The sequence below is a fragment of the Gopherus flavomarginatus genome, chromosome 14 (genome assembly GCF_025201925.1).
Source record: "Gopherus flavomarginatus isolate rGopFla2 chromosome 14, rGopFla2.mat.asm, whole genome shotgun sequence".
NCBI lineage: Eukaryota > Metazoa > Chordata > Testudines > Testudinidae > Gopherus > Gopherus flavomarginatus.
In genome coordinates, this window is record NC_066630.1 from 44,460,264 (window position 1) to 44,530,659 (window position 70,396).

The 70,396-nt window shown below is 48.1% G+C and overlaps 2 protein-coding genes and 2 non-coding genes across 4 annotated transcripts; 2 read left to right on the top strand and 2 right to left on the bottom strand.

The window, feature by feature from the left end:
• Positions 1-10,544: 10,544 nt before the first annotated feature.
• TRNAL-CAA (transfer RNA leucine (anticodon CAA)) lies at positions 10,545-10,618 on the bottom strand. Its single transcript has one exon. It is a non-coding gene; the product is annotated as a tRNA-Leu (tRNA).
• Positions 10,619-14,519: 3,901 nt separating this feature from the next.
• On the top strand, positions 14,520-28,288 carry LOC127034008 (uncharacterized). The gene is made up of 10 exons (XM_050922402.1): positions 14,520-14,584; positions 15,283-15,369; positions 16,927-17,148; positions 17,654-17,676; positions 19,007-19,122; positions 19,423-19,455; positions 20,290-20,394; positions 21,632-21,720; positions 22,449-22,575; positions 26,872-28,288. Exons 1-10 carry the CDS (start codon positions 14,522-14,524, stop codon positions 28,164-28,166), a joined length of 2,160 nt encoding a protein of 719 aa, XP_050778359.1. The 5' UTR covers positions 14,520-14,521; the 3' UTR covers positions 28,167-28,288.
• A 5,294-nt stretch (positions 28,289-33,582) lies between these two features.
• LOC127034494 (putative zinc finger protein 286B) lies at positions 33,583-34,424 on the top strand. Its single transcript, XM_050923375.1, has 2 exons — positions 33,583-33,670; positions 33,802-34,424. Exons 1-2 carry the CDS (start codon positions 33,583-33,585, stop codon positions 34,302-34,304), a joined length of 591 nt encoding a protein of 196 aa, XP_050779332.1. The 3' UTR covers positions 34,305-34,424.
• Positions 34,425-43,667: 9,243 nt separating this feature from the next.
• On the bottom strand, positions 43,668-43,749 carry TRNAS-GCU (transfer RNA serine (anticodon GCU)). The gene has a single exon. It is a non-coding gene; the product is annotated as a tRNA-Ser (tRNA).
• Between the last annotated feature and the right edge of the window lie 26,647 nt (positions 43,750-70,396).

The following is a 70,396-nucleotide window of genomic DNA, read 5'->3' on the forward strand; positions in this document are numbered from 1 at the left end:
AGCCCCGCGGCCCCGGCTGGAGCTCTGGCCGGAGCGCGACAAGCCCCGCGGCCCTGTCTGGAGCTTCGGCCGGAGTGCGACTAGCCCCGCAGCCCCTGCTGGAGCTCTGGCTGGAGCACAACAAGCCCCACGGCCCCGGCTGGAGCTCTGGCCGGAGCGCGACAAGCCCCGCGGCCCCGGCTGGAGCTCTGGCCGGAGCACGACAAGCCCCGCTCTCCTGGCTGGAGCTCCGGCTGGAGCGCGACAAGCCCCGCTCTCCTGGCTGGAGCTCTGGCTGGAGCGCGGCAAGCCCCGTGCTCCTGGCCGGAGCTCCAGGCCCTTTAAATAGCCCTCAGAGCCCTGGGGTAGTGGGGGGCTCTGGGGGCTATTTAAAGGGCCAGGGCTCCAGCTGCCTCTGCCACCTTGGTCCTTTAAATAGCTGCCGGAGCCCCGCCGCCCCCATGCATTCCCCAGGGCTCCCGCAGCTATTTAAAAGGTCCGGCGGGGTAGAAGCAGGGGAGTCCTGGGCCATTTAAATAGCCCCCAGAGCCCTGGGATAGTGGGGGATTTGGGGGCTATTTAAAGGGCCGGGGCTCCAGCTGCTTCTGCTGCACCCCCTGCCCTGCCCGCACCAGCCCCACCCCCTGCTGCCTGCAGCCAGCTCTGCACCCCTTGCCCACAGCCAGCCCCTACCAACCCCCCTGCCTTGTCTCCAACTAACCCCTGCCACACATCCCTGCCTGCACCGGCCCTGCACTGCCCGCCCTGTCCTATCTCCAGCCAACCCCTGCTGCACCCCCCTGCCTGAAGCCAGCCAGTCCTATACTCCTGTCTCCAGCCCTGCCAACCCCTGCGCATCCCCCTGTGGTCCTGACTGAAGCCAGCCTGCCCCACACTCCCCTGTCTCCAGCCAGCCCCACACCCCTTGCCCTGCCTGCAGCCAGACCCTACCTCCAGTCAGCCCCTGCCCTACCTCGAACCAGCCACCTGTCCACTGCTGCCCTGCAGTTCCCAGGCCAGTAACCTGCACACCTGCTTCAATGAGGGGGGCAGGAAGCAGTGGGGACTCAAACATGTGCACACCCCCAGGGAGTGGCGGGGACCCACACATGTGAAACAGCAGTCATTAATAACCAATCAACAGCATATATGATGCAATGTACATAATATACAATTTTATTATTTATATAGTTATGGAAAGTAAATAATACATGGAAGAAATGGAAGGCTTTTTTTTACACTTTTTTCTTTTTAAGTCATCCCTGCCAGGGCCCCACCGAAAGTGTTCAAATCAGGCCCCGCACTTCCTAAAGCCGGCCTTGGTCCCACATGCATCCCCTCCATGGACCCGTCAGGATTCGGTATGTGGAAGCGCACACCCCCCTAACTGGTCCAAATGCTTGGAAGGAGCACTGTGAATGTCCACACTTCCACTCAGAAAGTGTCCAAATATGTCTCCATGACCACAGATCAGATGGTATTCCTGATGTGTCTGTAAGGGCAGTGGGCCAAGTCTGGTGCTTCAGATCACTCCGAATGGCCATCAGCTGGTCATTCAGGAAATCCTGAATTCCTAAACATACTAGATCCCACTGCAATGCCTTCCCAGCCTCAGTGATATTCAATACCATCTTTCCTTGGTGTAGTACTATATTACGTCTGTTATTTATCTAGCCTCGATATTTTCAAAAGGCATTAACATTAATAGGTTAGGAGGGGGTGTATTACAGGGTAACAGGGGAGGTGGCAGGGGCAACAAGGTGCCTGTGGTACCTGTCATTTTAAATCCAATTAGAGAGAGCAATACATACTGAAGGATTTATCCAGAACACAGGGCGCAGCCTGTAGAACAAACCCCAAAATCCAATCAATACCACATTCCCAAGCATAGGTCCCACAAATTTTTCCTGCCAGTGTATAATTCTTTGTTTCTTCACCAGAGTCAGTTCTTAATGACCTTTCTAGTCAGGAATTCCTGGACTTTGGCAATTTCAGTGGAGAGAGTGTTCCTCCTTCTTCCTCGAAACAGTCATGATTCAGCATCCTACAGGGGAGAGGTTACCAGCACATCATCCTGTAACGGTTTTGCTGCTTCTAGAAAAATTCAAAGGCACAGTAGATCTGTCAGTGGACAAGGTAGAGGTTACTAGCACTTCACCTTGTACTTTTCTCCTGCTGTCCAAAAGGCACAGTGGAGCTAGAAGGCGAAATAGGCTAATCATTAGTAGGAAAATTCTCCCGACGTGGAGGGGTCTTTTTGGAGTGAGAATCATGTTGTCCATGCAGTCAGTCTTTGGCACTTCACAGCGGTGTTGATAGTCAGCAGAACTTATTAAGGGCCTTTCCAGCATGGAGCCAAAGCAGTCGTTCACTGGTGGACCTTTACATGAATCCAGTTTTCTGATTCCAAGGAGTGGCAGGGCTGCTAGGGTCTTTGGGTAGCGATTCTTTACCTGTGAGAAAAGGAACATAATACATTTCATTAGTGCCTGGCAGTGTTTTGCAGATCTCATAGCTGCTTGGGCACATTCACACCCCTCCCTTTTCTTGGTTATCAGCCAAGTCTTAGCTGTGAGCAGCGTCCTTGAATGGAGCCAGTGTCTTATCTTCAGCCTACTAGCTATTATTTTTTTCTTTCCAGTTAACTCATTCTGTTCTTTTTACTTCTTCCCTTCTTGGCTTTTTTTAACCTACAAAGGAAACTTCCACTTTTCACTCATACACCTTTTTCCCCTACAATGAACACGTAAACATTGCCATTATACAGTACATTACAGAGATTGATGAAGGTCTTATTATTCAATGTATACCACATATACCCTATCACTACAGTAACCTTATTACAGAGCTTTGGAGCAACAAGCCAGGACAAGCACACCCACTTCGAGGAGTTCACTCAATTCAACCTCTAGTCCAATAGCTTCCCACCATCCCCAGCCCTCTGGCTAGAAATCTGAAGTAGCCAGAAGGATCCCAAATACAATATGGGGAGTGGGTTAACTTTTCATGTCCTTGCTTTCAAAGACTGTTGGTATGCAAATTTTAACAACAATTTTTGCAACTAACAATTTGGCCAATGAAGTTTCTTTTTCTTACTTAAGGAAATGCATTAGACTTTAGTATATCACATTCTCCTGATTTATCCAAACACTTTGTATTCCAAGTTGAACAAAACAAGTATCTGCGTTTTAATTTAACCTTTTTGTTTGATTTTAAACTAGACTATTCTATGAAAATATTAAACACAACAATTCCGGCCACAAGACAAAACACCACAAGACAGAACATAGAACACAAAACATAATTCCTAACATAAGACCCACCCATCTGTCTGCTGACACTCAAACAGAAAAGAGAATTACACAGAGAACAGAGGGAATTACAGTCTAATTCAGGTTTTTCTACTTCTATTACACTGACCGCTACAGGGGACGGGACAGAAGGATCTCAGTTCGACCTCAGAGCTTCCTTGCACGCATGGCTTCCACTCTGAGGAATTATGAATGAGAGGTTCAGTTCCGCCCACACTCCTAACGCCCAAATGTATACAGAGCAGAAAAACAACAGTAACCGGTTAAACAGAACAGAACCAGAACCAGACAAGAGGCCCACCTCTAACCAGAACCAGATAGTATTTCCTTATCCTATTAGGGCTCACCTTACCGGAGCACGAACCCCAGGAGCTGCGGGGAAGTGAGGAAGAGGGGTTAAGCACCCCAGTGGTGCCGCTCCTAGTTCGCCACAGCCGTCTGGAGTCCAATGTCCGAGCTAGGAGAGTCCCGTCTGGGGTCGCCAGAAACTGTTACCGAAATATCGGGTCTGCCTAGCTGAGAGCCAATTAACAGCCTGTCAGGGATAAGGAAAATGCTTTATTCTGCAGAAAAAGGAGAGCCTGTACCTTGGTACAAAAGACTCTGTCTTACACTAATTTCACAAACCTTTTATATACATTCAGACAAAGACCCTTGCATGTTAATACTTGATTGCTAAGTGTAAAATCTCATGCTCCCGTTATCTGGGTAGTACTGACTGGTCTGGAGCAGGATTTTCCTGCTTTGAGGCAGAGGAAAAGAAATAGTGAAAACGTTCAGGCTACTGTGTCCACGAGCAGTACTCACCCCCCCACCACCTACTGGCCGCTTGTAATCTATTAAGGGGGGTCAGCCAGCTTTCACAAGATGGATCAAACAGAACAGGTTTCAAACCTCGAGAAGGCTCTTACCTTCCAAACAGGGACGGCTGTTTTCTAGTAAAATCAGGAAAAGGGAAGGAGAAAACTCAAAAGAGGTTCCTCCTGGCACTCACATACATAAATACAAATACTCTCTCAGTCCTCAAAGAGAGACCTGGAGACGGAGATTTGCTGAAGCAAAGCCACAGGGGTCTCTGAGGTTTCCCTGGCCCCTCGCCTCGTCCTGCCTGGCTGATGTCAGCATCTCTCTGTGAGGTCACCACCTCCCCACCACCTTTGACCAATAGTCTGAGGTCCTGCAAAAGGCCTTTGTGATGTCACTGCCACACCCCTCCCTTGCTGTGCCAATGTCCTGCCCCTGGCCAGGCACTTTGGAGGTTTGAGCTACTCCCTGTGGATCACCCCAATCAAGAACCGTTCGTTCTAGGAAGTAAGCCGGCTAGACAGTAAAACATCAGATGCTGCTGCCAATGCTACACTCAGTTTTTCAGAAATTAGTCGACTTTATGGCCAGAAGAGACCATTAAAGCATCTAATCTGACCCCCTGCATATCACATGCCTCCTGTATTACACAAGAGCTACTTTGGGGGCAAACACTTCCAGAAAGACATCTAGTCTTCATTAAATGACATCAGGAGATGGCAAATCCACCACTTTCCTTGGTAGCTTATTCCTGTGGTGAATCATCCTGGCTGTTGAATATTTGTGTCTTATTTGTAATATGAATTTGTCTCTTTTCACCTTCCACCCGTTGGGTCTTGTTATGCCTTTCTCTGCTAGATTAAAGAGCCCTTTCATACCCAATCTTTTCTCTCCATTAAGGCCATTCAACACTTCAGTGAAGTCACCTTTCAATCTTCTTTTGATAAGCGTAACAGGTTGAGCTCGTTCAATAGCTCACTAGAAGGCATTTTTCTCCAACCCTCAGAATATTAGTTGGCTCTTTGGTCATCAGACTCCTGAACTGCAGCTGGATGTGGTTCTTGGTATTCTGCATAGCATAGTTGCTGGAGAAGAGGGATCTGCAAATGTACATTCATATGATCCCTTTGTTTAATTGATGAAAACATAAACTAGACACTTAGAGGATTGGAACTGATATCAGCTGATGGACAGCTTTGCTAGGTTTTTATGCATTTGGACAGCAAAATGTTGTGTTTACATTCATTTCAATCATCCCTGTATAGTGGAGCTCCTGAACATAATGCAGAATGGAAATGAAAATATTTTCCTTTTTAAAAAAACAAAGGAAGTTATAAGAGAACAGTGGGGTTTGAACCAAGAACCACTTTATCTCCAGTCAAGCGCTCTACCACTGAGCTATACCACCATGATGACAGGAGTATAGAATTGTGATCTCCAGGACTTTGAAAGAAAGACCCTGCTTCATTGAGGTCCTTTGCCATTCCCAGACCACAGGTGGTTTTAAAAATGGGGTTTCATTAAACTTCTTAAATGAGTAAACACCACAGCTTGCACACCCACCGATATAGCTTCTCCCACTGACATAGCTGCCACCTCTTGGGAAGTGAATTAACTACACCCACAGGAAAACTCTCTCCCATCAGCATAGAGCAGTGGTTCTCAAACTGTGAGTCAGGACCCCAAAGTGGGTCATAACCCTGTTTTAATGGGGTTGCCAGGGCTGGCATTAGACTTGTTGGTGCCTGGGCCTGAAGCCAAAAGTCTGAGCCCCACCACCCAGGGCTGAATCCCTCAAGCTCTGGTTTTCCCCTCCCCCAACTGGGGCAGGGCTCAGGCTTTGTCTCCCCTGCCTCTGACCAGTGTGGAGGGGCTTGGTCCCTCTTTCCAGGGCCATGTAGTAAGGTGGTTTTTTTTGCAGAAATGGGTTGCAGTAAAAGGAAGTTTGAGAAACCCTGGCAAAGAGCCTCTGAATGTGTCTAGACTTGGCTCCCTGTGTCACCATGGGTTATCAGACACTGAAAGTACAGCCCTGAAGAGACCACACACCAGCCTTTCCTAGACAAGCAAGAATCAAACCTCCACAGAAAGACGCCCATTGCTTTCTAACCCAACGCCCTAAACATTTAGCCGCAACCACTTAACAAGGGGGATTTTCTACACTATGGTTCTGGTCTCACTGAAGGGTCATTTCCAATTGTTTGCTCAGACCAGCATTAGGGAAAATGGTGCCCTGGACAAAGCTTGTACTTTGGCACTTCCCCATTGCCCCTGGATGATCCCCACTCCCCCTTTACCACTAGCTCCTGCACTCCCAGTCCTTGCATCTCCTTCACTCTTAATTCCTGCCCCATCCTGTGCCCCCTTTGCTCTTAACTCCCAGTGCCACCAGCCATTGCCCCTCTCCTGCAGCCCCTTCACATGGTTCCAGTGCTGGGGGCCCAACACTTCTTCTCCCTTTCCCTGGGCTTTGGCATCACTAGCCCCTGATTTGCGAGTAGGATTCAGTGGTCTCCAAAATGTGGGGCATGACTCCTAAGGGGACACAGAGGAACATCCATAGGGGCACCTCAGGGACTGAGCCAGCCCCATGGAGGGAGCACCACTCAGCTCCACTCTGTCCCAGCTCTTCCCCAATCCCACCCTCAGCCTGGGCCTCTGGCTCCCAGTTCGGCCTCGACACCCTTACCCCTGTCTGCACCCCTCTCCCCAGCAAGCAAGAGCCCCACTCCCAGCCTTGGCTCTTGACTGCGGCTTCCGAGGGTCCACAGCCATGGATAAGAGGGAACAGTGTGAAATGTTTGGGGACCACTGGTTTAGGGTGACGTTCTCAATCAGTTCTCTGCAGTCCAATAAAAGCTATTACTCACCCACCTACCCCTCCATCAAGACTGACTAGGTATGTTCTGCTGCCCTTCAGTCATGGAGGAAGGATTATAACATTTCATATCACTCAGTGCTAAAGTGATTTGTAACCTTCCACCAGCCGAAACTTGTCATTTTGGGAAAGTGGCCCCATCATGCTGCATAGCTAGGCAGAGTAGGTGTGTCTATGCAAACATGGTTTGTTCCTGAAGTCTTTCCCCCAGCTCGTCACTAGATGTGAGGGGGGAGCTCATTCAGCCCCTGCTTCTGCTTAGTATTTAGAAACTCCTTAGTGTCCCTATCTCTGCTGGACTTAGATTTCTCCTCCTGTCTCTTTCTTGATATCTCAGATGAGGTGGCTGAGTGGTCAAGGTGATGGACTGCTAATCCATTGTGCTCTGCATGCATGGGTTTAAATTCCATCCTCGTTGGATGCATTTAGACTTCACCTCCCCTTTATAGACAACCATCTCCCCCTTTGGTACAATAACAGACCGAACAACGTTGCTTCTTGCAAACAAAAACCTTCTCAAAAACTCAGGTTTTCCATTCCTCGGATCATCCTAGTAGCCCGTCTCTGAACCTGTTCCAGTTTGAATTCATCCTTCTTAGACATGGGAGACCAGAACTGCACACAGTATTCCAGATGAGGTCTCACCAGTGCCTTATATAACGGTACTAACACCTCCTTATCTTTGCTGGAAATATCTCGCCTGATGCATCCTAAAACCAAATTAGCTTTTTTAGCGGCCATATCACATTGGCTGCTCATAGTCATCCTGTGATCAACCAATACTCCAAGGTCCTTCTCCTCCTCTGTTGCTTCCAACTGATGTGTCCCCAATGTATAACTATAATTCTTATTATTAATCCCTAAGTGCATGACCCTGCACTTTTCATTATTAAATTTCGTCCTATTACTATGACTCCAGTTTACAAGGTCATCCAGATCTTCCTGTATGATATCCCGGTCCTTCTCTGTGTTAGCAATACCTCCCAGCTTTGTGTCATCCACAAACTTTATTAGCACATTCCCGCTTTTTGTGCCAAGGTCAGTAATAAAAAGGTTAAATAAGATTGTTCCCAAAACTGATCTTTGAGGAACTCCACTAGTAACCTCCTTCCAGCCTGACAGTTCACCCTTCAGTACGACCCATTGGAGTCTCCCCTTTAACCAGTTCCTTATCCACCTTTCAATTTTCATATTGATCCCTATCTTCTCCAATTTAACTAATAATTCCCCATGTGGAACCGTGTCAAATGCCTTACTGAAATCGAGGTAAATTAGGTCTACCGCATTTCCTTTGTCTAAATAGTCTGTCACCTTCTCAAAGAAGGAGATCAGGTTGGTTTGGCACGATCTACCTTTAGTAAAACCATGTTGTAACTTGTCCCAATTACCATTGACCTCAATGTCCTTAACTACTTTCTCCTTCAAATTTTTTTCCAAGACCTTACATACTACAGATGTCAAATTAACAGTCCTATAGTTACTCGGATCACTTTTTTCCCCTTTCTTAAAGATAGGAACTATGTTAGCAATTCTCCAATCATACGGTACAACCCCTGAGTTTACCCTGGGACTTGACCAAATAATTAAAATACCCCCATCTTGAGTAAGGTCAGAGCAGTGAACCAGAGCTAGTGTCTAGGCCAAACTGTTCTGAAGGAGGCAACTCCAACATTTTCTCCCTGCTTCCCTTGGCAAAGTCTGACTGAGAAAACAAAATTCCTCAAACTGAAAATTTTCTGCTGAAAAACCAGTAATAGTCTGGTTGGGGAATTTGGTTTGAATGTATTATTATTATTCTCTTCTGATTTCTGAATCAGTTCAGTTCAGTCTTTGTCCTCCAGGTGTGTTTCCAGCTGTTGAGTTGTGAGGGATATAGGTCAAGTCATGATGTCTCTACCCACCTTTCATAGTTTCTTCCAACTTGCTAGGAAGTTCCTTTGCTACGATGTGAGTCAAGCAATGTCCATTGTCTCCATGATATCTCGGAGAAGTCTGCATTGTACACGGTTCCTGAGATAGTCTTTGGGAGTGTGGATACCTTCAATGGGCCAGCAGCGAGTCTGGCTCCTCCCTTGTCGCACCTGAAAGGCTGGTGATGGACAATTCCCAACCTCATAACATATCTCAGTAACAAACACAGAGCAAAACTTCAGTATTTCCCAACCAATGTGAGCACACACAATCCAACATGATATTAGGGTTCAACAGATCAAGACTTTTGAAATGATACCTCACAAGGCAGACTTTGTACAAACCACGTCATCATCAAGGAGGGAGAAAACTTGTTCACCTTAGCCTCCAATGATAGAACAAGAAGCAATGGGCTTAAACTGCAGCAAGGGAGATTTAGGTTGGACATTAGGAAAAAGTTCCTAACTATCAGGGTAGTTAAACACGGGAATAGATTGCCTAGGGAAGTTGTGGAATCTCCATCTCTGGAGATATTTAAGAGTAGGTTAGATAAATGTTTATTAGGGATGGTCTGGACAGTATTTGGTCATGCCATGAGGGCAGGGGACTGGACTCGATGACCTCTCGAGGTCCCCTCCAGTCCTAGAGTCTATGAGTCTATAAGTCTATCATTATATGACAGTGTGAATATGGGGCTTGCAGGGTGCTGCTTTGAGCACATTGTGCCACACCTGGGCTTCCATTGCAATGGAGCTATACCCTTAGAATCCATCTCTCCTGGGATAAAGATGGCAGCAGGGCTGGCCTGGGTCATCATCTGATATGAGCTCATGGAGCTAAAGCTGAGGGGCTAAAAACTGTGGTGCAGATACTTGTGTCCACACTGAAGCCTGGATTCAGAAACCCTCACCCCTCATGGGGTCTCAGAGGATGGACTCAAGCCCATATGTCTGCACTGTAATTTTATAGTTTTGCAGTCCACGTCCCATAATCCTGAGTCAGCTGACCCAGGCTTTGAGACAGGTGCCCTGGGTGTTTTAATCACAGTGTAGACATAACATTAGGGTAGGTCTATAGTGCAATGAAACACCTAGGGCAGGCTTGTGTGGGATTAATCAGGGTCATGCGACTTGGGCTGTAAAGTTGCAGTGTCCGTGTCTGGGCTCAGGCTTAGTACCCTGCTCTAGGAGCCCAGAAGGTTGGGAGGGAGTTTAGCAAGTGGAAATGGTAAAACCGCAGTGGAGTATTACCCTGGACTAATGGTCTGTCTGTTTTGGGACAGTGACAGAAACACGTCCTGCTGCTTTTGTTGTTTCAAAGGGCGGTTTAGGATTTTCATTCCCAGACACAGTGCACAAAATGAGATTCAACCCTCGGCATAAACTAAACAAGCTGCCCACAGATTCTGGCAGCCACAATGAGCATTTGGTGTGAGAGCTCAGACCTGCCCCTGTCCCAGGGGGAGGGAGTTGTCTGTGAGGGGACTGGACCACTGACCTATCAGCTCCTAACTCTGAAACTCAGGAACTCTGTTATCAGTGCCTGTGAGTGTAATTTAAACCACAAGAAAACTCACACTGGGTCAGCCCAATAGTCCATCTAGCTCTGTATCTTGTTTTCTGATAGTAGTTAACACCAGGCGCTCCAACAGCCACTCTGCAAGGCACCACTGGGAGTTGAACCCAGAATCCCCTGTTTTTGAAACAAGTGCTTTAACCAGCGAAGCCATGGTGCCTGCTATTGCTGAAAGTCTTGTGTCTGCCCACACCTGACTCTCTTTGGACAAGTCTACGCTACAAAATGAGTGTAACTACATTACACAGGGGTGTAAAAAATTCACACATCCCCGAGCAATGCAGTTATATCAACACAGATAGCATTGTATGAACAGGAGGGCTTCTCCCATCAGCACAGCATGGGGAAGGGCTTGGTTAGTGAAGACCCAGAGAACAGGTGGCCCATGACTCTGGCATGTGGGGAGGCTGGGCATGAGCGCTGGAAGCTCCCTAGAAGCTAGTCTGCCTCTTGGTCGCTCCTCTCCTCCCCTGAGGCCTCCTTGCCTGTTGCTCGTGCCTCTGCACCCTCTGCCCCAAGATCTGCCCACCACCCACACCTCTCTGCCCCTCCCCTGAGACCTGCTCTGCCCACCACCCACACCTCTTTGGCCCCTGTCCTGTCCACCACCCACGCCTCTCTGCCCACCCTGCCCAGCCCAGCCCAGCCCAGCCCACCGCTTGCACCTCTCTGCCCCTCCCCTGAGACCCGCTGTGCTCACCTCTTTCTTCATGCTGCTGTTATTATTCCATGAAACATCAGGGATGGAATAAAGAGCTGAGTTTACTCCAGGGTGAGGAAAGAAAGAAGCCACCAACCCCCTGGCAAAGCTCAGTGCCCCAGAGAAACCTGCCCCCTGCTATCGCGATCACTGATGTGCTGGGGACATGACGGGAAAGGGACTGTCTGAATTAAGGCAGGCCCCAGGGGATGGCGGGAGCGGGGGGGAGAGTACTGGGGGCGGGCAGGGAAGTGACTCTTCACAAGCGCCCCCTCCTCAGCCCATCTCTGCTCCCCTGTGTCTGTGGCTCCCAGCGCTGCTGGCCCCGCTGACATCCCCCCTCGGCTCTGGTTCCCCTCAGGAGTTGCCGATCCAGCTCCAGGAGAGCACGTGCCTCCTGGGAATGGGACACGGGTCAAGTGTCCCAGCCAGAGTGGGAAGGGGGCAGCCCAGGAGTTCTCAGACTGGGGTTACAGCCCCTCGTGGGGGGGGGGTGAGGTTATTATGTGAGGGTCACAAATCGCCCAGTTCTGCAGGCAGCAGCAGTGAGGGTGGTAATGGAGCAAAGTCTGTTGTGAAAAGTGACATTGACAAATGTCTTCATACTCCCAGTGTTAAACAGTAACTATTTTAAACCCCTTTTCTGCTTGTAACAATAATTCAATCGACGTGTGTTCTAGCCTGAATTTAAAAGTGGTGAGAAAAGTTAAACTCATTTTAAAGAATTGGGTTATAAATTAAGCATTTAAAATAACGTTAAATATGAAAAAAATGTGTTTTGAATTGATGGTGGGGGTCGCACTCGGCACCTTGCTTTGTGCAAGGGGTCACCAGTTCAGAAAGTGTGAGAACCACGGGGTTACACAGGGAAAGAGCAAAGAGAGACACTGAAACAGGCCTGCTGTGGAAATACCCAGGGAGAGGGGTTCCTAACTCACAAATCTTCCCCGCTCCATTTACTGCCCCATCCCTGGGCTGTATCGCCAGCGCTGAGGACATCATAGATCCCCCTCTCTGGCAAGGGGGCTTGCACAGGTAGTTCCTTCTGCCAGGCTTCTGCCTCACTGAATAATTGCATAAATTCACTGGTGCTCCTCCCGTCCCCCTGCTTCTTTCTGTGACCCTTCTGTCAGTTGGAGTCGGCAGCAATATGGCCCATGTTCAATATCTTGGGAATCCTTTTTAACAATACAACACAGAACCAGCTGGAGCCCCCACCCAGTAACCTGGGACAATCCCACACCACCCCTGGGTGTCTCTAGAGGCAAGACTTCCCTTCGCCAGCACCGAGTCTGAGGCTGTGTCTAAACTACCAGTGCCAAAAATGGGTTCTGCTCGACAACGATTCACAGCAGTGCAGCCGACACACGTTCATTTTCATCCTCTGAGTCAGGAAACCCACAAAAGCCTCTTCTTTTGTGCTGGGGCAGGCAAAAATAAGGTGACACAATTATTCTGATTGCTAAAAGCAGGTTTAGGGGTTGTGTATTTTTGAAAAAAAAAAATCCATACTGATCCTTCTAACTAGCAGCATGAGATAAAGAAAAGAACACGGACAAACCTTGTCAGTAACGGCTAATGTCCTAAATGGGAAATCAGCAGTGGTTTGTAGCTGGGGGAACGTACAGTCTGAATTTGTGTGACCCGACCCCAGCCCACACCGCCACATAGCAGTAGGGCTTGGCACTCTCTGCGCATTGGTGTGGTGGCTGAGTGGTTAACCAAGCAGTGACAATCCAAGGAGGTTCCCTGAGTCGGTTTCACTCCTGAGGAGATTCTGCACCAAAAAAATAAAAATTCTGTGCACAATATTTTAAAATTCTGCAAATTTTATTTGTCAATAAATAAAGGTGGAGGCTCCAGCATGGTAGAGGGGAGCAGAGGCTCCTGGCTGCACAGAGGTGGGATATCACCCTGCAGCCCCCTTTCTCCTCCAAGGAAAGAGACTTGGGGGTGAGGCTGCACCTCTCTGCTTCTTACTCCAGGAGCCCCAAAAAGACTCCCCAGAACTGCTCATGAGGGGTGCATGACCACTCCTGTGGCTTCCCTATCAGACAGTCAGATCAGCTGGCCCTGGGGGCTCCAGCCACTACTACCGGCAGCACAGCAGGGCTAAAGCTGATTCCTGCCCACCGTCGCTCTACCCGGCGCACCACTCCCAGAAGCAGCTGGCACGTCCCTGTGGGGTGTGTCTCTCACATGCTGCCCCTGCCCCAAGCGCCAACTCTGCCATTGGAACTGCGGCAATGGGAGCTGCAGGGGTGGTGCCTGAGGGCAGTGGCCCCAGGAGATCCCCCCGGCCTCCTCCATTTAGGAGTTGTGCCAGAGGGGGGTGTGGGTCACTTTCAGGAGCTGCCTGAGATAGGTGCCACACCCCAACACTCTGCCCCAGCCCAGATCCTGCACCCTATGTGCACCCAAACTCCCTCCTTGAGTCTGCCCCCTGCCTCCCCTGCACCCCAATCCCCTGCTCCAGCCCAGAATCTGCACCTCATGTACCCTAACTCCCTCCCAGAGCTTGCACCCCCTCCTGCACTTAAACTCCCTCCCAGAGCCTGCCCCTGCCTCCCCTGCCCATCCCAGAACCTGCACCTCATGTACCCAAACTCCCTCCCAGAGCCTTAGGCGGTGGGGGGGGGAGGGGAAGAGGCAGGACTTGGACCCGTTCTGGGCATCACCAAACGTTCTATAAACCTGGCAGCCCTGAGCTGGAGCCCCAGTCACTGCACATCTCTCACCTTCCAGGAGGGGACTCTGTGGGGCAGGGCTCTGCTGGGGCTTTATTCCTTCCTTTAATCACCCTGGAAGGGTGAACACGGAGAGAATTTGTTCTTCTTCTCTGGGCAGAACACAGGCAGGCAGCTGGATTATTGCCAGGACTGTAATAAAACCCAAACTAGTAGAGGAGGGTTTCAATCCCTCGGTCTCTGGGTTATGGGCCCAGCACGCTCCCACTGCACCACTGTGCTGGAGGGGGGCGGGGGGGCTTCCTGCAGGATGTGTTCCCAGTGCAGCTCCCAAGCGGTGCCCAGGCGAGCTGTGCCCCCAGGATTTAGAGGCTTTAGAGGCAGGTGATTGACACGTGCTGGGTCCCAGCTCCAGCGCTGAACTGACACGTGCTCGCTGCATTCTCAGCCGGGGGCTCCTTGGGCTGATGGTTCAGCAGCACCAGCCCCGGCCCCTGCTCTTCCCGTGGGGAGCCCCAGCCCCTCTCCTGCCCCCTCTGGGCTGAGGCGGGTCCCCGCTTCCCGCGTGTCCCAACCTCCCTGCGTGGGGCCCGGGGGCGGGGCCAGGCCCGGGGAGGAGCCGCCCCTTCCTGCCCCCCTGGCCCGGCCCCCGCCTCTGTGTGCCGGCAGCGGGGCCATGGCGGGGGCCGGGATCGCAGCGCGGGAGCTGCTCCAGCCCTGCAGCCCGCGGGGCAGCGCGGTGGGGCCGGAGACACGCGTGGGGCCTGGTTCGCCCCCTGCCTGGGGGGGGGGTCCCCGCGGCCAGAGCGGGGCTGCCTGGGGTTGCGGGGGGCCAGTGGCCCGGGCGGGGTGGGGCGGAGCCCTGGAGCGGCTGGGCCGGGAGCTGCAGGAGGGGCCGGAGCGCGGCTCGGCTGCAGAGCTCGGGGGGAGGGGGATCTGGGATGTCAGAGCCGGGTGCGGGGGAGCGGCTGGGCCTGGGGGGGAGCTGGGAGTTTGGGGTTTGGTGGTCGGGGACTGTTGGGCTGCTGGGAGCTGGGAGTTTGGGGTGTGGTGGGGGGGTACTGTGGGGCTGCTAAGAGTTTGGGGTGTGTTGGGGGGTAAGGGCTGGGGATTGGGAATGTTTGGGGGGGGCTCCATGTTCAAATCTGGCCTTGCGGGAGCTTTGGGAGTGAAGCTGGGGAAAGTGGGGGACTGTCTGAAGTTGGCTGCTTGGGGTGTGGGTGAGACCCCGGGGAGCTGTGGGTTGGGCTGCACCCCTGTCACTGCAGCCTGGGGCCCTGCATTTCCTCTGGAAAAGCTGCTCCCTGTTCCACCATCTCCTCTCAGTCTGAGTCCCAGGGACCCTGCACAGGCATCTGTAGGGCAGGAGGGGCCCTGAAATCTGGCAGCTGGGAGGTTTGCAGCAGTTTCTAACCCTCCCTCCCCTGCTTCTTCCAGGAGGCACCACAAAAGCATCTGGCCCCTCTGGGAAAAGAGAGAGAAGCAGCCAAGGCTGAGGAGGAGCAGCAAAGCGAGGAGCTGCTGGTAGGTGCCCAGAGCCCCCCCGCCACTGAGGTTTGCCTGGCATAAGAATGATCTGGGGAATGCAGGACCCACCCTGCCAGCCTCAGCCAGGGACCCGAGCCCAGGGAGCCTGCAAGGTCAGACATGGGGGTGACATGATGCCGTTAGGCTGCAGGAGGCTGCTGGGCAGGAGAGGGTCAGTCTGTGTTAGCCCGTGGGCAGGGGCTCTGGACTATCTGGATGTCACAGTGACCAGGGATCCTTTCTAGCTCCTGGGGCGAAGGAGATGAAATGTGGGCTGCAGAGGTGGAGGATTTGGCTCAGCGCAAGTTGATGAGGTTTTGGGGAGAAGTGTTCCTCCTGTTGGTGATGTGCAGCTCACCCTGGCCCTGATCCCTCCTCCCTTCCTGGGATAAATGAACTTCCCATCACTCACCACAAGAGATCTCATGTTCTGGTAAATAACTCTGCCATCCGCCCCGAGGTGCATTTATGATTTTCCCCAGTTACCGAGCAGATGAATTTCAGTGTTGATAAATGCGAAGTAATGCACATTGGAAAAGATAATATCAAATGGACATAAAATGATGGGGTCTAAATTAGCTGTTCCCACTCAAGAAAGAGATTTTGGAGTCACTGTGGATTATTCTCTGGAAACATCCATTGAATGTGCAGCGGCAGTCAAAAAAACATAGAGAATGTGGGGAATCATTAGGAAAGAGATAGACAATAAACCAGAAAATCTCCTATTGCCTCTGTATAAATCGATGGTACCTCCACATCTTGAATACTGCGTGCAGATCTGGTTGCCCCATCTCAAAAAAGATACATTGGAATTGGAAAAGGTTCAGAGAAGGTCAGCAAAAATGATGAAGGGTCCAGAACAGCTTCCGTATGAGGAAAGATGAATAAGACTGAGGCTCTGGCTACACGCTGCAGCTTTAGCGACACGGCTGTGCCACTGCAGCCGTGCTGTTGACAGGCGCACAGTGTAGCTGCTGTTTGTCGACAGGAGAGAAGTGCCAGTGTAGACAAAGCCTGAGACTTCAGCTTGGAGAAGAGACGACTAAGGGGGGGATATGGTAGAGGTCTATAAAATCATGACTTGTGTGGTGAAAGTAAATAAGGAAGTGTTATTTCCTCCTCATAACACAAGAGCTAGGGGTCATCCAGTGAAATGAATAGGCAGCCGGTTTAAAACAAACAAAAGGAAGTATTTCTTCACACAATGAACAGTCAACCTGTGGAACTCCTTGCCAGAGGATGTTGTGAAGGCCAAGACACTAATAGGGTTCTAAAAAGAACTAGAGACGTGCATGGAGGACAGGTCCATTAGTGGCTATTAGCCAGGATGGGCAGGGATGGTGTCTCTAGCCTCTGTTTGCCAGAAGCTGGGAATGGGCAACAGGGGATGAATCACTTGATAATTCCCTGCTCTGTTCATTCCCTCTGGGGCACTTGGCATTGGCCACTGTCAGAAGACAGGATCCGGGCTAGATGGACCTTTGGTCTGACCCAGTCTGGCCGTTCTTATGTTCTATGTTCCCCTGTTACTGAGCCGACCTCTCCCTGTTGCAGAAACAGATGGAAGCCGAGAGGCAGAAGATTGTCTGGGAGTGGCAGGAGCTGCAAGGGTTTCTGGAGGAGCAGAAGCAGCGGCTGCTGGCCCGGCTGGAGGAGCTAGAGAGAGCCATTGTCCAGAGAAGGGATGAGGGTGTCTGCAGCCTGTCCTGGGAGATTTCCCTGCTCAGCGAGAGGGGAGGAGAGAAGGGGCAGCAGCCACTGAGCCAACCCCTGCAGGTCAGGCTGTCATTGCAATGATCATACGTAGCGTTTCTATAGGTGCTTCTGAGCCCTAGACCCCAAAGCACTTTAGAGAGTGGGGTCAAGGGCATTATCCCTCTGGGACAAATGGGGAAAGTGAGGCAGAGGGAGAGGCAGAGCCCTGCCCAAGGTCACACAGTGAGTCTGGCAGCGGCGCCACGGATGGGTCCTGGGAGTCCTGGATGCTGCAGCCCGAGGACCTTCTCTCCTGGAAATGACTCTCTGCATTTGCACTTGGAGGGTGAAATATCTTCTGCCTGTGAAGTGCCTGGGGAGAAGATTCCAGCAGTGGTGACCTGCCCACAGGGATTGCTGGGGCTGCGTAGGGGAAAGTCCCTGGTGGTGGGGGGCAGCTGCTCAGGGAATGTAAACCTGAAATTCCCCTACTGCCCGAGGCCTCAGTGATGACCCCTGCAGAGCAGGAGGCCTCCCCACCCAGGGACACCCCCACTGACGGCCTCTTCTTTCTCTTCCTCTTTAGGGTGCTGGGAGCACTGGGGGCAGGTAAGTCCTGGGCTCCATTTCACTCCCCGTCACGGGCTGTTAGGTTTGATAACTGCACTGAATAGGAAGCTGCCCCCTGCCCTTGGAGCGTGTGATTCTGGCTCCCCTAGTGGCTGACTCAGGTAGGAGAAGAGCCGGTTACTGTCCGATCGCTAATGAGGTCACAGCAGGGCTGCTAGACACAGGGCCGATGTGGCTGTCTCCTGGGCTGATGTGGCTGCGTCACGTATTCCGAGGGTGCAGAATCTCAGCTTTCACATTTGTTAAAGTGAGTTGCTGGTCCCTCAGCACCTCCCCAATGTAAACGGAGACAGCGTTGCCTTGCTGGGGCTGCCAGCAGCCTGAAGCCGTAGCTCTGAGAGCGTGAACTCTCCTGTCTCCTGTTAATGTCATCGGGGTGTCAACTGAAGTGATGACACTTTGATGTCAACATTCAGCGTTTCCTGGCTGATCACTGGAGCAGGTGGAACAGGGAGAGGGCAAGAGTGAAACCTTTGCAGAGTGGGAATAGGGGGTTGCTGTAGGGAAGGAAGAACAGAGGAGAGACACAGCAACAAGGAAGCATGAGAGAAATGGAGAAAGGAGGGTGGGAAAGAAAGGGAAACACAGGGAAGAACCAGCAGGGCCCTACAGGGTGTCCGGGAAGGGGCTGTTTTCCACCTGAGTGACAGTGAGTGTGACAAACAAAGACTTGGCAAAATACTAAGAACTAAAATTTTATTTCCGATGTGAAGGGCAGATTCTCCCCTTGTTCCTTGTATGTGGGTTTCCCATTGAGAGCAATGGGTGTTCTGCTGTGAATGGAGCAGGGCACAGAGTCCTAACCTGATGCTCTGGGCTGCTGGCTGTAATGGACAGGGCAATCTGGCCCTCTCTGTTAAATGAGCTAGACACCCAGGGTTACTGCTTCAGCTGAAGGGCTTGAGGGTTTTGGTGTTTAAGGGCCCAGGTTCATTCCCTGCTGAAGCTCTGAGCTCTGTCTGTGGCCACTGTCAGCATATAGGACCTGCCCACTCCCAGTGTGTGCCTCCTCCCTTTCCACATAATCCCAGTGCTGGTGGCCCTTGTTCCTGCAGTAAACTAGCGTAGGGGATGGCTCTGTCCCCCACAGAACCAGAGTGTCCCTGAGAAAGCTCCTGAACAATGTCTCTGTTCCTTGCTCTAGTGTCTCCCCACTTCCCATCTCTCTGGGGAGCACAGGGCTGAGGTGACTCACCATGACAACGACCATCTCAGGCTACAAAGCTCAGATCCAAGTTTCCTGGAGTTTGGGGGTTGTTGGGCTCAGGGTCTGGGGCTCAGGCCTATTTCTCACCCCTCCTTTCCCCAGCAGGGAGGACGGGGCGTTTCTGAAGCCAGAGCCGTCGTTTGCGGAGCTGGAGAAGAGACTCAGTGATTTCTGTCTGAAAAGTGCCATGCTGCAGGAGGTCCTGCTGGGATTCAAAGGTGAATTGGAGTCTGGGGGTGGCGTCTCCTCTGGTTAGAGCGACCCTGGCCCTGGGGAGGTGTCGGGGACTCTAGTGATGTCACTGATCCTCGGCTCCATCTCACAGCCCAGCTCAGCGAGTGGCCCTTCCCCATGGAGCAGCCCTGTGGGACTGGCCCTGTCTGCAGTGGCTGCGTTATCAGCCTCTGATCTCTGTCACCATCTCGTAGTTAACAGCAGTTCCATTAATAAGCAATGAGGATTTCTCCATGAATGCGAGGGCCTGAATTCTCACCTCTCCCATCTTCTCCTTCCCTTAGAGACGCTGCGTTGGGGGCTGGGGAGCGACACAGGTACGTGTCTGTCTCTGACTGGCCATGGGGAGATTTCAGCCCAATAACCATGTTAATGACAGGGGACCGCAGCCTCCAGCACCTGGAAGATGTGTGACAATAGGAAGCAATGTTACTTTGTTCTTGCACCACTATATTTTCAACTGACTTGTCTCTTAAATATTTTAGCTCAACAATGTCACATAAGCATTTAAAGTGTTTTACAGTCTTTTAGTACTCATTCATTTTTTTTCTTTTACTTTCTTAATTATTGCATTTTTACAGACTATGTTAAGTTTAGGAATTTTATTTTGTAGTTTTAATTGCAGTAATATGAATAGTGTTTTTAATTAAGTTTACGTAGTCTGATTTTAAAGCATTTTTTTAAAGACCACTAAGACCTTGACAACTTTTCCCATTTTTGAGTCGCTGCTTGATACTTTTTAAAAAAAATACAAGGGCTGAGATTTTTTTAAACATATTTATTTGAAAATGTGTTAGTATAGTTAGAGTTTTTTGGCTTTTACAGCAAAAAAGTCTATATACTTTTTTTTAACTTTTCAAATTGGTAATGTATTCACATTTTACCTCTTGTGACAGGTTGTAGCTGATTTTTACACTTTAAATAAAACAGCTATTAGCATCTAATTTTGTTAAAATAGCAATTCAGTATTTCTTTTTTGCATAACCTGCACTTCTTTAAGAATGCAACATTTGTTTGGTTCTTTTAATTAACTTTTTGCTCTAAACTTTTTTTTATGCTTACCTTGTGCCTTACATTAATTTATATTTCTTGGAATGATTTTATTCATTTAAGATAGAATCTGAATTTTTTTTCTCCCAATACATTCCTAGCCATCCCGATGATGATTGATTTCTGGGAAACATCCTCAGCAGAATTATTTGAAGGTTTTGCACCCGAGAGTAAAGGCACAGAGGCAGTGGCTTGTGGGAAAGAGGGTAAGTTTAATTACTAATCCTGCTCTTAAAAAGAGGGCTCCTCTTAGAAAACTAGTTTAACTTACAAGCACTGAGAGACTTTAAGAAAGTCACTAATCACGGGAGCAATGGGTCTCTTTGGAACATGTTTTAACTGACAAGCCCTTACAGCCTTTCTGAGAAACAGGACAGAACTATGGTCAACGTTAAGTGCAAATTAATGATCATGCATCATGAGGAGAAAGAGGAGGGAATGCAAGTTAAAATATATTGAAAACAAAGCCTCTCAGAAAGGAAATGTAGCAGTTTAGTAGCAGTATTGCAATGTTGGGGTGAGGTGGCAGATTATTCCCCCCCCCCCGCCCCATTTCTTTGTAAAAGTCCCAAAAGGAATAAAAGTGAGTGGCATCATTTATTTTTTATTATTTTGTTTACTAATTAAATCCATGTCCCTAAGGCCAAATTTGGCCTTAGGTAACTTTGTTACCACGTTTTCTTGTTCACCAAGCGTAGAGCTTAGCACTGGCCATGAACGACATCATTAGCCCCCTTTTGTTTGGACTAATTAAATTTTCTGTCGTTGGTCGTCTTACACCTGTGCATGGCCTTCATGGCTGAAAAGAATTGAACCTACTTTTCATCAACTTGCTGCTAGAGGTTATTGTAAGGTCTTACGAACTTTTGTCTGATTTTTACAGTGAAGTGAGGAAGAGAGTTCGAAATGCAGGTGTTACAGGGGAGATTGCTCAGCGGTTTGAGCACTGGCCTGCTAAACCCGGGGTTGTGAGTTCAATCGCTGAGGGAGCCACTTAGCAATCTGGGGCAAAATCAGTACTTAGTCCTGCTAGTGAAGGCAGGGGCTGGACTTAATGTCCCTTCCAGTTCTATGAGACAGGTATAGCTCCATATATTATAATTATTATTTTATTAGATTATATTTGTCTCATTTGACAATCGCTTCCATCTTAATATCACCAGCAAACTTCATTTCATTTACTGCACCAGCACTGGGCAGACTTTATTCTGTCCCTGCCTCTGCCTGGTCCCCACCGTTGGGGGAGTTGCCCTCAGGTTTAAAACTAGCACAGTGGGTTTAGCGCTGGTGGAAGGGATTGAGTCTGGGCTGTGATAAAATGATGGAATATTTTCCCAGCATGTGAGTCAGAAACATCTTGTGCAGGGAAAGGACCGGGGAAAATCATGATGTGACAGGAACTAACTTCTGAAATCTTCCCTGTCACCCTTCTCACCCTGACAGGCGGCAGAGTAATGCCCACCTTTGGATCCAGATTGTCCCAGCCTCCCAGGGGACAAGGAAGGGAACTGGCTGTAGTGGAGCCAGTCCAGGTAGGGATTATTGCGGGGTTGCTAGTGGGTTCCTGCTGGAGGGGGAGGGGCAGGAAATACTGAGGGCCTGGGATCTTTGGAGGAGCTCAGTGTGGAGGTGGGATGGGGGCAGGAAGTATCCAGGGTGGAGAAAGGAAGGGGGACAAGCCATGTGACAAACTTGCTGGGAATTGTTTAACCCAAGTCCTGGATTCCGGGAACAGACCCATGGGGTTTGGGGGGAGGAAATTACCCTATTTGTAGAACGGGACAGGTAGGGAAACACTGGACAGCGCTGTGGAAATGTATCAGATTCCCAGTGCAAGAACATAAACCTAGTCGCCAGAGGCTGGTAGGAGATTCGAAGGAGGAGTGGGAGGTTCTCCACCAGTGGGGCCTAGAGTAGATAACCCCTCCCCTTCCTTCCAGCTGCTGGCACTGGGAAGCCTGTTGGGGTTCCTACTGGGGAGTGACCCTGGAGCCTGCTGGGGTCCCCATCCTCCGCATCAGCCTCTGGCTTGCAGGTGTGTGATGGATGAGAAGACCCTTCCCCCTCTGTCTGCTGGGGGGTAAGAGGATCTCTGTCTCCCCTCCTGTTTTGCCTCCTGGCTGCTCTGAGCAGGGTGGGAGTGGGACCCTGCTGACTGTGAGCCTGCCAGAGCTTCCATTTGATTGGCTTCTCTCCCCCATGAATAGTGGGGCTGTGAGTGGGGCAGCAGGTTGTGAGTAGGGGGCTCCTGCTCTTTCAGGGGCCGGTGACCTTCGAGGAGGTGGCTGTGTATTTCACCAGGGAAGAGTGGGCTCTGCTGGACCCCCGTCAAAGAGCCCTCTGCAGAGATGTCATGCAGGAGAACTATGAGAATGTGACCTCGCTGGGTAAGGATTCCCATCCCCTCTGTTCTTAGAAGGGGAAATGAAGAGTTAAGGGTCACACCACCCCCACAATGCCACCTCTGCTCTGCCCTGTCTCAGCAACAGCCCACTGAGTGCCTTGAAATGGGGCAGACTAGGTCCCTCAGGGTTCACATGCACCTCCCTTCATATCACAGTCGCACCTCTGCCAAGCTGCTCCAACTCCTCCCGTCACCATCCAGTTACAGCTACAGCTGACCCAATGCAGGGAGCATGAGAGGGGAGATGATGATGAAGGAGCTAGTGGTTGTGGGGTACCACAACATAGGGAAGGCTGAGTGTAGTGGGAGGAAAGGGTTAGGTATGTGGGAGACTAGAGGGAATCAGGGAGGGATGGGTACCATGGAAGGAAGAGGAGGTGAGGAATCAGAGACAGACAATCTCCTGGAAACAGGGAGTGTGGTGGTTTGGGGGAGTGGGAGCCTGGGAATGGAGACAGGGGGTGGAGGTCCCAGCAGTGGTGCTGTTGGAGCAGGGGGGATTGGGTAGGAGATGTGGGATACTTGGAAGTGGAAAAGACTGAGGATAGTGGGAAGAGGATGGGGAGTGGTTGCTCTATGAAGCAGGAAGGGTCTGGTGGCAGTGGGAAGGGAAGGTTTCAGGGAGGCAGATATTTGGGACCCTCCACTGAGAATGCTTTTGCCATAGTCTCTAATGACTTCTCCCTTAGCAAAGCTCAGAACCAGTGCTCCACCCTTATTCTTCTTGACCCGTCAGCTGCCTTTAATACCACTGACCATGGTTGTCGTCTTGACATCTTGTCTGCTTCCTGGTGCTCCTCCTACCTCTGTAACCACTTCTTCAGCATGTCCTTAGGAAAATCGTCCTCACCCCCACTCCACTTTTCTGTGTGGGTTCTACAGGGCTCAGTCCTTGGTCACTTCCTCTGCACTTTATCTCTGGGAAATCTCACCCCCAAACACAAATTCAGCTACTGTCCGTATACCGATGAATCACAGATCTACTGCTCTACTCCAGACCTGTCTCCTTCTGTCAAAACTGAAACCTCCACCTCCCTCTGCCTCCTTGTGGATGGCCAGCCATCAGCTCAAGCTCAACAGCTGAAATGTTGATAGCAGAGCTCTTAATCCCCCAAACCCAGCCCCCCACCTCCTTTCTTGCTGTTAAGCCCAGAATTAGCTGATGAAATCTCAGAGCCTCTGGCCATATTTGCAGACTCAGATGACAGGAGAGGTCCCAGAAGACTGGAGAAGGGTTAACATAGTGCCCATCTTTACAAAGGGGAAAAAGGAGGAGCTAGAGCCTAGTCAGCCTGGCCTCAATACCAGGGAAGCTACTAGAGCAATGTAAAATACATTCAATTTGCATATACCCAGAGGATGACGGGGTAATCGGTAGCAGCCAGCATGGATTTACTAAGAACATAGCATGACATACCAGCCTGTTATCCTTCTTTGATAGGGTAACTGGTTTGGTGGCTAAAATGGACCTGGACTTCAAAAAGGCTTTTGACACGGTCCCATGGGTAAGCTGGAGAAATGCAGGCTCAACAGAACTCCCATTAAGTGGATATATAATTGGTTACACAACCGCAAGCAAAGAATAACTATTATTGGAATGATGTCAGATTGGAGGTATTCTCAAAGGGTTTCACAGGGATCTGTTTTGGGTCTGCTGCTATTTAACATCTTCATTAACGACCTGCACGTGGGAATAGAGAGCATACTGATCAAATTTGCAGATGACACTAAGCTTGGGGAGGTTGTCAACACTTTGGAGAATAGAGCAAAACTTGAAAGGGATTGTGATAAATTGGTGACCCTCGCTATAGGCACCAATGACATTCAACAAAGACAAGTGTAAGGTGCTACACTTAGGGAAGAAAAACTTAATGCACAAATTCTGACTGGGGAATAACTGGCATGGCAGCAGCAGCGCTGAGAAGGATCTGGGAGTTGTGGTGGATCACAACCTCAACATGAAGTCAACAGCATGATGGTAATGCAAAAAGAAGCAAATGCATTAAGAGAAGCATAGCATGCAAATCACAGGTGGTGATAGTACTGCTCTATTCAGCACTGGTTAAGCCTCAGGGGGAGTCCTGCATCCAGTTTTGGTCAGCAGTGACTAGACAGGATGTACAGAAACTGGAGAGAATCCAGAGGCAAGTGACAAGGATGATCAAAGGGATGGAACACAAACCAGTGAGCAAAGGCTGACGGAACTGGATGTGTTTAGTTTGGAAATGAGTTAATGGGGGGATATAACAGCAATCTTCAAATACTCAAAAGGCTGTGTGAGCATGTGTGGCCATCCCTCCTGGTCTTGTCTCAGGACAGAGCTGCAAAGTCTCCAAGCCCAGGCCCTCAGACAGGGTGAGGCAGCAAACAATTAGGGGCTTTGCCCAGGGCAAGCACCAAACAGTCTAGCGTCCTTGCTCGGCTGCCGATCGACCAACATAAGCCTCCTGGCCAAAGGTGGGGTGGCAGGAGCTAGGGGGACCCTGGCCCACCTGACTCCACTGGGTCCCAGCCCTGGGTCCTAACAGTGGCAGTGTAATCCTCCACTGGATCAGGGGGGATCCACCCACAACACCCTTACTTAGTGTCAGGCCAACACTCAGTCAGACGATGGTCTAGTTTCCCTGGGCTACTTCCTACAATCCCTAGGGTTAGGTACCTCTGGCCTCCATTTCCACGGGTCGGTAGTCTGTGGCAACCCCATCTACTCATTGACACCTCGACTGGTTGGTGACCCTGGGAGCTTTTGCCAGTCCTCTGGTGGCAGCCCTAGTGGGTCCTCAGTGTCCCACTCTGGCAGCGGGTGATAAGCATCTGTTTCCCTCAGCAGCTCCAGCCCAACTGAGCTGCAGGGCCCCCTCCTTTTGTACTTCTGCTTCCTGTCCCACCCCTCATCTTCTGGAGGGGTGGTGGTGGCTTTCCTGGCTCTGTAGCCCAACGGGTGGGTTGTGGTCCCTGCTGGTCTTTCCTGCTACAGGCTGCCATACAAAGGATAGGGAACAGTTCTCTCTTGTCACAGAGGGCAGGACAAGAAGCAGGGGGTTCAAACTACAGCACAGCAGATTTAGATTAAATCTCAGGAACAACTTCCTAACTAGAAGAACAGTAGGACAATGGAACAGACGCCTAAGGCGATGGTGGAAGGTTGTTCGCTGGAGGTTTTCAAAAGGAGGCTGGTTTAGTTACAGCAAATCCTGCACTTTGGTAGAGGGTTAGATTAGATGACTGTTGTGGTCCCTTTTAACTCTATGGTTCTAAGGGGAACCGGCGTTCACCCTTGGAAAAAGCTAAAGCAAGCGTGTCACTCATGAAGGGTATGTCTGCACTGCGTCTGGAAGCTGCCTCCCAGCCAGAGTCCATGCTGACTCACTACAAATAACGGTGTAGGCGCTGTTGGTTGGGTTGTAGCTTGGGTTCTAAAGCCAGGGGTTGAGGGGAGTGGTGGGCTGGATGGTCTGAACTCCAAGCAGAGCCCTGAGAGCAAAGCAATGTCTCCACAGCCATTTTTAATACACTAGCATGAGACCCAGCCTGGAAGGTGGCTGACTTCCTGATGCACCTTAGACATACCCTAAAGAGAGCAGTGCCAAGAGGGCCTGTATGAAGGTTGGGTCGCCTGGCTCCCTGTAAATCCATGATCCAGCCCCCTCCCTTGGCACCCTGTCACTGAGCCTTAGCGGGTCATAACTGAGGATGCCAAATTCAGGACGAACTGCTGAGAAATAGGGCAAACACAACCCCAAACTGATGGTTATTCTTTTATAAGTTTCAGAGTAGCAGCCATGTTAGTCCGTATCCGCAAAAAGAACAGGATTACTTATGGCACCTAAGAGACTAACAAATTTATTTGAGCATAAGCATGCATCCAATAACGTGGGCTGTAGCCCATGAAAGCTTGTGCTCAAATAAAATTGTTAGTCTCTAAGGTCATGTCCACACTACAGACTAAAATCGAAATTAATAAAATCGATTTTATAAAGCAGGTTTTATAAAATCGATTTTACGCGTCCACACTAGGGCACATTACGTTGGTGGTGTGCGTCCATGGTCCCAGGCGTCTATCGATTTCTGGAGCGTTGCACTGTGGGTACCTATCCCATAGTTCCTGCAGTGTTCCCTGACCCTTGGAATTATGGGTTACCACCCCAGTGCCTGATGGGGCAAAAATCACTGTCGTGGGTGGTTCTGGGTACAGCCTCACCCCCTCCCTTCCTGAAAGCAGCAGACAGCCATTTCGCGTGTTTTTTACTGGGTGAAGTGAGCAAATGCTATTTTACAGCAAGCATGGACCCTGCTCTGATCAGTACCGTAATCGTGCACGTTGTAAACACCTCGCGCATTCTCGTGCTGTCTATGCTGAACCATGAACTGCAAACGCAGGAGAGGAGGCGGCAGCTACGGCAGCGCGGCGACGAGAGTGATGAGGACATGGACACTGAATTCTCCCTAACTGCGGGCCCCTGCGCTTTGGAGCTCCTGCTGGTAATGGGGGAGGTTCTACCCATTGCTCGCCGATTTTGGGCCCGGGAAACAAGCACAGACTGGTGGGACCGCATAGTTTTGCAGGTGTGGGACGATTCGCAGTGGCTGCGGAACTTTCGCATGCGTAAGAGCACTTTCTTTGAACTTTGTGACCTGCTTTCTCCTGCCCTGAAACGCCATAATACCAGGATGAGAGCAGCCCTCACAGTGGAAAAGCGAGTGGCAATAGCCCTCTGGAAGCTTGCAACGCCAGACAGCTACCGGTCAGTCGGGAATCAATTTGGAGTGGGAAAATCTACTGTGGGGGCTGCTGTGTTGCAAGTAGCCAAAGCAATCATTAAGCTGCTGCTACGAAAGGTTGTGACTCTGGGAAATGTGCAGGTCATAGTGGATGGCTTTGCTGCAATGGGATTCCCTAACTGTGGGGGGGCCATAGATGGAACCCATATCCCTATCTTGGCCCCGGAGCACCAGGGCACCCAGTACATAAACCGCAAGGGGTACTTTTCAATGGTGCTGCAAGCACTGGTGGATCACAAGGGACGTTTCACCAACATCCATGTGGGATGGCCAGGAAGGGTTCATGACGCTCGTGTCTTCAGAAGCACTACTCTGTTTAAACGGCTGCAGCAAGGGACTTACTTCCCAGACCAGAAAATTACAGTTGGGGATGTTGAAATGCCTGTAGTTATCCTGGGGGACCCAGCCTACCCCTTGATGCCATGGCTCATGAAGCCATACACAGGCAGCCTGGACAGTGGTCAGGAGTTGTTTAACTACAGGCTGAGCAAGTGCAGAATGGTGGTAGAATGTGCATTTGGGCGTCTCAAAGGTCACTGGAGAACTTTACTTACTCGCTCAGACCTCAGCCAAACCAATGTCCCCTTTGTTATTGCTGCTTGCTATGTGCTCCACAATCTCTGTGAGAGTAAGGGAGAGACCTTTATGGCGGGGTGGGAGGCTGAGGCAAATCACCTGGCCGCTGATTACACGCAGCCAGACACCAGGGTGATAAGAAGATCACACCAGGAAGCGGTGCGCATCAGAGAAGCCTTGAAAACGAGTTTCATCATGGGCCAGGGGACGGTGTGACTGCTGTGTTTCTTTCCCCTTCATGAACCTCCCCCCCTGTATTGACTCCTGCTGCAAGCAACCTACCCTCCACCCTTCCATAACAGCTTGCTTATCGAAATAAAGTTACTATTTTTTAAAAACCTTGTATTCTTTATTAAAAGTCAGTCCCTGTAAGCAACCCTCCCTCCCTCTTGCTTTAAAAAGCATGTAATTAAAAATAGATTACAGAGAAATAACAAGGTACAGCGGTAGTGGTTTTGGAGGAGGATGGGAGGGAAGAAAAAGGCCATTAAGGAAGCCTTGAAAACGAGTTTCATCATGGGCCAGGGTACGGTGTGACTGCTGTGTTTCTTTCCCCTTCGTGAACCTCCCCCCCCCGTATTGACTCCTGCTGCAAGCAACCTACCCTCCACCCTTCCCTAACAGCTTACTTATGGAAATAAAGTCATTCCCTGTAACCAACCCACCCTCCCACTTGCTTTCAATAGCATGTAATTATAAGAAGAGTAAGAGAAATAAAAAGGTACCCCGGGAGTGGTTTGGGAGGAGTATAGGAGGGAAGAAAAAGGCCATTAAGGACATTTCAATGTAATGACAGCCTTTTGGTTGGACTGTCCACGGGGGTGGAGTGGGCAGGTGCAGAAAGCCTTCCCCCACGCGTTCTTACACGTCTGGGTGTGGAAGATATGGAACATGGTGAGTACTGAGGGAGGTTAAACATGGGCTGGAGTGGCACTCTGTGACCCCACAGCTCTTCCACCAGACTTCGGAGGATGTCAGTTTGATCGCGCAGCAGCTCCAGCATTGCATCCCGCCACCGCTGATCTTCCTGCCTACACCTCTGATCTTCCTGCCGCCACATCTCATCTCGAGCGTCCCTCCTGTCCTCACGTTGGTCCCTCCTGTCCTCACGTTCACTGGCATCTTTCCTGTACTTTGCTACCACGTCTTTCCACTCCCCCAGATGAGCTCTTTCACTGCGAGTTACTGCCATGGTTTCTGTGAACATCTCATCCCGTGTCCTCTTCTTCCTCATCCTCCTTATCTGACCTATCCTTCGGACTGGAGTAGGGAGGCTTGAAAAATGTGCAGCTGCATGAGTGGGGGAAAAGAGTTATAGAAGGATCATAAGAGATACATTTCACAGAACAATGGTTATACTCTTTCAGTGAACTACACTATTCACCGTACGTAGCACATGTCACTTCACTACAAGGTCGCCTTTGGATTCTTTTAGTATTTAGTGCTTGCGGCTGTGGTGTAACAGATCAACACAGACGCAGGTCCGGGGATTACAAATCAGCTTGCAGGCGGACATGGTAAGGCATACATCTAATGGCAGTTAACCGTACAACCTCCACCTTTCCCCCCACCCCTGGCTATTAGCAGGTAAAATTCATGCTGTGCAGCCAAACTGCTAAAAAGCACATCTTTTGCTTTTTTTCTTATGCCATCAGAAAGGTTAAGCACTAGAGGAAATTGTGAATTGTTTTCCCCCCCACTCTGCATGTCTGCTGTAATGGCAGGTCACTGAAACCTTACCCCCTCCCCCCTTCCCCCCCTCTCTTGGCAATTAGCAGCGAAAATTCCTGCTGCCCAAATGCTAAAAAGGTCAGCACCATTAGAGACACCTCCCCATAGGAATGGGCAGCTTTTTCCCTTCCCCCTGCATGGCTAACTGCAAGGGAAGGATTTCTTTTAAGCCACAGGAAAGCATCACCGTAGGAATGGTAATCTCTGTCCCCTTAATAAAATACATTAATTTTTACCAGGTGACCATGAACGATATCACTCTCCTGAGGATTACAGACAGAGAAAAAGAAATTATGCTTCTTGAATGCCAGCAATCCCTGGGACCATACGCAGCTAGGCTTTGTCATGCAATGATACCCGATTACATGCTCCAGGCATGGCGTGGTAAAGTTTCGTACCTTGGTGGACGGAATAAGGCTGCCCTGCCCAGAAACCTTCTGAAAAGGCTTTTGGGGTACCTACAGGAGTGCTTCATAGAGATGTCCCTGGAGGATTTCCGCTCCATCCCCAGACATGTTAACAGACTTTTCCAGTAACTTTAATGCCAGATAATGCATGCAAGCCCTCATGGCAAATCAATCATTAAAAAACGCTTGCTTTTAAACTATGTTTTATATTTACAAAGGTACACTCACCAGAGGTCGCTTCCATGGCTTCATTGTCTGGGCTAGTGGCTTGGGAGGGCTGGGAGGGTAATTCCGTCTGGGTGAGAAAAAGCTCCTGGCTGTTGGGGAGAATGGAGTGCTGTGTGCTCTCTGCAAGCTCGTCCTCCTCTTCCTTCTCCTCATCTTCACCCTCCGCAGAATCCTCAGCAATGGCTGAGATTATTACCCCCACCTCGGAATCCACAGACAAGGGGGGGCTTGTCGTGGCGCAGCCCCCTAAAATTGCATGCAGCTCCGCATAGAAGCGGCATGTTTTTGGCCCAGATCCGGATCTGCCATTTGCTGCTTTGGTTTTCTGGTACGCTTGTCTGAGCTCCTTCACTTTAACTCTGTACTGCACCGAGTCCCTGGTATGGCCTCTCTGCCTCATGGCATTAGAAATTTTTTCAAAAGTTTTTCATTTCGTCTACTGGAACGCAGTTCTGATAGCACAGAATCTTCTCCCCATACTGCCATCAGATCCAATAACTCCTGTGTGTTCCACGCTGGAGCTCTTTTCCTATTCTCAGGAGACTGCATTGTTACCTGTGCTGCTGAGAGCTCCACGCTGGCCAAACAGGAAATGCAATTCAAAAGTTCCCGGGGCTTTTCCTGTATACCTGGCCAGTGCAGTAGAGTTCCTTTACCTGTCCAGAGTGGCCACTGGTGCACCGTGGGATACCTCCCGGAGGCCATTAACTTCGATTTCCGTCCACACTAACCCTAAATCGATTTAGTAATATCGATTTTAGGGTTACTCCTTTCGTTTAGCTGGAGTACAGAAATCGATTTTAAGACCCCTTAAAATCGATTTTAAGTGCCTTGTAGTGTGGACGGGTACAGTGTTAAATCGATTTAACGCTGTTTAAATCAATTTAACACTGTAGTGTGGACCAGGCCTAAGGTCCCACATGTACTCCTTTTATAAGATAGATCAAATCAGCCACAAAAGTAAACTCCTGTTTCACCACACTGGCTAACTAGAAAACATAAAGGCAGCTTTCTCAGGCATTCTGGTGCTTATAACACCACCAAACACACTGGATTCAGATATGAGTGGTTCTTTACAACCGCTGTCATTAAATGATAGTTTCTTCTGATCCCAAAGGACCAGCCACTCCCAGGTCAATATACAACTTAAATCTTACCCAAAAATCATGCTGGTGCCAATCCTTTAGTATCTAATTTTGGGGGGAGGGATAGCTCAGGGGTTTGAGCATTGGCCTACTAAACCCAGGGTTGTGAGTTCAATCCCTGAGGGGGCCATTAAGGGAACGGGGGTAAAAATCTGGGGATTGGTCCTGCTTGGAGCAGGGGGTTGGACTAGATGACCACCTGAGGTCCCTTCTAACCCTAATAGTCTATGTCTATGATTCTAATATCTAAAGGTTTATTCATAAAAAGAAAGAAAAGTGAGAGTTAAAATTGGCTAAGGGAATCAATTACGTACATGAATGGCCAAGTTCTTGGTTCAGCCTTATAGCAGTGATGGAATAAACTGTTGGCTTAAGTCAAGTCTCTGGAGTACATCTACAGCTTGGATGGGTCATTGAGTCCTTTGCTCAGAGCTTCAGTCTGTAGCAAAGTTCCTCCAGAGGTAAGAAGCAAGACTGCAGACAAAATGGAGGTGTTTCCAGGGCCTTTTATAGCTTTTGCCATGTGGAGGGCATCCCACGGTTCTTACTGTGGAAAATTAGAACAGGATGGAGTTTGGAGTCACATGGGCAAGTCACATGTTCATTCCCAATTTTCCTCAGTCATTGGAGAAAGCCATTAGCTAGATTCCAGACAGCACATTTCCATGACAGTCCACTCAGTGTAGATGGGCTTCTCCCATAATCCACTGTCAACCAAGTGTGTCTTGATGAACCACTTAATTTGAACAGTCCCTCCAATATGTGCTAGCTAGCTACCTTGTGAGTGTTACGCTGTTATGCTTATAAGAAGCATACAGCATCTTTTGCAGGGGAAAAGGCAATACGCTGCATTTCTTGAAGAGAGAACAATTCGCATATGTGTTCAGTCACACACCACATATACAAACACTGTCCCACCAGTTGATGTTACAGTTACCAGTCCAGAGTCCAGATCAACCTAGTGGCCAGCTAGATTGATCATGGGTAGGAGGAGCTGGGTTCCATTGATCATGACACGATGCTGGCAAGGCACCTTGTTCATAGAGTGATTTTCCTTCATTGGGACCAATGAGTTTTGCACCATCATGCTGTAATCAGTTATTGTTTGACGAGTGCTTGTTTTCTTAAATTGTCCTTCTCATCCTTTATCTTGTTCTTTCATCTAGTTCCTCAGGGAGTTCTCCCATGCTGGTTTAGATCCCAGTTATCTTGTTCCCACTGATAGGTGCCTGTCTCATCTTTAGAATCATCAGTCTGCCCTCCTCTGACATTTCAGTAGGGGTGTGTTGCAGCCTCCTGGCACCCTTGCGTCTTTCTTCAGTTCCTCCCTCATACATATGGTTCCGCGATGACCTTCACACTTATCTCTTAACACACACATTCCTCTTTCACACACAGACCAGATTTAATTTACACACAACATTTTGAACAGGAACATCAAATTGCAATGCAAAAGAAAACAGCCATGGCATTCTTTTACTTATTTTAAAATGCTAAACTTGCAACAAATTGGTGACCCTCAAAGGTCTGTTACTGTCCTGAAATCAGTCCAGACACAGATTCTGGCTGATGTCTCTCTACCCATTGGCCCATTATCCATTCCTTTCTGTTACTCAAAAAGGGTGGCTGGCAGGATGTGCTCAGATCATACACCAATACACTTAATGCATGGTACATAATTATTTGTTATCCTTCATTCCAAATTATATAAAATACCAAAATAAAAACATAAAACTACAACATTTGGGGAAAGAGTTTGGGGGAGTTTAATTCCTGATTTTTATTTGACCTCTCTCCAGCACTTGTTTTGGTTTGGCCTTCCCCTTTCCATCCCTGACTGAGGTTTCTGTCTCTATCACAGCAGGTGATGCAATGGTGTATGAGAAAGAGGAGCAGAATTCTCAGCAGGGAAATGTTGAGCAAGTGGCTAAACACAGAGAATTATCGCAAAGATCGAAAAGGAATGTGTCCAAGAGTCATGAACAGGGAAATTCATGTGAGATTCAGCACAGACCAGAGAGAGAGCAGGGAAACCAGCCAGGGGAGAAAGTGGCTAAATTAATTTCACAAGAAGGAATTCAGAAGGACCTCAAGGAAGCTACAACACACCAGGAAATCCTTATGGGAAAGAGCAAAAATACATGCACTGAGTGTGGGAAAAACTTGCGTGACTATTCAGCCCGTAAAGAGCATCATAGAATCCACACAGGTGAGAAACCCTATGAATGCAGTGAGTGTGGGAAAACCTTCAAGCGCAGCTCACATCTTATTTCCCATCAGAGAATCCACACAAGGATGGATGCAGTGAGTGTGGAAAAACTTTCAGTCGCAGCTCATACCTTATTACCCATCAGAGAATCCACACAGGGGAGAGGCCCTATGAATGCAGTGAGTGTGGGAAAAATTTCACTCACAGATTCAGCCTTATTTATCATCAGAGAATCCACATGAGGGAGAGGCCCTTTAAATGCCATGAGTGTGGAAAATGCTTCATTAACACCTCAACTCTTTCTAAACATCAGAGAATCCACACAGGGGAGAAGCCCTATGAATGCAGTGAGTGTGGGAAAATTTTCACTCACAGATCAGGCCTTTCTGAACATCAGAGAATCCACACAGGGGAGAGGCCCTATGAATGCAGTGAGTGTGGGAAAACTTTCAATCAGAGCTCAAACCTTATTACTCATCAGAGAATCCACACAGGAGAGCGACCCTATGAATGCAGTGAGTGTGGGAAAACCTTCGCTTGGCACTCAGCCCATGTTAGTCATCAGAGAATCTGCCAGGGAGCTCAACACCATAAAAACCTCCAGGGCAGGCCTGCACAACTCGTAAAGCGGTGAGGGCCATATTACTCCAAAGAAAACAGCTGAGGGCTGAACTCACCCCGCGCCCAGTGCTGACAGAACACCACCCCACCAAAACACACACACACCTAGTGCTGCCTGCACTGTGGAAACAAACCCTCCTTTCCCAGCGCCACCTCACTGAAACAGCTGTGGGCCAAAAAGGAAGATTGGGAGGGTACTTTATTAAGAATTGTTCAGTTAAAGCAAACAGTTTTTCAAATTATTTTATTTTTTTTATGAATCATGGACAAATGAAAAACACCTATTTCATTGAAAGAAAACTTTGTACTTTTCATAATTACCTTGCAAATTTAATGAGAGATAGTACATCTCTTTTGGGCAACAAGCTTGTTGTATTCAGGGGTCATATTTGAAGTGGATATTTTCATAATGTCTTCCAAATGGTCGTCAGTCAGAGAAGAACATTGCTTGTTTTTATTCATGTTCTTGGTGGAAAATGTTTGTTCCCATATGTAAGTGTTTCCAAAAATGCTGAATGTTTTCAGTGCAACTTCAATAAGATTCTTGTATTTTTCATCATCCAGACTTTTGTAGAAGTCCCACAGGCTGCTTTCTCTGTGCTTATTTCAGTAAACTGCCGAACATTGAAGTTCAATAACCTCCAACTGCAAATCTAGTGGCACCTCCTCTGGATCCACAGAAAAGGGATCTTCAATCAGCTTCAACTGGATGTCATCGTCTTTAGACAAAGTAAGTCTTCTGTCAAATTCAATCAAAAGATTGATGTGCTTTGCCTATTTTTCTCCTAACTCAGCGTGTTTGTGCTGAGGGATACACTGTGCACAAGTGGGAAAGTGACACATTTCATCTTTTGACAGCTGACTTCTGAAAAGTTTCAGTTTCATTTCGAAAGCTTTCACTGCTGCACACATTTGAAATATAAGTTGTTTTCCTCTGAAGTTGAACGTTGAGATCATTCAGGTGTGCTGTAATATCACAAAAGAAAAAGAGATCTTGATTCCAGGACTCATTTTCAAGCTCTGGGAATTGTATTGGCCCATTTTCTACGGATTTTACTACCTCCTCTTTCAAGGGAATGAAACGGCAGAGCACTTTTCCTCGACTCAACCACCTCACTTCCGTATGGTACATCAAGTGACTGCACTCAGTGTTTACCCCTTCAAGAAGGGCTCGAAATGTCCCATGTTTTAGTCCTCTAGAACGGATGTAGTTTAACATGGAAACTACCACTGACATTACATGCTCAGATTTTAAGACTTTGCTACACAAAACCTGCTGATGTAAATGCAGTGATGTTTGGTTATTTGTCTCCCAATAAATTCTTCAAGAAGAGTAACTGTTCCAACATTTTTTCCACACATAGCTGGGGCACTATCAGTACAAATGGCCACCAAGCTTGTGAAATCTAATCCCCATTTATCATTCATGCACTTTATGACTTCACTGGAGATTTCTTTTCCGGTTTTGTGACCTGTCATGGAGCACATGCCGGCAAGTTTTTCCGTAATTTCAAAGTTTTTATCAATACCTCTAATAAAAATGAGAAGTTGGGTGGTGTCTTTTATATCTCTGCATTCATCCATAGCTAGGGAGTAAAAGCAGAATTTACTGACTCTCTGCTTTAACTGATCACTTAGATTGGTAGAAATGTCAGCTATTCTTCTCTGTACAGTCATGCTTGATAGACTAACATTCTCAAATGTTCCCTTCTTTTCTGGACATAACTCAGATACAGCAATCAACATACACTTTTTTAAAAACTCGCCTTCTGTGAAGCATTTCCCAGCAGCAGCAATTTCCTTAGGAATTTGGAAGCTTACTTTAGTAACTGTATCATTCTCAGTATGTATGTATTTATTCGTCCATTCAGTGTTGAAAACGCTGTGCTCTGATTCTTTCTTTCTTTTCACTCATGGTAGCCATTATGAAGCTCAAGATTTTGTTGAATAAATTCACGCACAAGGGAAACACTCACAGTCACACACAAAGAGAAGAGATCTCTCACAGTGCATGGCACACTAGCAAGGCACTGATGGTATGTGGAAGCCTGTAGAGGGAGAAAGAAACAGCGCGCATAGGGTGACCAGATCACAGAGGTAAAATAGGACTCACCCCCTCCCCGCTCGGCCCCACAATCACACCCCTCTTCACCCTTTAGTCCCCCGCTGACTTGCTGCGTTCCTTCTAGTCAGTCCCCCACCCACTGCTCACCTCTTTTCACATCCTTCCTCCCCTGCCAGAAACCCCCATGCCTGTCCCTAGAATCCCTGCTGCCTCACTGCTTGCCTCTTTGCCCACCCACCCGGCTCTGACTCACCGCTCACCTCGACTGGCCCTCAAAGTATAAAGCCTCATTCAAAGATCCAGGGATCCCTATATTACTGCTCACAGCAGTCAGTCAATGCAATTGTAGATAAATCTCTGCATTATGCATTTTTTTATAACTTGTATTTCACTTTGTATTGAACCTTTGTAGTATGCTACAGCGGGCCCCTAAAGTAGTATAATTAAGGTAAAAGAAAAATGTCTTTTTGCTAGAAGTAGAATAAGTTCTTCCCCCCTCTTGGTAATCAGTTGCCCTGTTGAGTGAATGAGGTGTGAATGAGGAAGGTGTGGAAGGCAGCACTTCCAGACAGCTGCAACCCTTGGAGAGGGGCTGGGAGCCAGACCAAGGATTCATATTACAACTAAGGCAGAAATAGTCAACAGCAAGGATGATTTACCACAGGAACAAGCTACCAAGGAAAATGATGGATTCGCCATCTCCTGATGTCATTTAATGAAGACTAGATGCCTTTCTAGAATGTGTATGCCCCAGAAATAGCTCTTGTGTCATACAGGAGGCCTGTGATATGCAGGGGGTCAGATTAGATGCTCTAATGGTCTCTTCTGGCCATAAAGACGACTAATTTCTGACATACTGAGTGTAGCATTGGGAGCAGAGTCTGATGTTTTCCTGTCTAGCCGGCTTGCTGCCTAGAACGAACGCTTCTTGAGTGGAGTGATCCACAGGGAGTAGCTCAAACCTCCAAAGGGCCTGGCCAGGGGCAGGACATTAGAACAGCAAGGGAGGGGTGTGGCAGTGACATCACAAAGGCCTTTTGCAGGACCTCAGACTATTGGTCAAAGGTGGTGGGAGGGTGATGACCTCACAGAGAGATGCTGACATCAGCCAGGCAGGACAGGGTTGAGGGGACAGAGAAACCTCAGAGACCCCTGTGGCTTTGCTTCAGCAAGTCTCCTTCTCCAGGTCTCTGTTTGAGGACTGAGAGAGTATTCGTGAGCGCCAGAAGGAACCTCTTTCGAGTTTTCCCCTTCCCTTTTCCTGATTTTACTAGAAAACAATCGTCCCTGTTTAGAAGGTAAGAGCCTCTTCGAGGTTTGAAACTGTTCAGTCTGATCCATCAGGTGACAGTTGAATTCTAGGCATGGAAAACACAAGCTTAAAGAGGCCGAATTTTATTCTGCACCTGAGATTTTTTCCCATAGAATCACTGGGGACATTAGGGTTTGTCCTTTTTGTTTCACCTTTTCCTCCATCCATCCCTCTCTCTTTGTCTCTTACTTCTTTTGTCCTTTCTCCTATTCCCCTCCCAACACCAAGAGGGGTGTGTGTGTGTGTGTGTGTTGCGGAGGAATGCTCGGCAGCTCCCACTGTGGGAGGTCCACCGAAAAATGTGGGACTGAAATAGTGCTTTGGCAGTGATCCCCACCAGTGACCTGGGCCATCCTTTGGGCTCTCTGGTGAGAACCCTCAGCCTCCCATCCTCAGTCCCTACCCTGATTGGCTGAGCAGGGGGTTATTGAGAGGGAGGAGACTCAGTTCCTTGTTGTTCTCTTTTAAGACCAAGTAAATAAGTCATAACCACTTATATGTTTGATGAATTTTGCTGCTTCTCTGCATTAATTGTCTCTGAGCAGTTCATGATTCTCTCTAACATTGCAGTTCTCCTCAAATACTTTCTGAATAATTACTGTGCACTGTTGTTGATCTGGAGCTTATGTGAGAGCACTTTATTCAGGTCATTCAGTGTATGAAATTCAAGATCCGATGGTTAGTTTGAAAATCAGGGCTCTTGGGTCCTATTTCCAACTCTGCCAGTGACTGGCTCTGTGACCTAAGACAAGTCAATTCTCCTTTGTCAGCCTTAGCTTCTCCCTCTTTCAAGTAGGGATAATAATGATCCGCTCCTACCTACCTCAACACACTGATCCCTCCCCAACACACACACTGTCTCTCCCCACACACGAACAGTCACTACCCCGCCATGCTCACAGCAGTTGTAAAGCAGCTGGCAATCTAGTAGGATGCCCATGGAATGATGGGATAGAGAAACCTGCATCATGTGATGCTGTAAAGGCCCATGAGGCATTGCAAATCCTTCCCAAATCACCCTGCGGCCAGTTGCACAGTGGGATAGCTACCCACAGTGCACTGCTCTCTGTGACAATCCGAGAACTGTTAGTGTGGATGTGCTGTGGTGACACAAGGGGCATAGGGTGGACATTCAATAGCTGTTTAATTAAAGCACTTTAACTGAAGGAGGAGTGTCAGGGGGTTGGTGGCTCCTTTCTTTCCTCACCCTGGAGTAAACTCAGCTTTTTATTCCATCCTTGATGTTTCATGGAATAACAACAGACGACTGAAGAAAGACTTGGACTGGGTGGGTCTCAGGGGAGGGGCAGAAGTTCGAGCAGTGGGCAGGGCAGGTCTCAGGGGAGGGGGCAGAGAGGTGGGGGCAGTGGGCAGAGGAGGTCTCAGGGGAGGGGCAGAGAGGTGAGAGAAGTGGCAGGGTGGGTCTCTTGGGCACAGACGTGCGAGTGGTGGGCAGGGTGGGTCTCAGGGGAGGGGCAAAGAGGTGGGGGCAGGGGGCAGGGCAGGTTTCGGGGGAAGGGGCAGAGGTGGGGGCAGTGGACAGGGTTGGTCTGAGGGGAGGGGCAGAGAGGTCTGAGCATTGGGCAGTGTGGTTCTTGGGAGGGGCAGAGCGGTGGGCAGGGTGAGTCTCAAGGAGGGGCACAGATGTGCAAGTAGTGGGCAGGGTGGGTCTCGGGAGGGGCAGGGAGGTGTGGATTGTGGGCAGAGTGGGTTGCAGGGACGGGTCAGAGAGGTGTGGATGGTGGCTGGCGGGCAGACTGATAGACTCACAGACTCATAGACTTTAGGGTCAGAAGGGACCAACATGATCATCTAGTCTGACCTCCTGCACAAAGCAGGCCACAGAACCCTACCCATCCACTTTTATAACAAACCCCTAACCTATGTCCGAGTTATTGAAGTCTTCAAATTGTGGTTTGAAGACCTCGAGCTGCAGAGAATCCACCAGCAAGTGACCCATGCCCCACACTGCAGAGGAAGGCGAAAAACCTCCAGGGCCTCTGCCAGTCTGCCCTGGAGGAAAATTCCTTCCCGACCCCAAATATGGCGATCAGCTAAATCCTGAGCATGTGGGCAAGACTCACCAGCCAGCACTCAGAAAAGAATTCTCTGCAGTAGCTCAGATCCCATCCCATCCAACATCCCATCACAGACCACTGGGCATACTTATCTGCTGATAATCAAAGATCAGTTGCCAAAATTAAGCTATCCCATCATACCATCCCTTCCATAAACTTATCAAGCTTAGTCTTAAAGCCAGATATGTCTTTTGCCCCCACTGCTCCCCTTGGAAGGCTGTTCCAGAACTTCACTCCTCCAATGGTTAGAAACCTTCGTCTAATTTCAAGTCTAAACTTCCTAGTGTCCAGTTTATACCCATTTGTTCTTGTGTCTACATTGGTACTAAGCTTAAATAATTCCTCTCCCTCCCTAATATTAATCCCTCTGATATATTTATAAAGAGCAAGCATATCCCCCTTCAGCCTTCTTTTGGCTAGGCTAAATAAGCCAAGCTCTTTGAGTCTCCTTTCATAAGGCAGGTTTTCCATTCCTCGGATCATCCTAGTAGCCCGTCTCTGAACCTGTTCCAGTTTGAATTCATCCTTCTTAAACATGGGAGACCAGAACTGCACACAGTATTCCAGATGAGGTCTCACCAGTGCCTTATATAACGGTACTAACACCTCCTGATCTTTGCTGGAAGTACCTCGCCTGATGCATCCTAAAACCGTATTAGCTTTTTTAACAGCCATATCACATTGGCGGCTCATAGTCATCCTGTGATCAACCAATACTCCAAGGTCCTTCTCCTCCTCTGTTGCTTCCAACTGATGTGTCCCCAATGTATAACTAAAATTCTTATTATTAATCCCTAAGTGCATGACCTTGCACTTTTCATTATTAAATTTCATCCTATTACTATGACTCCAGTTTACAAGGTCATCCAGATCTTCCTGTATGATATCCCGGTCCTTCTCTGTGTTAGCAAGACCTCCCAGCTTCGTGTCATCCGCAAACTTTATTAGCACATTCCCGCTTTTTGTGCCAAGGTCAGTAATAAAAAGGTTAAATAAGATTGGTCCCAAAACCGATCCTTGAGGAACTCCATTAGTAACCTCCTTCCAGCCTGACAGTTCACCCTTCAGTACGACCCATTGGAGTCTCCCCTTTAGTCAGTTCCTTATCCACCTTTCAATTCTCATATTGATCCCCATCTTTTCCAATTTAACTAATAATTCCCCATGTGGAACCGTATCAAATGCCTTACTGAAATCGAGGTAAATTAGATCTACTGCATTTCCTTTGTCTAAATAATCTGTCACCTTCTCAAAGGAGATCAGGTTGGTTTGGCACGATCTACCTTGTGGTAGGGGGTGGAGAGGCATGAGCAGCAGGGAGAAAGGCCTTGGGGTAGGGGGTGGAGAGATGCCAGGAGGCCTTGGGGGAGGAGAGGAGCGAGCGAAAGATGGACCAGCAGGCCTCAGCCAAAGAGCAGGGGTGGGAAGTGACCAAACAGGAGCAAGGGGGGAGCACAAGTGGGGCCTCAGAGAGAGGAGAAAGGGTGGAGGGGGGCAGTGCCATGGTCTGGGCACCAATGCCCTCCCACTTCTAGAGAGCTTCCAGCACTCCTGCCCAGCCTCCCAAATGCAAGAGTCATGGGCCACTTGTTCTCTGGGTCTTCACTAACCAAGCCCCTCCCCAAGCTATGTGGATGGGAGTAGCCTTCCTGTTGACACAGCGCTATCTACACCAGGGTTAGGTTGACATAACTGCATTGCTTAGGGAGGTAAATATTTTTACTCATCCTGAGTAATGTAGTTACACTGATCTAATTTTGCAGTGTAGCCCTATCCAAAGAACCTTGGGAGTAAACCTTCACCTGCTCCTCTGCTTTACAGAATCCAAACACAAGCAAAGCCTGTCAGGCCCAGATGGAGGTTGGCAAAGAGCCAGGTGTATGCAGACATGAGCCCTTCAGCAACTGTCGGCGCCATGGCTTAGCTGGCTAAAACCACTGTTTTGTAAACAGGAGATCCTGGTTCAAGTTCCAGTGGTACCTTACTGAGTTGCTTTTGGGGCACCTGCTACAGGCTGCTGTCAGAGGACAAGATTCAGAGCTAGATGGATCTTTGGTCTAGCCCAGTGTGGTTTTTCTTATGGTTTAAATTACACTCACAGGCACTGATAATAGAGTTACTGAAAGTTTGGGGGTTAGGAGCTGGTAGGTCAGTAGTCCAGTCCACTCACAGACGCCCCCCTCCCTCTGGGACAGGGGCAAGTCTGAGTTCTCACGCAAATGCTCATTGTGGCTGCCAGAATCTGTGGGCAGCTTGTTTAGTTTACGCCGAGGTTTGAGTCCTGCTTTGTGCATCATGTGTGAGAATGAAAATCCTACACCGCCCTTGGAAATAACAAAAGCAGCAGGACGTGTTCTTGTCCCTGCACCAAAACAGACAGACCAATGGAGAAATGCCATGAGTCCAGGGTAATACTTCCCTGCGGTTTTACCATTTCCACTTGCTAAACTCGCTCCCAACCTTCTGGGCTCCTAGAGCAGGGTACAGAGCCTGAGCCCAGACGCGTACACTGCAACTTTACTCCAGGCCAAGCTGCATGATCCTGATTAATATGACACGGGCCAGCCGAGGGTGTTCATTGCACTGGAGACGTAGCCTAATGTTATGTCTACATGTGATTAAAACACCAAGGGCACTTGTCTCAAAGCCTGGGTCAGCTGACTCAGGCTTATAGGGTTTGGGCTGCAAGACTATAAAATTACAGTGCAGACATATGGGCTTGAGTCCAGCCTCTGAGACCCCATGAGGGGTGAGGGTTTCTGAACCCAGGCTTCAGCGTGAACACAAATATCTGCACCACGGTTTTTAGCCTCTCAGCTTTAGCTCCATGAGCCAATATCAGATGACCAAGGCCAGCCCTGCTGCCATCTTTATCCCAGGAGAGATGGACTCTAAGGATACGTCTCCATTGCAATGCAAGCCCAATGTAAGCAGGTGTGGCACGATGTGCTCAAAGCAGCACCCTGCAAGTCCCATATTCACACTGTCATGTAATGATGACATGGTTTCTACAAAGTCTGCCTTGTGAGGTATCATTTCAAAAGTCTTGATCTGTTGAACATTAATATCTTGTTGGGTTGTATGTGCTAGCATTGGTTGGGAAGTTATGAAGTTTTGCTCTGTGTGCGTTACTGAAATATGTTATGAGGTTGGGAAATGCCCATCACCAGCCTTTCAGGTGTGAAAATGGAGAAGCCAGACTCGCTGCTGGCCCATTGAAGGTGTCCACGCTCCCAAGGACTATCCCAGGAACCGTGTACAATGCAGGCTTCTCTGAGATAGCACAGTGACAATGGACACTGCTTGACTCACATGGTAGTAAAGGAGCTTCCTAACAAGTTGGAAGAAACTATGAAAGAAGGGAAGAGACATCATGACTTGGCCTCTCTCCCCCACAACTCAGCATCTGGAAACACACCTGGAGGACAAAGACTGAACTGAACTGACTCAGAAATCAGAAGAGAATAATAATAATACATTCAGACTAAAGTCCCCAACCAGACTAGTATTGGTTTTTCAGCAGAAAATTTTCAGTTTGGGGAATTTTATTTTCTCAGTCAGACCTTGCTAAGGGAAGCAGGGATAAAATGTTGGAGTTGCCTCCTTCAGAACAGCTTGGCCTAGACGCTAGCTCTGGTTCACTGTTGTGGCCTTGTTCAGGATGGGAGTATTTTAATTATTTGGGAAGGTCCCATGGTGTTTGGGGGAGATTATGAGGTTGTTACCTTTTGAGATAAAAACTAAGAAATATAGGACTAGAGAATTTTTTTAGAAATCTGGGATTTAGACATTTTATTTAAAGCAAGGGGGGCTGGAGTTTCTGATACGGCTTTTGTTTGCAAGAAGCAACATTGTTTGATCTGTCATTGTGCCAAAGGGGAGATGGTTTTCTATAAAGGAGTGGTGAAGACTAAATGCATCTGATGAGGATGGGATTTGAGCCCATGCGTGCAGAGCACAATGGATTAGCAGTCCATCACCTTAACCACTCAGTCACCTCATCTGAGCTGTCAGGAAGAGGGACAGGAGGAGCAATCTAAGACCAGCAGAGATAGGGACAATATAGAGTTTTTAAATACTAAGCGGAAGCAGGGGCTGAATGAGCTCCCCCATCACATCTAGTGAGGAGCTGGGGGAAAGACTTCAGGAACAGACCGTGTTTGCATAGACACACCTACTCTGCCTAGGTATGCAGCATGGTGGGTCCACTTTCCCAAAATGACCAGTTTTGGATGGTGGTGGGTTACAAATCACTTTAGGATTGAGTAGAATGAAATGTTATCATCTTTCCTGCATGAGTGAGGGGCAGCAGAACATACCTAGTCCATCCTGATGGAGGGGTAGGTGGGTGAGGAATAGCTTTTATTGGACTGCAGAGAAGTGATTGAGAACGTCACCCTAAACCAGTGATCCCTAAACATTTCACACTGTGCCCTCTTATAGATGGCTGTGGCCCCTCGGAAGCCACGGTCGAGATCTGGGGCTGGGAGTGGGGCTGTTGCTTGCTGGGGAGAGGGGTGCAGACAAGGGTAAGGGGGTCGAGGCCTAGCTGGAAGCCAGAGGCCCAGGCTGAGGGTGGAGTTGGGAAAGAGCTGGGACATAGTGGGCTGAGTGGTGCTACCTCAATGGGGGCTGGCTCAGGCCCTGAGTTGCCCCCATGAATTTTCCTCTGTGTCCCCCTAGAAGTCATGCCCCATATTTTGGGGACCACTGAACCCTACTCACTAATCGGGCTAGTGATGCCAAAGCCCATGGAAAGGGAGAACAAGTTTGAGACCCCCAGCACTGGAACCATGTGAAGGGGCTGCAGGAGAGGGGCATTGGCTGGTGGCACAGGGAGTTAAGGACAAAGGGGGCACAGTAGGGGGCAAGAGTTAGGGACTGAAGGAGGTGCAAGGTTTGGGAGTGCAGGAGCTAGCGGTAAAGGGGAATTGGGGATCGTCCAGGGGCAATGGGAAAGTGCCAAAGTACAAGCTTTGCCCAGGGCACCATTTCCCCAAATGCTGATCTGAGCAAACAATTGGAAATGACAATTCAGTGAGAACAGAACCATAGTATGGAAAAGCCCCTTTGTTAAGTGGTTGTTGCTGAGTGCTTAGGGAGATGAGTTAGAAAGCAACAGGCATCTTTCTGTGGAGCTTTAATTCTTGCCTGCTGGGCAAGGCTGGCATGTGGTGTCTCCATAGCTGTACTTTCAGTGTCTGATCACTCAGGGACCAAGTCTAGACATATTCAGAGGCTCTATGCCAGGGTTTCTCAAACTTCCTTTCACTACAACCCCCTTCTGCCCCAAAAAAACTTACTACGTGGCCCTGGAAAGAGGGATCAAGCCCCTCCAATTAGTTAAACAAAAGTGAAAAGGTACAGTGACTAAAGTGAAATCCCTGCAAGCTGCATGGGTGCTTTTTAAAGACACCATAAAAGAGGCCCAACTTCAATGTACACCCCAAATTAAGAAACACAGTAAAAGAACTAAAAAAGAGCCACCGTGGCTTAACAACCGTGTAAAAGAAGCAGTGAGAGAGAAAAAGACTTCCTTTAAAAAGTGAAAGTCAAATACTAGTGAGGCAATAGAAGGGAGCATAAGCACTGCCAAATTAAGTGCAAGAGTGTAATAAGAAAAGCCAAAGAGGAGTTTGAAGAATGGCTAGCCAAAAACTCCAAAGGTAATAACAAAATATTTTTTAAGTACATCAGAAGCAGGAAGCCTGCTAAACAACCAGTGGGGCCCCTTGATGATCGAGATACAAATGAAGCGCTTAAAGACGATAAAGTCATTGCAGAGAAACTAAATGGATTCTTTGCTTCAGTCTTCACGGCTGAGGATATTAGGGAGATTCCCAAACCTAAGCTGGCTTTTGTAGGTTATAAATCTGAGGAACTGTCACAGATTGAAGTGTCACTAAAGGAGGTTTTGGAATTAATTGATAAACTCAACATTAACAAGTCACCGGGACCAGATGGCATTCACTAAAAAGTTCTGAAAGAACTCAAATGTGAAGTTGCGGAACTAAGGTTTGTAACCTGTCCTTTAAATTGGCTTCGGTGCCCAATGACTGGAAGTTAGCTAATGTAACGCCAATATTTAAAAAGGGCTCTAGAGGTGATCCCGGCAGTTACACACCGATAAGTCTAACGTCGGTACCGGGCAAATTAGTCAAAACAATAGTTAAGAATAAAATTGTCAGACACAGAGAAAAACATAAACTGTTGAGCAATAGTCAACATGGTTTCTGTAAAGGGAAATCATGTCTTACTAATCTATTAGAGTTCTTTGAAGGTGTCATAACCTTAGTTCCAGATTTGGACCTTAGCGTCCAAAATATGGGGGTTAGCATGAAAACCTCCAAGCTTAGTTACCAGCTTGGACCTGGTACTTGCTGCCACCACCCAAAAAATTAGAGTGTTTTGGGGCACTCTGGTCCCCCTGAAAAACCTTCCCTGGGGACCCCAAGACCCAAATCCCTTGAGTCTCACAACCAAGGGAAATAATCCTTTTTCCCTTCCCCCCTCCAGGTGCTCCTGGAGAGATACACAGACACAAGCTCTGTGAATCCAAACAGAGTGACTCCCCCTCTTTGTTTCCAGTCCTGGAAACCAAAAGCACTTTTCTATTCCCCCAGAGGGAATGCAAAATTAGGCTAGCAAATCCAACACACAGATCTCCCCCCTGATTTCTTCCTCCCACCAATTCCCTGGTGAGTACAGACTCAATTTTCCTGAAGAAAGGAAAAACTTCAACAGGTCTTAAAAGAAAGCTTTATATAAAAAAGAAAGGAAAAATACATACAAATGGTCTCTCTGTATTAAGGTAACAAAATACAGGGTCGATTGCTTAAAAGAATATTGAATAAACAGCCTTATTTAAAAAGAATACAAATCAAAGCACTCCAGCACTTATATTCATGCAAATACCAAAGAAAAGAAACCATATAACTTACTATCTGATTTCTTTGTCCATACTTAGAAACAGAAGATTAGAAAACAGAAACTACTTCTTCAAAGCTCAGAGAAAGCAGGCAGACAGAAAACAAAGACTCAGACACCAACTTCCCTCCACCCAGAGTTGAAAAAATCCGGTTTCCTGATTGGTCCTTTGGTCAGGTGCTTCAGGTGAAAGAGACATTAACCCTTAGCTATCTGTTTATGACACGCCCCCCAAATTGCAGACAGTGGGGAAGCTCACTGGCGGCGATTTCCTTTTAGAACTTGAAAATAAACAGATTAATACAACACATGCACCGTTACATATACCCCTAAGTATATAACTAACAGACTTTTACATTTTAAGAACACTTTTTAACTACTGAATTCTGGGAAACTCTTACGGGAGAGTGCCTCAGCTACTTTGTTAGAAGCTCCTGTGATGTGCTGAATTTCAAAATCAAAATCTTGGAGAGCTAAACTTCAACGAAGAAGTTTCTTGTTGTTCCCCTTGGCAGTATGAAGCCACTTTAGTGCAGCATGGTCAGTTTGTAGTTGGAACCGCCGTCCCCAAACATATGGGCATAGCTTTTTCAGGGCGTACACAATGGCATAGCATTTCTTTTTACTGACTGACCAGTGACTTTCCCTCTCAGACAGTTTCTTGCTGAGAAACACGACAGGATGGAAGTTGTGATCTGTTGCTTCCTGCATGAGCACTGCTCCTATACCACGCTCAGATGCATTCGTGGTTACTAGGAATGGTTTGTCAAAATCCAGGGCCCTGAGCACAGGGTCAGACATGAGCGTTGCCTTAAGTTGGGTAAAGGCCTTTTGACACTCATCAGTTCACTTAACTGCATTTGGCTGGGTCTTTTTGGTCAGGTCGGTCAATGGGGCAGAGATTTGGCTGTAGTGTGGTACAAATCGCCTGTAGTATCCGGCCAAGCCTAAGAAGGATTGGACCTGTTTTTTTGACCTTGGGACAGGCCACTTTTGGATAGCATCCACTTTGGCCTGTAGGGGGTTTATGGTTCCTTGACCCACCTGGTGCCCCAGGTAAGTCACTTTGTTTTGGCCTATTTGACACTTTTTGGCCTTAACAGTTAGTCCGGCCTGCCTGATGCGCTTAAAGACCTTTTCCAGGTGTAGTAGGTGTTCGGGCCAGGAGTCTGAAAAAATGGCCACATCATTGAGGTAGGCAACTGCAAATTCTCCCAGTCCAGCTAGTAGACCATCTACCAGCCTCTGGAAGGTGGCGGGTGCATTTCGAAGGCCGAAAGGAAGGACATTGAATTTATACACCCCCGAATGGGTGACGAATGCTGACCTTTCCTTGGCAGGTTCATTTAGTGGTACTTGCCAGTACCCCTTGGTTAAGTCTATTGTAGAGATGAACTGGGCACGTCCCAACTTGTCCAATAGCTCATCGGTACGTGGCATTGGATAGTTGTCCGGATGAGTTACAGCATTTAGCTTACGGTAGTTCACGCAAAAGCATATTTCCCCATCTGGTTTGGGTACCAGAACCACTGGAGATGCCCATGCACTGGTAGATGGGTGGATTATACCCATCTGTAGCATGTTCTGGATCTCCCGTTTTATAGCAGCTTGGGCATGAGGAGACACCCGGTAGTGTGGGGTTCTGATTGGGTGAGCATTACCTGTATCAATGGAGTGGTATGCCCGTTCAGTCCGTCCTGGGGTGGTTGAGAACAATGGGGCGAAGCTAGTGCACAGCTCCTTGATTTGTCGCCGCTGCAGACGTTCCAGGGTGGTTGAGAGGTTCACCTCTTCCAAGCCACCGTCTTTTTTCCCGTCGTAGTAGACACCGTCAGGCCACTCAGCCTCATCTCCCTGGACTGTAAACTGACAAACCTGTAAGTCTCTGGAATAGAAAGGCTTGAGAGAATTAACATGGTACACTTTAGGCTTTAGGGAGGAATTGGGAAATGCTATGAGGTAGTTTATAGCTCCCAGGCGCTTTTAGACCGTGAATGGCCCTTCCCATGATGCTTCCATCTTATGGGCCTGTTGCGCCTTCAAGACCATAACCTGGTCTACCTTGAAGGAACGTTCTCTGGCATGTGTGCCATACCAGGCCTTTTGCTCTTCTTGAGCATCCTTTAGGTTCTCTCTAGCAAGGGCTAAAGAGTGTCGGAGGGTGCTTTGTAGGTTGCTTACAAAGTCCAGAATGTTAGTTCCTGGAGAAGGCGTAAACCCCTCCCATTGCTGCTTTACCAACTGTAATGGCCCCTTAACCTTGTGACCATACACAAGTTCAAACGGTGAAAACCCTAAACTGGGATGTGGTACAGCCCTGTAGGCAAACAGCAACTGCTGCAACACTAGGTCCCAATTATTGGAGAATTCGTTGATGAATTTTCGTATCATGGCCCCCAAAGTTCAATTGAACCTTTCCACCAGGCCATTGGTTTGATGGTGGTACGGGGTGGCAACCAAGTGATTCACCCCATGAGTTTTCCACAGTTTTTCCATGGTCCCTGCCAGGAAATTAGACCCTGAATCTGTAAGGATGTCGGAGGGCCAACCTACCCTGGCAAAGATGTCTGTTAGGGCCAGGCACACAGTGTTAGCCCTGGTGTTGCCTAGAGCGACTGCTTCTGGCCATCGGGTAGCAAAGTCCACTAAAGTCAGTACGTACTGCTTTCCTCTGGGTGTCTTTTTTGGGAAAGGACCCAGAATATCCACAGCTACTCGCTGAAATGGGACCTCAATTATGGGGAGTGGCTGGAGAGGGGCCTTGACCTGGTCTTGAGGCTTTCCCACTCTTTGGCATACCTCACAAGACCGGACATACTTGGCAACGTCCTTGCCCATCCCCTCCCAGTGGAAGGACTTCCCCAACCGGTCCTTGGTTCTGTTCACCCCAGCATGGCCACTGGGATGATCATGGGCTAAGCTTAAGAGCTTCCCCCGGTACTTAGTTGGAACCACCAACTGTTTTTGCGGCTGCCATTCTTCCCGGTGTCCACCAGAAAGAATTTCCTTGTATAAAAGTCCTTGGTCTATAACAAACCGGGATTGATTAGAAGAGCTGAGAGGCGGTGGGGTGCTCCGTGCCGCCGCCCACACTTTCTGAAGGCTGTCATCTGCTTCCTGCTCAGTCTGGAACTGTTCCCTTGAGGCTGGGGTCACCAGTTCTTCCTCAGACTGTGGACTTGGGCTTGGTCCCTCTGGAAGCGATGTAGGTGATGGGGTTGTTTCCGTTGCTGGTGAACCGCTCTCCGCTGGTGCACCTGAGGGTATTTCAGGCTCTGGCTGAGCCTTTTGGGTATGGCTGTCTGTTGCTTCTGCCAGTTGTGGCTCGCTGGCGCCCACTGGCGTTGAGTTTGAAGATGGGGTTGCAATTGCTGGTGCTGGTTGCTGTTCCAGTTCCGGGCCTGGGACTGGAGGTGCTGTGGCTGTTTCAGTGGTTGGCATGGAATCTGGATCCACTACCTCTGTCTGGGTCTCTGGTAACCCAGACGGGGAGTCTGTGGACGGTTCAGGAACAGGAATGGGTCTGGAAGCTTGCCTGGTTTGGCTACGTGTAACCATTCCCACTTTCTTGGCCCGCCTCACCTGGTTGGCCAAGTCTTCCCCCAGTAGCATGGGGATAGGATAATTGTCATAGACAGCAAAAGTCCACATTCCTGACCAGCCTTTGTACTGGACAGGAAGTTGAGCTGTAGGCAAGTCTACAGCTTGTGACATGAAGGGGTAAATTGTAACTTTGGCCTTTGGGTTGATGAATCTGGGGTCAACGAAGGATTGGTCGATAGCTGACACTTGTGCCCCCGTGTCTCTCCACGCAGTAACCTTCTTTCCGCCCACTCTCAAATTTTCCCTTCGCTCCAAGGGTATTTGAGAGGCATCCGGGCCTGGGGATCTTTGGTGTGATGGTGGTGTAATGAATTGCACTTGCATGGTGTTCTTTGGACAGTTGGCCTTGATATGTCCCAGTTCATTACACTTAAAGCATCTTCCATCTGATGGGTCACTGGGCCGAGGTGAGTTACTGGAGACTGGTGAGGTGGAAGGGTAGGGTGTCTGTGGCTTTACTTGGGTGGTATGTGGGGTCTTTGGCTGTCCTCGGTTGTAGGGTTTATGGTCTGTGTGCCCCCTGGGGTATTTGTTCCCCTTGACAGTAGCTTTCTTGCTTTTTGCCAGTTCCATCCATTTGGCTTCAATTTCCACCGCCTCAGCGAGATCTTTGGGTTTTCCATCTTGTATGTACCGTGTGATGTTTTCAGGAACATCATCCAAGAACTGCTCCATTTGTATGAGGAGGTGCAGTTCTTCCAAGGTTTGAACGTTGTTTCCTGTTATTCAGGCCTCATAGTTTTTTGCAATGTAGTAGGCGTGTTTGGGAAATGACACCTTTGGTTTCCACTTTTGGGTTCTGAAGCGCCGACGGGCATGATTTGGGGTTATCCCCATTCTGTATCTGGCCTTGGTTTGAAAAAGTTTATAGTCATTTATTTGCTGCTTAGGCATTTCAGCTGCCACCTCTGCTAAAGGTCCACTGAGCTGTGACCTTAATTCTACCATGTACTGGTTTTCGGGGATGCTGTACCCAAGACAGGCTCTTTCAAAATTTTCCAAGAAGGCCTCGGTGTCATCACCTGCCTTGTAGGTGGGAAATTTCCTGTGCTGTGGAGCAATAATTGGCGCCGGGTTGGTAGGGTTGGCTGGCACATGCAGCCCAGCTTTTGCCAAGTCCAGTTCATGTTTTCTCTGTTTTTCCTTCTCTTCATTCTCTTTTTGTTGTTTTTCCATTTCTTTTTGTTGTTTTTCCATTTCTTTTTGGTGTTTTTCCATGTCTCGGCGGTGGGTCGCCTCTTCTTCTTCTTGCTTCCTTCTGTGGGCCAACTCTTCTTCTGCTTGTTTCCTTCGGTAGGCCACCTCTTCTTCTTCTAGTTTTCTTTTGTGTGCTGCCTCTTTGGCTGCCTGTTCTCTTTGGTAGGCTGCCTGTTCTCTTTGGTAGGCTGCCTCTCTGATCTGTTCTTCTCTTTCTTTCATCTCCATCTCTTTTTGTTTTATTTTCAGTTGTCGCCTGTGTTCAGCTTCTCTGAATTGTTCTTCGGCCTCAATTTTTGCCTTAGAAGTCATGGTTCCTGTTTTCTTGGGTTGGGGTGCCCTCCGGTGTTTATCTTCTGCACTGCAGGCTCTGTTGCCTCCTGAAGTCTGCCTAGCAACAGTGCTTTTTTCCTTTTCTCTCTCTAGCTAATGTTCAATGAAAGGAAACCAGAAAAACCACTTTATTTGCATGCATATAGTGCTGGTACTTGCCTCCTAATGGGAGGGCTATTGCATGACAAAAGACCCTTAACAGTCTGGTAATGGCTTCTTGCTTAACATGCAAGCCACAAACTGCCAGAGAGAGCAGAAAAAAAAATTCTCTTTGGTTCCCTTTTAAAACCAAACTGTTTCTCTCTGCTAAAAAGCCCTTAGCAGAGAAGAGAAAAATATAATATTCCTACTGGCTTCTGGATTCTGTCTATATCCCACCGCTACCACCATGTCATAACCTTAGTTCCAGATTTGGACCTTAGCGTCCAAAATATGTGGGTTAGCATGAAAACCTCCAAGCTTAGTTACCAGCTTGGACCTGGTACTTGCTGCCACCACCCAAAAAATTAGAGTGTTTTGGGGCACTCTGGTCCCCCTGAAAAACCTTCCCTGGGGACCCCAAGACCCAAATCCCTTGAGTCTCACAACCAAGGGAAATAATCCTTTTTCCCTTCCCCCCTCCAGGTGCTCCTGGAGAGATACATAGACACAAGCTCTGTGAATCCAAACAGAGTGACTCCCCCTCTCTGTTTCCAGTCTCGGAAACCCAAAGCACTTTCCTATTCCCCCAGAGGGAATGCAAAATTAGGCTAGCAAATCCAACACACAGATCTCCCCCCTGATTTCTTCCTCCCACCAATTCCCTGGTGAGTACAGACTCAATTTCCCTGAAGTAAGGAAAAACTTCAACAGGTCTTAAAAGAAAGCTTTATATAAAAAAGAAAGGAAAAATACATACAAATGGTCTCTCTGTATTAAGGTAACAAAATACAGGGTCGATTGCTTAAAAGAATATTGAATAAACAGCCTTATTTAAAAAGAATACAAATCAAAGCACTCCAGCACTTATATTCATGCAAATACCAAAGAAAAGAAACCATATAACTTACTATCTGATTTCTTTGTCCATACTTAGAAACAGAAGATTAGAAAACAGAAACTACTTCTTCAAAGCTCAGAGAAAGCAGGCAGACAGAAAACAAAGACTCAGACACCAACTTCCCTCCACCCAGAGTTAAAAAAATCCGGTTTCCTGATTGGTCCTTTGGTCAGGTGCTTCAGGTAAAAGAGACATTAACCCTTAGCTATCTGTTTATGACAGAAGGGGTCAACAAATATGTTGACAAGGGGGATCCAGTGGACATAGTGTACTTAGATTTCCAGAAAGCCTTTGACAAGGTCCCTCACCAAAGGCTCTTACATAAATTAAACTGTCATGGAATAAAAGGAAAGGTCCTTTCATGGATTGAGAACTGGTTAAAAGACAGGGAACAAAGGGTAGGAATTAATGGTAAATTCTCAGAATAGAGAGGAGTAACTAGTAGTGTTCCCCAAGGTTCAGTCCTAGGCTCAATCCTATTCAATTTATTCATAAATGATCTGGAGAAAGGGGTAAACAGTGAGGTGACAAAGTTTGCAGATGATACTAAACTACTCAAGATAGTTAAGACCAAAGCAGATTGTGAAGAACTTCAAAAAGATCTCACAAAACTAAGTGATTGGACAAAAAAATGGCAAATGACATTTAATGTGGATAAATGTAAAGTAATGCACATTGGAAAAAATAACCGCAATTATACAATATGATGGGGGCTAATTTAGCTACAAGAAGTCAGGAAAAAGATCTTGGAGTCATCGTGGATAGTTCTCTGAAAATGTCCGCGCAGTGTGCAGAGGCGGTCAAAAAAACAAACAAGATGTTAGGAATCATTAAGAAGGGGATAGAGAATAAGACTGAGTATATATTATTGCCCTTACATAAATCCATGATACCCCCACATCTCGAATGCTGTGTACAGATGTGGTCTCCTCACCTCAAAAAAGATATTCTAGCACTAGAAAAGGTTCAGAAAAGGGCAACTAAAATGATTAGGGGTTTGGAGAGGATCCCATATCAGGAAAGATTAAAGAGGCTAGGACTCTTCAGCTTGGAAAAGAGGAAACTAAGGGGGGATATGATAGTGGTATATAAAATCATGAGTAGTGTGGAGAAAGTGGATAAGGAAAAGTTATTTACTTATTCCCATAATACAAGAACTAGGGGCCACCAAATGAAATTAATAGGAAGCAGGTTTAAAACAAATAAAAGGAAGTTCTTCTTCAAGCAGCGCACAGTCAACTTGTGGAACTCCTTGCCTGAGGAGGTTGTGAAGGCTAGGACTATAACCAGGGCCATCACCAGGCCCCAGTGCGCCAAGGGCGTGCTTGGGGCGGCATGCCGTGGGGGGCACTCTGCCGTTTACTGAGAGGGCAGCAGGCGGCTCCAGTGGACCTCCCGCAGGCGTGCCTGCAGAGGGTCCGCTGGTCCTGCAGCTCCGGTGGAGCATCCGCAGGCATGCCTGCAGGAGGTCCACCGGAGCCACGGGACCAGCGAGCTGCAGAGCACCCCCCGTGGCATGCCGCCTTGCTTGGGGCAGCGAAATGGCTAGACCCGGCCCTGACCATAACAGTGTTTAAAAGAGAACTGGATAAATTAATGGAGGTTAACTCCATAAATGGCTATTAGCCAGGATGGGTAAGGAATGGTGTCCCTAGCCTCTGTTTGTCAGAGGATGGAGTTGGATGGCAGGAGAGAGATCACTTGATCATTGCCTGTTAGGTTCTTTCCCTCTGGGGCACCTGGCATTGGCCACTGTTCGCAGACAGATACAGGGCTAGATGGACCTTTGCTCTGACCTGGTATGGTCGTTCTTATGTTCTCCACACTGAGCAGAGGCAGGGGAGACAGAGCCTGAGCCCTGCCCCAGTTGCGGGAGGGGAAAACCAGAGCTTGAGGGATTCAGCCCTGGGTGGTGGGGCTCAGACTTTTGGCTTCAGGCCCAGGCCTCAAGAAGACTAATGTCAGCCCTGGTGACCCCATTACAACAGGGTTATGACCCACTTTGGGGTCCTGACTCACAGTTTGAGAACCACTGCTCTATGCTGATGGGAGAGAGTTTTCCTGTGGGTGTAGTTAATCCACTTCCCAAGAGGTGGCAGCTATGTCAGTGGGAGAAGCTATATCGGTGGGTGTGCAAGCTGTGATGTTTACCACATTTAAGAATTTTAATGAAACCCCATTTTTAAAACCACTTGTGGTCTGGGAATGGCAAAGGAGCTCGATGAAGCGGGGTCTTTCTTTCAAAGTCCTGGAGATCACGATTCTATACTCCTGTTGTCATAGGTATATAGCTTAGTAGTAGCGTACTTAACTACAGCTCAATTGATCCTTGGTTCAAACCCCAGTGTTCTCTTATAACCTTCTTTCTTTTTTTAAAAAAAGGAAAACATTTTCATTTCCATTCTCCATTATGTTCAGGAGCTCCACTATACAGGGATGCTTGAAATGGATGTAAACACTCAACATTTCACTGTCCAAGCATAAAAACCTAGCAAAGCTGTCCATCAGCTGAAATCAGTTCCAATCCTCTAAGTGTCTAGTTTATGTTTTCATCAATTAAATAAAGGTATCATATGAATGTACATTTGCAGATCCCTCTTCTCCAGGAATTATGCTATGCAGAAGAACAAGAACCACATCCAGCTGCAGTCCAGGAGTCTGATGACCAAAGAGCCAACAAATGTTCTGAGGGCTGGAGAAAAATGCCTTCTAGTGAGCTATTGAACCTGTTACACTTATCAAAAGAAGATTGAAAGGTGACTTCATTGAAGTGTTGAAGGGCCTTAATGGAGAGAAAAGATTGGATATGAAAGGGCTCTTTAATCTAGCAGAGAAAGGCATAACAAGACCCAATGGCTGGAAGGTGAAAAGAGACAAATTCATATTACAAATAAGACACAAATATTCAACAGCCAGGATGATTCACTACAGGAACAAGCTACCAAGGAAAGTGATGGATTTGCCATCTCCTGATGTCATTTAATGAAGACTAGATGCCTTTCTTGAATGTGTTTGCTCCAAAAGTAGCTATTGTGTCATAGATGAGGCATGTGATATGCAGGGATCAGATTGGATGCTCTAATGGTCTCTTCTGGACATAAAGTTGACTAATTTCTGAAAAACTGAGTGTACCATTGGGAGCAGCGTCTGATGTTTTCTGTCTAGCCGGCTTGCTTCCTAGAAGGAACGCTCCTTGAGTGGGGTGATCGACAGGGAGTAGCACAAACCTCCAAAGTGCCTGGCCAGGGGCAGGACATTAGCACAGCAAGGGTGGGGTGTGGCACTGACATCACAAAGGCCTTTTGCAGGACCTCAGACTATTGGTCAAAGGTGATGGGGAGGTGGTGACCTCAGAGAGAGATGCTGACATCAGCCAGGCAGGACAGGGGCGAAGGGACAGGGAAACCTCAGAGACCCCTGTGGCTTTGCTTCAGCAAGTCTCCTTCTCCAGGTCTCTCTTTGAGGACTGAGACAGTATTTGAGTTCAGGTACGTGAGCGCCAGGAGGAACCTCTTTCATGTTTTCCCCTTCACTTTTCCTGATTTTACTGGAAAACAACTGTCCCTGTTTAGAAGGTAAGAGCCTCCTCGAGGTTTGAAACTGTTCAGTCTGATCCATCAGGTGACAGTTGAATTCTAGGCATGGAAAACACGAGCTTAAAGAGGCCGAATTTTATTCTGCACCTGGAATTTTGTCCCTTAGAATCACTGGGCACATTAGGGTTTGTCCTCTTTGTTTCATCTTTTCCTCCCTCCCTCCCTCCCTCCATTCTCTTTGTCTCTTGCTTCTTTTGTCCTTTCTCCTGTTCCCCTCCCAACACCAGGATGTGTGTGTGTGTGTTGCCGGGGAGTGCTCTGCAGCTCCCACTGTGGGAGGTCCACCGAAAAATGTGGGGCTGAAATAGAGCTCGGGCAGTGATCCCCACCGGTGACCTGGGCCATCCTTTGGGCTCTCTGATGAGAACTCTCAGCCTCCCATCCTCAGTCTCTACCCTGACTGGCTGAGCAGGGGGTTATTGTCAGGGAGGAGTCTCAGGTTCTTGTTCTTCTCTTTTAAGACCGAGTAAATAGGTCATAACCAGTCATACGTTTGACAAATTTTGCTGCTTTCTGCATTAATGGTCTCTGAGCAGTTCATGATTCTCTCTAACATTGCAGTTCTCCTCAAATACTTGCTAAATAATTACTGTGCACTGTTGTTGGTCTGGAGCTCATCTGAGAGCACTTTATTCAGGTCATTCAATGTCTGAAATTCAAGATTCGATGGTTAGTTTGAAAATCAGGGCTTTTGGGTCCTATTTCCAACTCTGCCACTGGCTGGCTGTGACCTAAGACAAGTCAATTCTCCTTTCTCAGCCTTAGCTTCTCCCTCTTTCAAGTAGGGATAATAATGATCCGCTCCTACCTACCTCACGGTGGGTGGAGGATGGGGAACCATTGGAGAGTGTCACTAGGAGTAATGCGTAATATGAGGTGTCCTATCACATTTACTCAGAGTAGATTATGACATCATAGAATAGCTAAAATAGTCTTTTTTATTTGTATTTTTTTATTTTGAAATTAAGAGCAGCAACTACTTAGCTCAGACTGAAGCATCTTATCTCATGTTTGAGATCTAAGTGTCTCCCCTTTGTGTGCGAAGAGACAATTTAACACACTATGACAAACAGGAGATGCTTTTGTTTTGCAACAAAATCTTTTTGCAAAGAAATTTGGTCCCACTTGTTTTGATTTTGAGAAACAAACTGGTTTAATCTGAAGGGGATTTTCTGACAGAAATGGTTTCAATGAAATTTCCCCACCATCTCAATTCCTGGGCTCTATCCCTGCCTCTGGGGGTGGGGGGTTACTGTTTGTTAGAACAGGAGTCAGGACTGGTGGCTTCTCTTTATGGCTCTGCCATAGCCTTGCTGTGTAGGCCCTTGGGTAGGTCACTTCCCTTCTCTGGACCTCAGGCTCCTCCCCATCTATCTAATGGAAACAGGGACAATTCTCAAACTCAGGGCAGTTGTGAGCCTGAGTGAGATAAGAGGTGTTAAAGCCCTCTGTGAAGGAGAAAGGGGAGTTTCACGGTGTTTAGCACCAAGGAATTCTGAAGTTTGCTAAAATGTCTAGTCTGTGGAAACAAGAAATGGTCGGGGTCAAACTTTTTAACCACTGCCTTTTTTAAAGCCCATTTAGGGATGTGAGTCCCTGTCTCTTAGGTGCCTGGGGTTCTTTGCCAGCAGGAGAGAAGAGGTTCCTGCCTCTGTTTTTGTGGCCTTAACAAACCAGGCTTTGTGCCCCAGTTCTTGTCTGAGATCCCTGAAAAAGAACATCTTCCCATCCATGAACAAGACAGGACCTATCTTTAAAAGGGGAGCAAAGAGACCCCTGGGACTTACAGATTAGTTAGCCTCACTTCCGCAGCTGGAGAGATACTGGAATACATTCTTAAACAATCAGTTTGTCAGCAGAACCTACAGGATACTTTGGTTCTTAGGACTAGTGAGCATGGATTTGTCAAGAACAAATCATTCCAAACCAATCTTATTTCCTTCTTTGGCAGGGTTCTGGGCCTAGTGGAGGTGGGTATACAGTAGATGGGATCTATCTCGTTGTTACTAAGGCTTTTGACACAGTCCCATGGGACAGTCTCACAAGCAAATGAGGGAAATGCGGTCTAGACGTGTTCAGTGTGATGTGGGTGCAGAGCTGGTTGAAAGCCCAGACTCCAAGAGCCCTTCTCCATTTTTGGCTGTCCAACAGAGAGGGTGTACCTGTTCGGCAGGGATCAGTCTGGGGTCTGGTAGATGCTGCTCCGTGCTCTGGAGAGCGTCTGTATTGCTCTGTCAACCCCCGGTCTTCACTGAGCCAGTCTGGTAAGGTCCCAAGTGCCCCCTCTGGCTTGGCTGCTGAGAATCTGTGCAGACATCAACTCCCCTGCCAGCCCCAGAGCCAGCAGCAGCGCCAGCCCACCCAGCACCACAGGGGCACTCAATGCACTTCCTGTGGGGAAATGGCTCCTTGGCATCCAGTTGCTAGAGTGAGAGCCAGGAGAGAGCAGTGTCTGGCTCATCTTGGGGGAGAGAAGAGACCTGATGAGTACGGATCGCCCTCTGTCTCCCCCGCAATGCTGATCAGTTTTATTTTCATAGTGATAGTCAGTGCTTCCCTTCAGGGCCAGCCCTAGAGGGGTCTGGGGTCCGGGACAAAACCCCCCTTTGCTCCCCAGGCCCTGCCCCCACTCTACTCTTTCCCCCACCATCACCTGTGGGATTTCCACAAGGCCATCCAGACTGGGGAGCCAGTCAGCGTGTGACTGTACGACCGGATCAAGCGACAGCTGGCCGAGTTCCAGGAGATGAGTCGGCAGTGGTTGATTTGAGAGGGAGCACCGAGTGAAGAGAGGGGTGGCCTCTCTTGACATTTTTGCGGACTGCAGGGAATGGAGACAAAGCAGAGGGATGCTGGGACTCAGGGCAGGTCCCCACCGATCTGATAGTGCAGGACCACAGTCGCTGGAGGAGGAGAGAGAGTTCCACGAGAGGAAGCTGCTGGTGGGAAGCAATAAGTGCAGAGTGCAAAGCAGCTACCTGAGAGTCACAGGAGTCTAAAAAGTTAACTAGCAGCAGGTCCCATGGTGTAATAGGCAGCACTTAGGACTGTGAATCCTACAATCTGAGTTCAAAACTCAGTAGGATCTCTGGCAGGTATGTTGGTTTCCTGCGAAGCCCTGAAGCTCAATGTGCTTGGTCCCTCTCTCAGGAAGAACTAGAGTGAGGTTTTTCTCCCTCATGCTGGGTGACAGATGCCCACTGGAGACAGGTCTTTGCTCAGGTCGGTTCAATAGGTCGGCCGCTATAGGTTGGGGTCCTAGAACTTAAGTCTGGCTAGAGAGTCCTGTGGGTTGACCTTATGGTTGTTTCTCACTGCTTCACCTGATGTCCACAACTTTGGCCCCTGCAGCTGCCATGCTCTTCCTCTTCTGCACATGGCATATAAAAGAAAGAGTGCCAGGGCCAGGCTTCATAGTCAGGGAAAGGCAGGGCGGGGAAGAGTCTCAGGCTACCCTGGCACTGCTCTGCTGGCCATCCTGTCTACTCTGGGATGTCTTGTGGTCTCACCGGGAGTGGAACAGGCTCCCTGTAAGCAGGGCCGCACAGAGGATTCGGGGGCCTAGGGCAAAGCGGGGGAGCAGACATAAAAAAGGCATCACTGGCTGTGGCGCTTGTACTCATTGGGCTGTATCCAAGTCTTCAGTGGCAGCAGGACCTTTGCTCGCTCTGCGTTTTTGGCAGCACTTAAGGACCCGATGCTACCTGCCAGTGCGAGAGCTCATAAGGCGCTAATCCAGATAGTGGTGGCTGGGTGGCAAGCAGGGCTAAAAAACCAGCAGAGTGGTGCAGTGGAAGCATGCTGGGCCCATAACCCAGAGGTCAATGAATCAAAGCCATCCTCTGCTATGCATGTGCTTGTTTCTTTTCCTTCCGGGCCTTCAAGCCAGGCGGTGACCAGCAGAGCACCAAGAGCCTGGGCCATGAGGCAAGAGGTGCCTGAGGTGAGGCCAGGGACCTCCCCAGCACCTCTGGCTGCCTGGGCTGAAGGCAAAAGGCAGGCCTGGGTATGGTGAAGGCCTCCTGTCCCGCAATGAGGCTGCACTGGTCCCCTTTTCCCCCCACACCGGTAGGCGGCTGCTGCGGGAGAACATGAGGGAGGCTCTCGGGACGCCAGGCAGTGCTGTGTGTGTGGCTGTCAGGGGAAAGAACCAGGGCTCCCGACTCAACCTGTCATTAACTCGCGTGGCTCTACGCGTCGTCAGTCGGGGCGGGCCAGGCTGCGGACGTGACTCAGGCTTGGGCAGCATGGCCGCACTTTCCTGATGAGGCATGAGGCACAGCGTAAAGGGAAGTGGGAGGGAGGTGTCTTTGAGCCGGCGTGTCTCATCTGCTTCTCCCTTGCCGCTTGGGCGGAGGCAGGAAGGGAGCGAAATGATCCCGGCGGAAGGTTTTGCACTCGACCTTGAGGATTAAGCCTGAGCCTCCAGCACAGCTGCCAGGAGATGGGTTTCTGAATGGCAAACAGCCTGCTCTTTGGGCCACCAGCTGAAAGCACTGAGGCCAAGAGGCAGCAAAACAGGACCTTTGAGGCTCCCAGCAGCTTTCAGGGAAGTAGCACGGCCTTTCCACCATCCCTGGGTGGGCTTGAGCCACCATCCTTTCGGTTAACAGCCAAACGCGCTGACCCATTGCGCCACGTACAAGCCAGGCTGTATTGAGCACAATCAGCTCAGGGTCTGGTATAGCACATGCATGCAGCGCTTAGACAAGAAACAGCAAGGAACTGGACTGGTATGGAGTGAAAGTTCTGTGGGAAGGAACCAAAAAGAGCACTGGGGCTCCGGTCTAGCACTTGCATACACTTTCTTTGGCCTGTTTTCCTCTAAGAGTTAGCAGGGTGAATTTCTTAGTCACAGCTCAGTGGGTGGGTTTATGCAAATTCTGGACTCTGAGACTTGGAGCTGGGGTGCACAACTTTCAGGGTGCATGCACTACCTCAGCAACTAAGCTTTGCTACCTCACTGCAGAACACCCCGCACACAGCAGCCTTTTACATATCAGGACCAAACTGTGCCAGGACACAGGTGTAGCCACTTAAACCTAGGGTCCACAACTTCATTACTAACAACAATTCAAAGACATTCAAACTGGCCTCTGTCTTTACACACCAGGGACAGCAGGAAGGAACTCAGCCAAGGCGAGACACCCCACAACACACACAAACAAACATCCATTCCTATCAGGTGTGGGCATTTGCTCTGATATTTTGCCTGCTAATACAGCAGTGGGAGATTGTCCTCTGGCTTTCCGCCTGGCTCCCTTTGCCATGCGCCTGGGCATCAACAGGACTGTCTCAAGAGAGCAATTCTGCCTCCCCCACCCGCCGTCCCTGAGAAAAGACTCCTTTGAGCCCTGGGGCCTGGCCAGGGATTCCAATTTCCATACCCATGGTGCATTGCGTGCAGTGAAGCAAGTCTCTGGTCAAGGTGCTGGTTTTGCTTCCAGTGTCCCCATCCCAATGATCACACTCGGGATTTAAATTAGTTCAATTAAATTTTCTCTAAAAGCGAGAGGCTTAGTGGGCAGTCAATGTAGTCACTCTGCCTGTAGCATATCGTGCGTTTTCCCTGGCAGTGACTCTGCAGCAGCTTTTGGTTTTGTTTCAGATTTTATAAAATTTTTGTTTCCTCTATTTTCTTCCTTTTTTTTTTTAAGTTGAAGGGTTGCTTGGAGAGTGACATTTGTGAGTTTTTACCCAGTTTTGTGAGGTTGTTATCTCTTGTTGTGAAAAGAAAGCAGAATTCTGGTTGAACTTCTGCTATTTCTGTTCTGGGTGTCAGTGGCTGTGATACAATCCTTATTGATGATGGCAACGGAAGATCTCTCTCTTCTACAGTGATGCTGCAATTTTTTGTTGGGCCCTTTCTCCTCCCCACTCTCCTTTCCAACCAGGCAGGCAGGCTTGGTGGCCTGTGGAGGTGGGTCAAGCCAGGGTTTCTTTTGGCAGACACCTGGTTGAGAACTGGTGCTGTATGGTATCTGTCCTTAGTCATTTCTTGTCTAAACTGATCAGCCCTAATGTCTGTAGTCTCGTCTCATACTTTGGAAGCCTGCTATTTATCCCTTTTCATTGCAAAAACAGACTATTCCTATTCTTTCTTTCCTATCTGCTAACCAGTTACTGATCCATGAGAGGACTCGAGCTGTCTGGAGTAGCTCGTGACTGCGAGTGGCAACCTCAGGGCAGACTGTTAAGAAGCAGGGCACAACCCCCAAATCAGTTGTGTGCTCTAGACTTGGAGTTCGCCAAATGTTAGATTCAGGATAATGTGTCTTTTATGACTTTTTAAACCAAACTTCCTATTTTTGCATAATTTAAGCGTTCTATGCAGAGGACTAGAAATGTTTTTATTAACCTGAATGTTAGATCATTTTAACATTGGCTGGAATCACAATGTTAAATTAGTTCTTATCACTTTAATAACAGATATTTCCTCTATCTCAGGACTAGCTATTAAACGGATTTTTGGAATAGGAAGATGGAGTAGCAGCTTCCTCCACCCAGTGCACATATCGCCCTGTTATTGTGGCACTGAACCTCTAGGAACGGTGGATCTCCCTATGGGGAGAATATCATGGCTGAAGAGCAGCGAAGAAAAGTGTTGTCTGTGTTCCCATTTGGTTTGTACTGAATATGGTTTTGAGTCATTTGTAAATTTTTGGTCAGTTATTAGTTACATCTTATTATTAGACCTCTGAGTTGAAAGGCTGCTCTTGCAGATTTTACTTTCTTGTTGTTTGTAGGTCAGTTAAACAGCTGCTTTCTTAGTTGGTTCTTAAACCGCTCTCCTTAGTATACCTTCCAGCATTAATTGCATGGTTTGGATCGTTCTTTCCCTCGTCTCCCCACAGAAGAGAAATTTTCCATCCCTTTCCTGTTGGGAAAACACCACCGTTTTAACTTAGAGAACAGTCTCTGTAAATGTTGTGCCCCGACGAGGAGGAAAGTCGGGGACCTTTGAGTCACATTCCTAGAGTTTAAGGCTGGAAGGAACCAGCCGATCACCTCAGAGGGACTGGGGTGCACCAATGCCCGAGGCCTTACCATGCCAAGGAATTGATTTGATGCCATTGACTGTATGTTTGAGGTAGTTCTGTGGGAAAGGAGCAGAAAAGAGCATTGGGGCTTAGCACTTGCATAGGCTTTCTTTGCCCTGGTTTGCTGTAAGAGTTAACAGTGAGAGATTGCTAGTCACAGGTCAGTGGGTGGGTTTGTGCAAACTAGGAGTGTACAGGGAACTGTCTTTGAACAGAAGGAAGGAGAGGAACCAGAGAGGAAGGAGGCTGAAAGACTTCTCTGTCTTTGAACAGAATTCTGTGTTAATGGTTCTTGCTTTGAATTCCTCCATTGGAGTCATTTCAGGGAAGTGATCCTCACTTAGTTACCTAGTTCTCAAAGTCATGTGAATGGTGTTTGGTGCATGTCTGGGAGCTCATCATGGTGAGGTAGAAAGCGGTGGGGGCAGAGGGGCTGTGTAACATACAAGAGTGTCAGCATTGCTTTTTGCCTTTTTAGAGCTTAGATCAAAGGATATATTCCTGCTGGCTTAGTAGGTAATAATTGGTTTATTAGGCTTTGGTTTATTGTGTCTTGTCAATAAATCAATCCCCAAATATGTTTCTGTTGACTCTAGAACTTTGCTAGAATAAGAGAGTGAAGTGAATGGGGGAACCACAGTTATCAATCCTATGTTGTGAAGACAGGAGAGAAGTCAAAATAAGATATATCAACTATTCCTATAGCTGAAGTTGTGTATCTTACATTGACTCTGTCCCTCTCAGTGTAAATCAGTCCAAAGTATAAGTAGTTTCTTAGCCAATCCAAGGCTGTGATCAAGTGTCTTGGGATATATCAACACTATGAAATTAGGTCAAATTTATACACGTCATTTTTTTAGAAATTGTTTTTATACAGTTCATTGTGTGTGTCCCAACACAAAGTGCTCAAAGTTCATTAAGTCAGCGGACTGCGTCCACAGTACTGAAGCCCATGTCAACTTCCAGAGCATTGCAATGTGGATAGCTGTGCGTAGCTATCCCACAGTTCTTACACTCTCCGCCGCCCATTGGGATTTCGGGTTGAGATCCCAATGCCTGATGGGGCAAAAACAGTGTCGCGGGTGATTCTGGGTACATGTCATCAGACTCCCCTCTCCCTCCCTCCTTGAAAGCAACGGCAGACAATCATTTCACGTCTTTTTTCCTGGGTTACCTGAGCAGATGCCATACCTCGGCAAGCATGGAGCCCGCTCAGCTCACCATCACCATACGTCTCCTGGGTTCTGGCAGACATGGGACTGCATTGCTACAGAGCAGCAGCTCATTGGCTTTTGGTGGCAGAAAGTGCATTATGATTGGTAGTTGTTGTTACTGTACTCCTAGGTGCTCTTTTAGCTGATCTCAGGGAGGTCAGTTGGGTCACTTAGGCAGACATGGGAGTGACTCAGCCAGATCATTCCCATCTTCTGCCAAGCACCCAGGAGATGATGATGACCAGCAGTCATACTGCACTGTCTTCTGGTGAGCAACCAGGAGATGACAATGGCTAACAGTTGTACTATCAATCTAAGAAGTAAAAGCTAGATGGGTCAAAACAAGAATTTGACCTGATTTGTTCTGTAAAGTCAATAGCCTGCTAAACCCAGGGTTTTGACTTCAATCCTTGAGGGGACCATTCTGTGTGACAGTTGTTTGTGTTTCTCCTTGATGCAAGGCCACCCCTTTTGCTAATTTTAATTCCCTGTAAGCCATACCATCAGTCGCCCCTCCCTCCATCAGAGCAATGGCAGACAATTGTTTTGTGCCTTTTTTCAGGGCAGAACCAGAAGCTGCAAAAGCAAAACCAGGCCAGGAGGTGACAGTAGAGTGGTGATGAGAATGATGAGGACATAGATATGGTCATAGACTTCTCACAAAGTACGGGCAGGGCAATGTGTCCCAGCAATGTGTACATCATGCTGATGAGCTCTGCATGGTCACCTGTGCTGATCAGCTCGCCACGCTGGCCAAACAGGAAATGAAATTCAAAAGTTTGCGACCCTTTTCCTGTCTACCTGGCCAGTGCATCTGAGTTGAGAGCGCTGTCCAGAGTGGTCAAAATGGAGCACTCTGGGATAGCTCCCTGTCATAAACGGATAGTTAAGAGTTAATAGAACAGAAGTACTTCATGTCTCTTTTGCCTGTAAAGGGTTAACAAGTTCAGTGAGCCTGGCTGTCACCTGACCAGAGGACCAATCAGGGGACAGGATACTTTAAAATCTTTTGGGAGGGAAGTTTTTGTGTGTGCTGTTAGTGTTTGGTTGTTGTTCTCTCTGGGTTCTGAGAGTGACCAGACATGCAACCAGGTTTATCTCCAATCTCCCTGATACAGCTTCTTATAGATTCAAAATAGTAAGTACTAGGTAGATAAAGCGAGTTAGGCTTATGTTTGTTTTCTTTATTTGCAAATGTGTATTTGGCTGGAAAGAGTTCAAATTTATATTTTGCTGAAAGAATTTTAATTTGTACTTGTATACTTAGGCTGGGAGGGCATTCCCAGTGTCTATAGCTGAAAGACCCTGTACCTATTCCATCTTAAATCTACAAAGATAATTTTTACTGTTTTTCTCTCTTTAATTAAAAGCTTTTCTTGTTTAAGAACCTAATTGTTTTTTTATTCTGGTGAGACCCCAGGGGACTGGGTCTGGATCCACCAGGGAATTGGTGGGGAGAAAGGAGGGAAGGGGGAGAGAAAGGTTAATTTCTCTCTGTGTTAGGATTACTTTCTTTCTCAGGGAGAGTCTGGGAGGGGGAGAGAGAAGGAGGGGGTAAAGTGCATTTTCCTCTGTTTTAAGATTCAAGGAGAATCACACTGATCTTCCAGGGTAACCCAGGGAGGGGAAGTCTGGGAGAGGCAACAGTGAGGGAAAGGGTTTACTTTCCTTGTGTTAAGATCCAGAGGGTCTGGGTCTTGGGGGTCCCTGAGCAAGATTTTGGGGGAACCAGAATGTACCAGGCACTGGAATTCCTGGTTGCTGGCAGCGCTACTAGTACTAAGCTGGTAATTGAGCTTAGAGGAATTCATGCTGGTACCGCATCTTTTGGACGCTAAGGTTCAGAGTGGGGAATTATACCATGACACTCCCAGAGGCCAATACCGTTGATTTGCATCCACACTACACTAAATTCGACCCGGCAAGGCCAATTTCAGTGCTAATCCCCTCACTGGAGGTGGAGTAAAGAAATTGATTTAAAGAGCCCTTTAAGTTGAAAAAAAGGGCTTTGTCATGTGCATGGGTCTAGGGTTAAATCGAGGTAAGGTTGCTAAATTCAACCTAAAGTCATAGTGTAGACAAGGCCTCAGAGGGATTTTATAGCTACTGGCTGGCTGGGTGTCCAACCAAGGGAGCTACCCGCCCCCACTTCCCCTTTCATTTATCACACTTGGTAACTACTAAGCAGAAGCACAGAATCATAGATTGATTTGCTGAGTCTCCTGCAGGCCTTCCTAACGGCACAGCAGGGCTGCTCTTGGTTCTGCACAATGTTGTTTCGTTTAGCAGTGACTGTGAAGGCACTTCCAGCTATTTGGCCGTGGGAACTCTGGTATTAAGTGGACACCCTGTCTTAGCTGTGTATGGCTGTATTGCTTGTAGATTGATATTTTCTGTATTGATGTTACCAAGTGGAGTATTTTGTAGCTGTCTGCTATAATTTGTTTAACTTGAATAGGCTTCCTCAGACTTAACCACCCGCCTTTCACACACTCCCTGCCCCTCGCTCTCTGGGGTGGGAACAAGCCACCAGCATGTGTCCATTGGATTTTTTTTATTTAATTACTTCTCATTGTTAAATTATTTATGAATCTTTCTTAAATTTCATTGCAGTGTGTTTTCTTTCTGCCACTGTCCCCTGGCAGCTCAGGGATTTGAGAGTCTCCTCCATTGCATTTCTGCCCACGAAAAAAGAAGAGAGATCACACTTCAGCACCTTTGGAAATAAAAGCAACCTGGAAACAAACCAGCTGTCTCCTCAGTGTGCAGTTTGTGTCTCTTTTGGTGCAGTTGATGTGTGTACAGCATGTGTGGTGGACAGGGGCACTGTGTTCTCACATGGGAGTTCACCACCCTTGGTGCAGGATTTGACTTGTTCCTGGAGTGAATGTAGCACTGTGGAGTGTCAGGCACAGGCTGCATGACCCCCTCTATTTATCCTTGGTGCAGATACAGCCCACACAGCACTAGTGCAACCTCCTCTCCCGCTGCCCTCCACCATCATCTGCACAGCTCACCTGTCACGGCAGGAGGGGAATGTTGCTCCATGGATCCTAGGTCTCAGATGGGACTGCCCTGGGATGGGGGTGTGTGGTTGCATCCATTAGGTCACCAGACTGAGCCTTCTAATATCCTTGGTGATTGTTCCCAAGATCCAGGACTTTGCGCTCAAACATCTCCCAGCTTCCTTGTTGAAAATAAGGCCAAGGTTTCCTCGCAATATAGAGGAAGAAAGCAGATTTTCACCCCAGATGGGACTCAGACCCACAATCTCTGGCTTTGGAAGCCAATGCCTTATCCATTAGGCCGGAGTGGCCCTGATGCACAGCTGCTGAAGAGATGGAAATTCCATCTCATAAATGTAATTTTCTTGCAAGTTTCAATACCAAACAGCCCCTTTATGTGCCTTACAGAAATGTCTGCATCCCCTGGCAGCGAGGCAACTGGGCAGGTTGCTGACAGAGCTGAGCACTGTCTGTTACAGCTATCCCCTTATTCCATTTTGTTTCTTACAGCTGTCCCCATACTCCATTTTGTTTTTGTTCTCCTCCTGTGGCCGCCCTTCCCTGGCTGTTAAGTTGTTTACCAGGGCCACTGCCCTTCTCAAAGGGAGGGCCCCTTAAGTTGTTTAATAAGAGCCATTGCCCTTCTCAAAGGGATGGCCACCTGTGCTGCGTGCTAAATGGGACCACTGCCCTGTTCAAAGGGTTAGTCCTGTTATCACCTCGTTGAACCTGGGCTCGGTGTAGGGCAGGCAATGTGCAGAGCTGCAAGACCTATTGTGTTTTTAAGACCCTGGGCATGAGTCATAGGCCTCATGTGCTTTTGAGTCACCTATTGCACAGGACTCTGCCCAGACATGTTTCTGTGCTTACCTGCAGTTTTTTTTCCCTGTGCCTCCTCCCCTGTGACAGAGGGAGCCTATTAGGATTACTGGCGGGAAACTGCCTGAGTTTGCCTTTAAAAACAGACATTTTTTAAACAAACATCAGAAAGGTTCCTGCATTGCTACCTGGTCTGATCAGCCAGGGGTTTTGGGGGGGTCCTTTCTCTGCTCTTGTTTTATTTTTGAGCGTACCCCCGGTTTTTTAACCACCCTCCCACAAAGAACAAATTGCTACCTGAGAGATCTCCTGATTATTGAGACTGTACCGAGCCCTCCTTGCTTCTTCTGATTTTGCTGCTGCTTCTGCCTTTGCTGCTGCCTTGGGGATTGGTAAGAATCCCTCTGTGAAACTTTCCCTACTTTTATTTTATTATTTTAGCTGCTGGCTCTGTTTCCCCAGCACACAGACTCAAGCTAAACCTTGGTCTATGTCTTAAAACCTCTCTTAAACTCCGCAGCGCTTTGCCGCTAAAAATAAGTTTGTGCCGCTGCTAAGCTCTGCTACTGTGGGCTTTGCCTCGGGGCTCCTTGCTTTCAGCTGTATCCATTGCTGTAGCCACCATCCTTTGGCTTCCTTGGGAGCTGGATCCTGGGCACATACCACTCTGCCCTCTGTAACTTCCCCATAGCATAAGGTGCACCATAGTTTTTGTTTTTTTAGTTTAATAAGTCATAGTTTGTTAAGATTGTAGAGCTTGTAAGTTTCACCTGCCTTGTTATAGTTTACTGTTTTGTTGCTCCGTATAGTTGCTTGTTATAGTTTTGCTTAGAATTGTGATATTTGTTGTTTTGCCTAGTCGTTGGTTGGTTAAGATAGATAAGGTTTTTGCTGCTTAAATTCGTCTCCCCGCTGTCCCGATCTCTCCCTGAACTTTCCCGTGCCTGTTTTTCCCCTGCTCCAATCTCCCCCTCTGTGTACTTCTCCGTGTCTATAGATCAGGTTTTTGCTGCTTGAATTCGTGTCTGTTTTTCCCCCGCTCCAATCTCCCCCTCTGTGTTCTTCTCCATGTCTCCCTGTTATAACCCTTTGCTGCTTTTTCCCCCCGCATCTGCACTCTATCCGAACTTCCCAACTCCTTGCTGCTTCCCCTCCTGCGTCTGCATCACCCTCCGAACTCCCCAAACCCCTTGCTGCTTCTCCCCCTGTGAAACTTCCCAAACCCTTTGCCGTTTTTTTTCCTTTGTTTTTGGTGTCTGCTTGTTGCTTAAACCTCTCTCTAGCCCTTCTTTACACTTCTCCGCTGCCCCTCCCCTACCGAAGATCACCATCACGCTGCTCCATTGTCCTTACCTTGCAGGGCTTCAGAGTCTCTCGCTGCTTCCAGCCGCACTCTCCTCTCATCAGTTGCCACTAATCATTCACTCCCCTCCTCCCTCCTGTTCCTTGACCCAGCACAAATTAAGTCATTAATTTTCTTTTATACTGTTACATTGCATAATTTCACTTATCACCCATATTGTATTATTGCACTGTGATTCACATTTTACTTGTAATTATAACACCCCATTGGTTGCTTCCACTTTTCTGATATACTTTGTATTTGCATTGATACCATTGTGTTACATTTTGTATAAGGCCACTAACCACTTAATACATTCTATCTAAGATTGTTGACCATTTTATGTAGAAGCTACCATTTTATTTTGTTAAATTCCCACCACTTCCTTTTCCCTTTAATAAAGAAATTAATTGGCACCCCATCTGTGTGGTAATTGCTCCCCAAGATCCCATATACCTGCAGGCAGGGACAAGCACCACCTTTCAGCCAGCCATCCTTAGAGAAGAACCCCATCCTAGAGTCACCCCTCCCTCCT

Excerpts from the sequence above, each read along its gene's own strand:
- LOC127034494 (XM_050923375.1), top strand. The coding sequence starts at position 33,583 with ATGGGAAAGAGCAAAAATACATGCACTGAGTGTGGGAAAAACTTGCGT. Across the intron at positions 33,671-33,801 it reads GCATCATAGAATCCACACAG|TTATTACCCATCAGAGAATC; the intron begins GTGAGAAACCCT and ends GCAGCTCATACC.
- LOC127034008 (XM_050922402.1), top strand. The coding sequence starts at position 14,522 with ATGGCGGGGGCCGGGATCGCAGCGCGGGAGCTGCTCCAGCCCTGCAGC. Across the intron at positions 15,370-16,926 it reads AGCAAAGCGAGGAGCTGCTG|AAACAGATGGAAGCCGAGAG; the intron begins GTAGGTGCCCAG and ends TCCCTGTTGCAG. Across the intron at positions 17,149-17,653 it reads CACTGAGCCAACCCCTGCAG|GGTGCTGGGAGCACTGGGGG; the intron begins GTCAGGCTGTCA and ends CTTCCTCTTTAG.